This window comes from Oncorhynchus mykiss, chromosome 17 (assembly GCF_013265735.2).
Source record: "Oncorhynchus mykiss isolate Arlee chromosome 17, USDA_OmykA_1.1, whole genome shotgun sequence".
In the NCBI taxonomy this organism is placed as follows: domain Eukaryota; kingdom Metazoa; phylum Chordata; class Actinopteri; order Salmoniformes; family Salmonidae; genus Oncorhynchus; species Oncorhynchus mykiss.
Window position 1 is genome coordinate 28882636 of NC_048581.1, and position 62630 is coordinate 28945265.

At 39.9% G+C, this 62630-nt stretch overlaps 3 protein-coding genes across 5 annotated transcripts in view; all 3 read right to left on the minus strand.

Annotated features, from left to right (window-relative positions):
• LOC110493648 (integrin alpha-X) overlaps window positions 1-3976 on the minus strand; it is a 27430-nt gene extending 23454 nt beyond the window's left edge. For both annotated transcript variants that reach the window (XM_021568038.2, XM_021568037.2), the window contains exon 1: window positions 3853-3976. In XM_021568038.2, the coding sequence (XP_021423713.2) occupies window positions 3853-3928 (76 nt within the window). In that variant the 5' untranslated portion in view covers window positions 3929-3976. The remainder of the gene's footprint in view (window positions 1-3852) is intronic.
• Window positions 3977-15901: 11925 nt separating this feature from the next.
• Window positions 15902-39941, minus strand: LOC110493647 (integrin alpha-X-like). Its single transcript, XM_036949636.1, is given in 32 exon segments — window positions 15902-16225; window positions 16228-16470; window positions 16567-16677; window positions 16777-16806; window positions 16909-17022; window positions 18109-18234; window positions 18356-18397; window positions 18500-18607; window positions 20989-21067; window positions 21173-21250; window positions 21486-21565; window positions 21715-21813; window positions 22250-22391; window positions 22506-22576; window positions 22724-22846; window positions 23058-23224; window positions 23639-23793; window positions 23972-24102; window positions 24227-24424; window positions 24618-24758; window positions 24989-25131; window positions 25275-25398; window positions 25630-25706; window positions 26042-26177; window positions 29199-29352; window positions 29454-29596; window positions 30897-31027; window positions 31792-31906; window positions 32272-32339; window positions 32576-32673; window positions 37433-37547; window positions 39799-39941. Coding segments are annotated over 32 exon segments (3642 nt in total). The 5' UTR covers window positions 39875-39941; the 3' UTR covers window positions 15902-16201.
• A 14094-nt stretch (window positions 39942-54035) lies between these two features.
• vig-2 (VIG-2 protein) lies at window positions 54036-57335 on the minus strand. 2 transcript variants are annotated; one of them, XM_036947880.1, is made up of 6 exons: window positions 57204-57335; window positions 55936-56366; window positions 55626-55679; window positions 55303-55368; window positions 55128-55190; window positions 54054-54841 (listed from the first exon to the last, which is right to left on the minus strand). In XM_036947880.1, the coding sequence occupies exons 2-6, from the start codon at window positions 55984-55986 to the stop codon at window positions 54776-54778; spliced, it is 300 nt and encodes a 99-aa protein (XP_036803775.1). In that variant the 5' UTR covers window positions 55987-56366; window positions 57204-57335; the 3' UTR covers window positions 54054-54775.
• Between the last annotated feature and the right edge of the window lie 5295 nt (window positions 57336-62630).

Genomic DNA, 62630 nt, shown 5'->3' on the forward strand with positions numbered 1-62630 from the left:
ACTCATCTAAGAACTATTAGGAATAGAGAGAGCCCAGTGGAGCTGTTGCCAGTGGAGATGCGTGAATTGTGCAGGACAGGAACAGTGAAGATCGAGAGATGTGTAAATGAGTAATTAATATACGAATCTATAATTCGTAAGCCTATGCTGCCATACCACCTGACCTGACCTGTGCAAGACAGAGGCAAATAATATCCATTAGAGACAGATTTTGATATCATATAGGCCTTCATAATATAGGCCTACTATCACATATTACATTGATTTTAAGTAACAGACATGTACAACAAAATGTACAATGTGAACCCAGAGGATATCACTTGAAAGTATTAAAACGCTTGTTTCCAAAGTGATCCTCAATGGTAAAAACAATAACACATGAATAAAAGACCAGATAAAATTACAAACAACAATATATACATTCATGTTAAGAAGCAGTACGGCTGGTTGGGTTGTGTATCGGAGGACGCATGACATTCAACCTTCGTCTCTCCCGAGCCCGTACGGGAGTTGTAGCAATGAGACAAGATAGTAGCTACTACAACAATTGGATACCACGAAATTGGAGAGAAAAAGGGGTAAAATAAATAAATAAATAAATAATAAAAATTAAAAAAAGAATCATACCATATTCATTTCTACATTAAAACAATCTATGCATTGCACATCATAACTATCATTCAAATAAATACACCTGACCAGCAGTAGGGGGCACAAGGGGCAGTGGAGTGGTTTCTCTTACTTAGTCAACCTTGTCTAAATGAAAACCTTTTCCTGCTTTTTAAAGTTATTTCTACTTTTTTTTGCTTGATCTCCAAGGGGAGACTATTCCATAGACAATTGCCTGTATATAAAAATGTGCTCCTCGCAGTACTGTTTACTCTTGGGATTTTACAAGACATAACACTAGCTCTGGTATTGTAACTGTGTTGTTAAAGACCATATCAATGTGTTTTTTCATATAACCTGGGGCACAATCATTTAAGATATCAAACATATGATTACGTTTAAATTAGTCCACTCTGGACTCCAAAAGCAACAATCCCACCTCCCGGAACTCCTGTACCCCTATGTGGGTCCTAGGGTGGACATTCAGCATATACCCGATAACATTATTTTGCATGACCTGCATTCTCTTTTTTGTTTTTATTGATAGCCCACTATACCAAGCAGAGCAGGCAACATCAAAATGACACTGAATCCAGGTTGGGACAAGCAGCTTCTTAACTTTGATCCTAAAATATCTGGTGTTACGATATAAAAATGTCAATTTGTTCACCATTTTAGAAATATTTTTGCAGAAATCAGGTCTCCGGAAAGGGATTGACCTAGTTTTAGATTCAATCTTCTTGACCTTTATCTCGTCAGCCCTAAGCTGTCTACGTTTTGTTCCAAACAAAATCGATAAAGTTTTTCCCAAATGTAGCGACAATTTGTTGTCAGTCAACCAATCTCTAACGAAATGCAATTCCTTACTCAGGGTCTCCTCTGTGTAAACTGTATCCTTCCCTGATACAACTATTGCTGTCATCAATCAGCGTAAAAGCATGAGTTTCCACTTTACAGTATCTGGCATATCATTAACGTATGTAAGAAATAAGAGAGGCCCTAAAATTGATCTCTGCGGTACAGGATATTTCTTTGGCCTCTGACAGAACATCACCAACATTACATACTTGTGTTCTGTTGGTCAGATAAGACCTAAATGAATTCACTGCTACATCATTTAGACCCATGAATTTCAGTTTCATCAGAATATCATGGTCCACAGTGTCAAAAGCTTTCTGCAAGTCTAACATGACCATACCTGTATAGCTCCCCTTCTCACTTTCCTGCTTGATGTGGTCAAAAAGGTGGATAAGGCAAGTATAAGTGGAATGAGCTGTTCTAAAGCCAGATTGGAGTTCATAAAGAAGTTTGTGTTCGAGAAGGTATTCATAAAGTTGATTAAAAACGAATCTCTCAACAACTTTGGATAACGTGCTGAGAATCGACACAGGCCTGTAGTTTCCTACATTTGTTTTACTGCTCTTCTTGTGGAGCGGAATCACCCGGGCTGTTTCGAGATCATTGGAAAATGTACCACTACTAATAGAAAGGTTTACAATATGCGTTATCATTTTAGCAGTGACACAAGCACTATGCTTTATGAATCTTGCAGGAAGGTTGTCCAGCTCAGTTGCTTTGTCTGTGCTCATTAAGCATAGTAGATTGGAAACAAGCTAAGTGTTACTTTGAGAGTTTACAGCTTAATCACGTGACAAGGGTTGGATATCTCCACACTTTATGTGAACAAGCAAATCACAAATGTTGCAAGCCACCGCTTTTGAATTCTTCCTTACCTCAGTCTGGCCATAGTTTTTTTTAGCTTGCTTTGTGGTGTTTGGGCCATGCGATGTGTGTACTTCGCCACAGAGTAACAGACTGAAAGTAAAAAGCAGCTTGTTGGTGTTGACAGCGGTTATCCAATGCCTAGGTTTTTATTAGCCAACATGTTTAGGAAAGGAGAAGTGTGATTTGCTCGTGTGTTTGAAATGCACTGGTGGCATTAAATGCTGGGTCCTTTTGACGGGTATGTTTGTGAGTTAGCTTATTCTCTCTATGTCCATTCAGAACTTTTCCTAACGTAAATTCATACATTTCTGTTGTTGCGCATTGTGACGAGACTGTAGTTATTAATTTGGCCGAGTGCTTGGCCTTTGGCCATGGGACTGATATTGTCACTCCCACCGCGGAGACGCACAAAACAGGTAAGCACTGGGCTGGCACATCATCTGGATGACACAGGTGAGCATTAACGTGTCTCCATTTTACCTGGGCTTCTCCCAAATCGTTACAATATACAATATCGGTGGCGCCGATGTGTTCTGAATTACATTTAGGCTAACAGTTGGTTAAAGACGTTCTTGCCCTGGGCCCCATCATTGTTTAGTCCAGCCCAAATAAATGGTGCTGGTCCAGTGTGTGTTGGAACCTTCATTGTTAATTCTTTGCTTATTGGTTATGTGGTGCATTGCCACAGAACCATTTTGGTGGAAGATTTGTTGCATATATTATATATATCCTAACTAGAAATATAGCATCAAAAACAGTGCCCCCAGCTGATCATAGTCTGGCGCAGGCGTTGGTGTAAACAAGGTTTACTGTAATATGTGCACATGGCTGAGAAGGTGCACAAACGTATTTTGAGGAATCCTAATTTCAACATTCTTGACTGAACATAGGTGTGCTATAGGCTACTGTTGTTCAGCCAGAACTGCCATCAAAAGTGAATGTAGCTGTAACATTGTAAGTAACTTCTTTATGACTTTTTCACCATGAAAAATGTGTGATAAATGGCCAATAGTAAATGCCTATCATTGACTGTCTCAAAAACATGAATGCATTATAAAGTGTTATCTCGGTTTAAAAAATGAAGTGGTTCCAACCAACTATTGTTCCAACCAACTATTGCCTCAAAACCAAAAAAAGCTTTTTGGTGGAAGTGGGTTACCGTTATTGACGTAAAAGCACAAATAAAGATATGACAAGTTCTGTGAATTAAATTTAGAGCGTTATATTTTACTGGGAGCCCCATTAGCCCATGCAAATGACCACATTAGGCACCTTCCTTTCACATAAATGATCCCTGTGCAAGTTAAGTATCCATCTTGAAAACATATCCTCCACTACTTCAACTATACTTATTGCTTACAATGGTGTGAAAGGTTCAACATATTTCACACTGAGGAAAAGCTCACTTTTTTTTTACTCTAATATAAAATATATAGTAATGAAAGTAATTGACTTGTTTTTACTAGTTGAGCTGATGATAATATTAAGCTGAGTGAAATCCTGTTAGTCAGTGCTTACCCATGGCTCCCATCCAGGTGAGCAGGGAGAGGGGTCCCTGCCTGGACATCTTCTCCTTCACTTTGTTCACTAGCATGCAGTGAGGAAAACACTGCAACACTCAACCTTTGCAAATGAAACTTACTTGTCTTCCTGCACTTTGTTTCCTGTGTGCCTCTTCTTATAAGAGGCGTCTCCACCCCCAAAAGTATCTGCGGTAGTTCATTATCATTTGGGTGATAATTTGATTTATTTCACCTTTATTTAGACTAGTTGAGAACAAGTTCTCATTTACAACTGCGATCTGGCCAAGATAAAGCAAAGCAGTGTGGCACAGACAACAACACAGAGTTACACATGGAGTAAACAATAAACAAGCCAATAACACAATAAACAAGTCAATGACACAGTAGAAAAGAAAGAAAGTCTATATACAGTGTGTGCAAAAGGCATGAGGAGGTAGGCAATAAAGAGACCATAGGAGCGAATAATTACAATTTAGCAGATTAACACTGGAGTGATAAATGAGCAGATGATGATGGTGGATGTACATTGCCTTCAGAAAGTATTAACCCCCCCCTGGACTTTTTTCACATTTTATTGAACAGCCTGTATTTAAAATGTATTAAATAGAGTTTGTTTTTTTCACTGGCCTACACATAATACCCCATAATGAGTATGGTTACATGTACACAATAATCTGATTACTGTGGATATTCAGATTAAAATAATTGTTTGATAAAAACATTTACATGCTTTGCAAGAATAAGAATTTCCTAATAATCATGTTAAAATGGACGCATCTGAAATCAGGCTACCTGATGGCACTCTGATAAATGCAGAATATTGCCAATCCAAATAAATGTTCTTCCACAGCGACCATGTTATTTTTGGGAAGCATATTTGATTATGAATTCGAACATATAAAGTTAATGAGAAAATGTATTAAAAATGAAAAGATGAAATGTCTTGAGTCAATAAGTATTCAACCCCTTTGTTATGGCAAGCCTACACCCAGTCACGACAACGATACAAGCGTCATTCCTAACTCAGTTGCCGGAGAAGAAAGAAACTGCTCAGGGATTTCAGCACAACTTTAAAACAGTCACAGAGTTTAATGGCTGTGATTCCAAAACATGCATCCTGTTTGCAACACGGCACTAAAGTAATACCTCAAAAGATGTGGCAAATCAATTAACTTTTTGTCCTGAATACAAAATGCTATGTTTGGGGCAAATCTAATACAACACATTACTGAGTACCACTCTCCATATTTTCAAGCATAGTGGTGGCTGCATCATGTTATGGGTATGTTTGTAATCATTAAGGTCTGGGGAATTTTTCAGTATAAAAGAAATGTACAAATTGGAGCAAGTACGGGCCAAATCCTAGATGAAAACCTGGTTCAGTCTGCTTTCCATCAGACACTGGGAGATGGATTCACCTTTCAGCAGGACAATAACCTAAAACACAAGGCCACATCTACACTGGAGTTGCTTACCAAGAAGACAGTGAATGTTCCTGAGTGGCTGGGTTACTGTTTTGACTTAAAAGATCCGCAAATGGTTGTTGGTCATTGGTAGACAACCAATTTGACAGAGCTAGAAGAATTTACAAAATAATAATGGGAAAATGTTGCACAATCCAGGTGTGGAAAGCTCTTTAGAAACATACCCAGAAAGACTCACAGTTGTAATCGCTACCAAAGGTGATTCTAACATGTATTGACTCAGGGTTGAATACTTTTCTAATCAAGATATGTGTTTACATTTTTCATTCATGTTTTACAAATGTTCAAATTTCCCTTCCACTTTGACATTACAATGTATGTTGTTGTAGATCGTTGACAACAAATGACAATTAAATCCATTGTGGAAAATAAAAAAAATAAAAAAAGTTGAGGGGTGTTAACACTTTCTGAAGGCACTGTACATGTTTTTTGCTCATTCCTCTTTTGCATGATTGGTATTGGTACATTCCCCCAGCTCCTTATTTTACACTTCCCCAGTGAGAATACCTAAGTATCAAATATGAGAAAACTGAGAAGAAAAGCAGCACAGACTACATACTACATCCAATCTATAACAATGTCTTATTTGAGTCAGAACAGGTGGCTGGAAGGGATGTTTTGAATGAGGCAACAACAAACGTATGAGAAAGATTAGAGACACAGGACAGGAGTGCTTCTGTGGTTTATAATTCATCCACAAGGTGCTCTTTGATCATGGGATAAAATACTATAGAACAAAAATAAGTTGACGCTAGATAGTAAACAATACCGGAAAAGCATTTGTCCAAACAAACTTCCAAAAGGCACTCTCATGTAGTGGAAAATGTTTAAAGCCTTGTGGCTTATGCATGGCAAGAATTTTTAAAAACACTGACGCATTGCGGCTACAGCAGCCTTCATCAGGGTGACCCTGAGCTTATTTGGCTATTCAGTTGAGTTTCATTTTATTTCACATATAAATATATCACATTTTGTCCTAATTGCCACATTGACATTTGCTCTAATAAGTTAAGTAGAGCATGATAGCTCAGCACACAAAAAGCCTGTGAGAAGATGGGTTTAGGTACCTTTTTAACCATAATGCTCTTTGGCTATGTAGTGACATTCGTTTGACACTGACACGTACAGTGTGAACTGTTGCTGCGTTTCCATACCCTCATGTTGCTCTAATCAGTTAAGTAGAGCATGATAGCTCAGCACACAAATAGCCTGTGAGAAGATGGGTTTAGGTACCTTTTTAACCATAATGCTCTTTGGCTATGTAGTGACATTCGTTTGACACTGACACGTACAGTGTGAACTGTTGCTGCGTTTCCATACCCTCATGTTGCTCTAATCAGTTAAGTAGAGCATGATAGCTCAGCACACAAATAGCCTGTGAGAAGATGGGTTTAGGTACCTTTTTAACCATAATGCTCTTTGGCTATGTAGTGACATTCGTTTGACACTGACACGTACAGTGTGAACTGTTGCTGCGTTTCCATACCCTCATGTTGCTCTAATCAGTTAAGTAGAGCATGATAGCTCAGCACACAAATAGCCTGTGAGAAGATGGGTTTAGGTACTTTTTTAACCACAATGCTCTTTGGCTATGTAGAGACATCCGTTTGATACTGTACTGTGTGAACTGTTGCTGCGTTTCAATACCCTCATGTTTGCTGTTTGTGCAGTTTTGCATTTTGTAATTTGTATATGATGTGTCTGTCTTTGTAATTACAGGCCTCATTAAGGTTAAATATGAAATACAATGAATAATACAAGAAATCTTACATAAGTGTTGATAAACCCGTTGTGTGTTTGATCTGTCAGTGCACAGCTTATTGCAGTGTGTTGATAAACCCGTTGTGTTTGATCTGTCAGTGCACAGCTTATTGCAGTGCGTTGATAAACCCGCTGTGTTTGATCTGTCAGTGCACAGCTTATTGCAGTGTGTTGATAAACCCGTTGTGTGTTTGATCTGTCAGTGCACAGCTTATTGCAGTGTGTTGATAAACCCGTTGTGTGTTTGATCTGTCAGTGCACAGCTTATTGCAGTGTGTTGCATAGTGAACAATTGAGGATGACGTCTGGGGATTGCAACATTCCCCTTCTGTTTGTGTCTACACACCATCTAGAAGTGTTGTTTGTGTCTCTTTCTTCCTGCCTCCTCTTCGACCCTAGCCCAGGTAATTTGTTGTCATTTTTGTGTTGGTTTTCCTCATAGTTGCTTATTTTAACATCTTTGGGTTTTTAGAAAAGTGCTATAAAATCATATGTATTAAACTAAAAGCCTCATTTCTGCAATTGCAGAACTGTAGTTTCATTTCATTTCATTTCGCCCTACATTCCTACTGATCTGGTTATAAATAACAGAACTAAGTAGTGCCACTGTATCTGTTACTTCTGTATTCTTTCTGGGATCCAGACACTTTTAAGTACATTCTATTTCCTGTCATTTCTAGTCTTTTGGTTTCATAATTGATATCAAAAACAGGTTTCCTCTTATAAGTCAAGCAGCCTGTAGACCATAGAATTTGATCAAGGTGATCTGGCCACCGAATGAAACCACCATTCTACCCAACATTTGATCACTGAACTTTACTCAAAACTTTATCTTTACCCGTTGCTATTTGTGGCAAGTTTCATCATAATAACAGTACAAAAGACATTATAGTCTCTGAACCAGCTTGGAATATTGTTTTGATTGGTTGATTTTTATCCTGTCTTTCCTGTGGCCTGTTGGGTTAAAGGCTAATTATCTGTGCAACTTTAAGCTAGCTTAATAGTGTAAAGGAAAACATTTTCAATGCCAATAAGTATTGAATTTACAATGAGCGTCATTTTGTGCAAATCAATGAATATCAGTATTTCATTGTTTGTGTTGATTTATTTCACCCCCCCACCCCCACTCTTTCCCCTGTTTGAAGGATAACTTTTTGTTGTTGCGCCACATCCACTCCAAGTTAATGTGATACAGAAATACAACTGCATTGACAGACACTAGTTTGACAATGAGACAAGATGCTGAGGACACACAAATATTTACAAACAAATAAACAGCATATCAACCCATCTGAGGAGATTTACATCCAATGAAGGGAGTAGTACACAGTGTTGTACGAGATCTTCAGTTTCTTGGCAATTTCTCGCATGGAATAGACTTCAATTCTCAGAACAAGAATAGGCTGACGAGTTTCAGAAGGAAGTTCTTTATTTCTGGATATTTTGAGCCTGTAATCAAACCCACAAATGCTGATGCTCCAGATACTCAACTAGTCTAAACAAGTTATATTACTTCTTTAATCAGGACAACAGTTTTCAGCTGTGCTAACATAATTGCAAAAGGGTTTTATAATGATCAATTAGCCTTTTAAAATAAACTTGGATTAGCTTACACATCATGCCATTAGAACACAGGAGTGACGGTTGCTGATAATGGGCCTATGTAGATATAACATTAAATCAGCCATTTCTAGCTGCAATAGTCATTTACAATATTAACAATGTCTACACTGTATTTCTGATCAATTTTATGTTATTTTAATGGATAAAAATGTGTTTATTTCAAAGACAAGGACATTTCTAAGTGACCCCAACTCTTGAACGGTAGTGTACATTTATAATAACAAATCCATCACAGATCGGACTTGCACAGACTAGGCTGCCGATCATACATCCCCGATTTTGCACTTCTTGATGTGTTGTTTTCTTTTTGGTGTTGTTGCCAGGGCTAGCTACAATGACAGGATAAAAACAAATGTTTTAATGCACATGACCGTGGGGAAATCAGAGCTGTGTCCATGGTAACAACAGAAACAATTCATTTAGACCCAAAACAGGTGTTTATTTGCTGAAATGTGTGCCGTTGCCCGGCTATTAAAAGGGACTGGGGCTATTTTGAGGTTTACGGTAAATATAAGTACTGTAATTAAGTGCATGTATTGTCAAAAGTGGATCACTTCAATAAATGGATCACTAATCATTTTAAACAATGCCACTTTAAATAATGGCACTTTAATAATGTTTACATATCTTACATTATTCATATCACATATATATATATATATATATATATATATATATATATATATATATATATATATATATATATATATATATATATATATATATATATATATATAATGTATTTTATACCATCTACTGCACCTTGCGTATGCCACTCGGCCATCGCTCATCCATATATTTATATGTACATATTCTCATTCACCCTTTAGATTAGTGTGTATTAGGTAGTTGTTGGGAATTGTTAGAAGTAAACAGCGGCTTTGAGAATGATGATTGCATGCAATGATGACGCAAAAAATGACTAAGTATCCCCCCCCTTACCCGCGTCACTGTCCATTTCTTGTTTTTAAAGGATGAGAGAAGTGCTACACCTGGTGGAGAGAGATTGTAAGACATAAATAGTTGCTTTATGCGTGCTGTACGTTACGACATGACACGTCAAGATGTAACGGAGGGTCCGTTTTTTCAACTTTTCCCCAATACTATAAAGCCATTACCATTACCATGCCATTACCATTCAACGCTTGAATAGAAACCTAGTTCACACCCCCGCTTTTGAAGTCAACACAGTCGCTACAGTCCCATTTAGTTTTTTTTTGTCGCCTCGTTTGAATGTGGCAGTTGCGCACATTTGTATGGAATGGGGTGAGTTTACGTTACCCCAGTTATCACTCCTTTCATCAGCGCCCTTTTCTTGAGAGCGAGACAATGAGCTTTTCTTGCCCCCATTTGTTTTACTCTGAGCGCCTTCTCCCTCTGACCAGCAGAAACACGAACAATTATCACTAGCCCACTTCTGGTTACCTTTACCGATTCCACATTACCCAACTATTGTTTCACCCACAGTGAAACCACAAATGGATCAGCCAAAAGGCAAGAGTCAATTTTTTCCCATAAACTTCACTCCTACTGTCACAGACTCATCTTTATCCTGATCCTAGGTGCATACCTCGGTCTCCGATACCTACCACCTCCGATAATTCACCCTCATTCACTTCAATTTCTCGTCCTTCAGCTCCCTCTGCTTACACATTTTTCCCTTCTTTTCCCAGTTTACACATTTTTCCCTTTAACAAACCATTTCCCTTTTTTACACCATTCTTATCCGACTCAAGCTCACCCTCTTCTTCCCTCTCTCTCTTAGACCTCTCCCTCTCCATTTCCCTCTACTCCTCCGTTTTCCAAGTACACCTCTCCTATTGATAATACTGCACTACTCCTAACCACCATCTGGTTTCCGTCTTGTCCAGTGACTCCATTTCCGTCCTCTCCCTCTGCATTCATTGCTAGGCTGCGGTTGCGTTGCTAGCCCTCGGGCTCGTCTCAGGTCTACATGGGTGCGTTCCAGGTGGTCTTCATTGCTTCATCATTTCTGTGTCTATTATAACGGATCGTTAACATAACAGATTAGCATAATTGGTTCAGATTATTTTAGGATTTATTGGCCTCTACTTTTATATTTTACAAATCCCAAATCACTATTGCAGGGCTGACCAACTCTGTTCCTGTTCCTGGAGAGCTACCATCCTGTAGGTTTTCGCTCCAAACCCAACTAAGGTGATTCAATTTATCAACCAGTTAGTTAGGCGTGCTAGATAAGGGTCTGAACAAAAACCTACACTCCCATTCAAACACAGAATCCTATACTGGATTTCTTCAGACTGCCAAGACAAGATTTGGATGGATGGCCACGTGAGGCTAGTGTTGAATATATCACCTAACAACACACGGGTGGTGTTCCTGCCTGATTACGTTGAAGACGTTGCATTGCATCAACCAATGGTTGTGCCACGTCATCGACTATCGGGCATTACATTCCTATATCATAAGATGTGGTTAGCTGATATGTTAAACATCTATCCAAGCTTCCGGACGTCCTAGACGATCAATTCTCATAGCTTTTAGCTGTACCCTTATCCTACTCCTCCTCTGTTCCTCTGGTGATGTAGAGGTGAATCCAGGCCCTGCAGTGCCTAGCTCCACTCCTATTCCCCAGAGGTTCTCTTTGGATGACTTCTGTAACCGTAATAGCCTTGGTTTCATGCATGTTAACATTAGAAGCCTCCTCCCAAAGCTTGTTTTGTTCACTGCATTAGCACACTCTGCCGACCCGGATGTCCTAGCCGTGTCTGAATCCTGGCTTAGGAAGACCACCACAAACTCTGAAATCTCCATCCCTAACTACAACATTTTCAGACAAGATAGAACTGCCACAGGGGGCGGTGTTGCAATCTACTGCAGAGATAGCCTGCAGAGATCTGTCCTACTATCCAGGTCTGTACCCAAACAATTTGAACTTCTACTTTTAAAAATCCAACTCTCTAAAAACAAGTCTCTCACCGTTGCCGCCTGCTATAGACCACCCTCTGCCCCAGCTGTGCTCTGGACACCATATGTGAACTGATTGCCCCCCATCTATCTTCAGAGCTCGTGTTGCTAGGTGACCTAAACTGGAACATGCTTAACACCCCAGCCATCCTACAATCTAAGCTTGATGCCCTCAATCTCACACAAATTATCAATGAACCTACCAGGTACCACCCCAAAGCTGTAAACACGGCCACCCTCATAGATATCATCCTAACCAACTTGCCCTCTAAATACACCTCTGCTGTTTTCAACCAAGATCTCAGCAATCACTGCCTCATTGCCTGCATCCATAATGGGTCAGCGGTCAAGCGACCTGCACTCATCACTGTCAAACGCTCCCTGAAACACTTCAGCGAGCAGGCCTTTCTAATCGACCTTGCCCGGGTATCCTGGAAGGATATTGACCTCATCCCTTCAGTAGAGGACGCCTGGTTGTTCTTTAAAAGTGCTTTCCTCACCATCTTAAATAAGCATGCTAAGAACAAGATAGAGCACACAAAAACACTTTCAAACGTTCATAGATGACCAGCAGGGTCAGGTAAAGACCTTAATGGCATTAGAGGGTGCAAACATTTCAAGACTCTAGGGTCAGATGGCTTTCATGTTTCTGTTCACCTTCCCACCCATGGGCCAGACTACACTCAATCATAGGACTGACAGAATAGAAAAGTCTAGAAGGTTGAGACTGAGTCTGATTCTCTCACTTCGGCAAACCATTCCCATAAAGAGGAGCTCTGTAGAAGAAAGCCTTGTCTCCAGCTACTGAAGCCCTGCTTCCAATTTATCTGATTGAATTAGCAGAAAAGGTTCATTGCATATTCACAAATATTATGAGCAAAACACATTCAATCTAACCTGGAATGCTGTTTAGCAGCACCATCCTCCTTTGCCTCGGTTTCCTCCTTCAGGACCTTCTGCCGACGGAGTTGTATTGCTGGTACTATAACATATATGGAGGTGAATAGACATTTCATACATTGTTCAAAATACATCAGTGTTTTTTTTTGTTTTTGTTGCAAAATGATTACAACACAATCCTGAACAATGGGTCGTCTCAATACTTAACTGATTTCCAGTTATACATTATACCTTGCTTCTCCCTGACCCTGGCTGTGTAGTACAGGAGGGCATCGGTGAGGGTGTCAACACGATGAGACGGTGTCTTCTCTTTTGTGATCTTCACAAATGTTCTAAGGTAGGACCACAACCTCTCCATCTGTTCTCCGTCAGCAAGCCCACAACCAGTCACATACCTGGTACCATCAGTGACCTGAAATGTAAAGTACAATCAGAAACCATAATGAGCATTACAATGGGTGATGATGATTAAGGGACTAGGACAAAAAAAACTGTTTCTTAATACTATTAGGGCCACTATCTGCAACTACAAAGAATAGTTTTTTTAACAGAATAAATTATAAAGAAAAAAATGTATTCATTACCTGACAGTCAGCATCATAGGCATGAACGGCTGGCACTGCAAATGTAGTGTTCACCATCAGATCGGGACTGTTTTTCTAAATGTCCAAATCATTTAGTGTAGGAGCAGGTAATTTTGTGCATTTTTGTGTAAAATACTACCTATGATTACAAAGCAGGTATGGAGCAATCTGTTTTAAGCCGTTCATAAAACCGTATCAAGCCGCTCATAAAACCGTATCAAGCCGTTCATAAAACCGTATCAAGCCGTTCATAAAACCGTATCAAGCCGTTCATAAAACCGTATCAAGCCGTTCATAAAACCGTATCAAGCCGCTCATAAAACCGTATCAAGCCGCTCATAAAACCGTATCAAGCCGTTCATAAAACCGTATCAAGCCGCTCATAAAACCGTATCAAGCCGTTCATAAAACCGTATCAAGCCGTTCATAAAACCGTATCAAGCCGCTCATAAAACCGTATCAAGCCGCTCATAAAACCGTATCAAGCCGTTCATAAAACCGTATCAAGCCGCTCATAAAACCGTATCAAGCCGCTCATAAAACCGTATCAAGCCGTTCATAAAACCGTATCAAGCCGTTCATAAAACCGTATCAAGCCGTTCATAAAACCGTATCAAGCCGTTCATAAAACCGTATCAAGCCGTTCATAAAACCGTATCAAGCCGCTCATAAAACCGTATCAAGCCGTTCATAAAACCGTATCAAGCCGCTCATAAAACCGTATCAAGCCGTTCATAAAACCGTATCAAGCCGCTCATAAAACCGTATCAAGCCGTTCATAAAACCGTATCAAGCCGTTCATAAAACCGTATCAAGCCGTTCATAAAACCGTATCAAGCCGTTCATAAAACCGTACTACAGCGTAGTGGTTTACTACAGGGTAGTGGTTTTCCAATTTAAATTACAATAACTACCTTCCAGCATGCATTGGATTTATGGAAAGCCAAGGTAGTCCCCCTCAAAGAAACCAAGAGGTCCACTGAAATTGCTGTTTGTGGCAGATGGGTGGCAGGCCAGAGTCTATTGGAGTCCGTTCCAGGTCGGTATCCCCGGCCTTCACAACCTACCAATCCAAGCGATGGTACGAATGACCCCACCTCACATTGACGTACAACCAAAGCGACTGTATGGACAAATGAGAAGCTAAAGTGGGAACTTCAATGACTCATAATGAAGAGCACCGATTGGTACATGTGTAAAAATAATCAAAGCAGATGCTGAATTTCCCTTTGAGCATGTTGAAGTTTTTAATTAGGCTTTGGATGATGTATCAATACACCCAGTCACTACAAAGACACGTGTCCTTCCTAACTCAGTTGCCGTAGAGGAAGGAAACTGCTCGGGGATTTCATGATGAGGGCAATGGTGATTTTAAAACAGTTACAGTTTAATTATTAATGGTTGTGATATGAGGGAATTGAGGATGGATCAACAATATTTTAGTTACTCCACAATACTAACCTAAAAGACAGAGTGAAAAGAAGGAAGCCTGTACAGAAACAAAAAATTCAAAACATGCATCCTGTTTGAAATATAATGCAGATAAGTAATACTGCAAAAAATCCAACACAACACATCACTGACTACCACTCGTAATATTTTCAAGAAATGGTGGTGGCTGCATCATGTTATGGGTATGCATTACTGAGCTCTCCGGTTATGCCATTCTACTGCCAATGTTTGTCTATGGAGATTGCATGGCGGTGGGTTTGATTTTATACACCTGTCAGCACCGGGTGTGACTGAAATAGCCGAATCCACTCATTTGAAGGGGTGTGCATATACTTTTGTAAATATAGTGTACATCTTACAGAATAATGTGAAACGCATGAAACAATAAAGCTCTTTGCCAATGTACATTTCTCTAGTAAGAACATAGCACTTTAAATAATGACATTACAGCAATAATACAAAGATAAATAATTGTTTACCTTGACATAAACATTGAAAAAGTATATAATATGTATAATACTGAATCACTTTGGTCACGTTTTATCAAACATCAATGTCCATGAAACATCTACACTACCGTTCAAAGTTTGGGGTCACTTAGAAATGTCCTTGTTTTTGAAGGCCAGCATCCCGGACTCGCCTCTTCACTGTTGACGTTGAGACTGGTGTTTTGCGGGTACTATTTAATGAAGCTGCCAGTTGAGGACTTCTGTTTCTCAAACTAGACACTCTAATGTACTTGTCCTCTTGCTCAGTTGTGCACCGGGGCCTCCCACTCCTCTTAATATTCTGGTTAGAGACAGTTTGCGCTGTTCTGTGAAGGGAGTACTACACAGCGCTGAACGAGATCTTCAGTTTCTTGGCAATTTCTCACATGGAATAGCCTTAATTTCTCAGAACAATAATAGACTGACGAGTTTCAAAAGAAAGTTATTTGTTTCTGGCTATTTTGAGCCTGTAATCGAACTCATAAATGCTGATGCTCCAGATACTCAACTACTCTAAAGAAGGCCAGTTTTAATGCTTCTTTAATTAGCACAACAGTTTTCAGCTGTTCTAACATAATTGCAAAAGGGTTTTCTAATGATCAATTAGCCTTTTAAAATGATAAACTTGGATTGGCTAACACAAACGTGCCATTGGAACACAGGACTGACGGTTGCTGATAATGGGCCTCTGTACGCCTATGTAGATATTCCATAAACAATCTGTTGTTTCCAGCTACAATAGTAATTTACAACATTAACAATGTCTACACTGTATTTCTGATCAATTTGATGTTATTTTAATGGACAAAAAATGTGCTTTTCTTTCAAAAACACTGACATTTCTAAGTGACCCCAAACTTTTGAACAGTAATGTATTTAAAAAAAAATGTATTTCAGACTTAATCACATATTGAGTGATATGCATGGTTCTGTGGTCAGGACAGACTATATTAATCTAACAATTATTCTCAGAGTTTTTTTTTTGCTTGGACCTCTACTCCTTTCTCTAACCTGCTACGTCAATTATCTTAACCTGCTGCGTAAGTTCTCCTAACCTGCTATGAAAAAGTCCCTTGCATATGGAGGTGGCGTCAAGAGTTTCTCTACTCCATCAGCCTGCTTCTGACTCTGACACATCCTGTTCTTCTTTTGGTCCCTCCCCTACCGCCTCACAAGTGGGGAAGCCATTGTTTTCTGTTTGACTGTCGTCAAGGAGAGAATTTGACTCCACTGCTCCACTCTCAGGCTCACTCTCAGGCTCTAGCTTTTTCTCTGTTATAGGCTGAACAGCGTCATCTTGCTCCCTCTGTTCCCCTTCATTCTCATCTTCCTGTGCATTATCAACGAGCCTTTTTCTCTTGAAACATCCCAGCTGAGTGGAAAGGAAAAACAATGTGAAGAATATGAATCAAAGTGTTGGTCCTTTACAATGCAGAAGCAAAGGTTCCGTCGCATCATTGATACTCACCATATACATGGCCATTGTGATGATGATCAGGAGAAAGAGTCCTACTCCAACTCCTGTCCCTAGTATCAGCTCTCTTTGTGGATGAATGAGGATCTCAGCCTGGACATCAATCTGGAGGAATACATTTTGAGATCATGAGTGACGATGGAATAAGCATTTTAAAAACAATTCTTATACAGTAAATCAGTTTAATTCTACAAACGGAATTACCTGTGTTTGGTGGAAGCTTGTAGAGTTATCCTAATGAGCAAAGAAATATATACAAAATTGATGCTTTTGTCAATCTTTGCTCAAGAAATATTTGTATCTTTGTTGAAGAAAAGTTTTTTACAGGAAACTTACCCCTGGGTCACTCGCTGTCTGGGCATATCGTTTTTTGTCATAGCCGAGTTTGACAAAACTGATGAAATTGACTGTTTCTCTGTCCCCAGTGAATTTCTTTGGCAATGACAAGCTCTGTAGAGTGAGATATTGTTAGTCAAACTACATTAAATAAAATGGTGTGCCTTGCTTCAATTCTTTAAAAGCGTTTTGTGGTAGTAGAAGAAGTGTTCTGATTTCAGATTTAAATAGCAGAGAAGTTAGACAAAAACGTCGAGCTTCGTCTAACTAGTTGGGAAAGTGGTCATAACGGCAGATGTGTCAAAGTTCAAACTAAAAGTAGTGCTTATTAGAACAGGTGTGTGATTTCAGATTTAAATAGCAGAGAAGTAGTAGACCCATATGTAATAATGTCTAAGTTGTGGTATAAAATGCTCGGAAAATGGTTAAAATGTCAGTTGTTTGTAAAAGTGTATGCAGTCAATGCAGTAACTAACAAAGCTGCATCATTTGATAGGTAGATAGATATCTGTTCTGATTTTAGATTTGAAAAGCAAATAAGTAGGCCAAGATGTCACACCCTCTAAGTGTTTGTCTAAGTTGTTGGGAAAGTAGCTGATTTGTCAGTTAATAAGCCAGGCAAGTGACGCGTTCCTACGTCATACTTCCGTGTTCATGTCCCTGGTCTTTTGCAGGGGCTTCAAGTTTATATCATAAAATCAGATGCCTTTTATGATGTTTTTGCGATGAAGACTATTGCAGTATGATTTTGCGCATTGAAGACCACTGAAAAGCCTTCAGAAGTTCAACAACCACTAGGCTACTTGCCACGTCTCTTGCAATGCGTACTCAACAGTGGGAAGTTAACTTAACGAATTAAGTTGATGTGGTTATTAAGAGATCTGTATCTCTCGATTTGTGTAATAAAATCTTGGAATTCATGGGAGTCTGTAACAATGGAACCTTTAGACTGTTGAAGAAATCCCATGGAAGTGGATGGAGGACAAAAAGCTCAATAGTTTAAAAGTATAATTTTATATTTATCAATAAGTCCACTCTGCACATTTAAAAGTTTGAATGGCGTTTCAAGCTTAAATGGTGTAGCGTGCTAAATAATAACTATGACAAAGATTTAAAAGTGGGATGTTTGCTGTCTCAGTCTCATTCATTATTAGCATGTTACTCTGCACCATTATTTGTTGAAGTTGTCTTAATACAGACCTTTGCATGTTGATCGAGGTCCTTGAAGGAAACATTTCCAGACAGCACAAATGTAACTGTCAAAAACTTCTCCAAAAGGAAACTTTCACACTCGATGGACTTGCAGCATTTTTCTGGAGAGCAGTACTGTAAACACAGCCAGAAGCAAAATGTGTGTTTCAGTAACATGATTTACTACACTGAGTTGTAACCTGATTGGATCGGTTACCAACAATGTCAAGAGTGAGTGCCATATTTGAATTCTCACCTCTGTTGTTGAATTGATAACCTTTCCACATTGAGTGTGGTTCTTCAAAGAAAAGAAAGGAAACTTGTATTAGGCTGTTTCCTATTGAAAGAAATTGTGGCATTAAAACATCAGCATTTTCGTAGGAAATGTGAACAGTTTTACCTGTAAGACAGATATTTCGTAGTCCTTCATTTCAAATCTGTGCTCAAGCTTAGTTGGGAAAGTGAAGGTGACTGTGATGGGTACAGACTTAAATCCCAAGTTCTGCACCTGTAAACAGTGACACAATTCAATCAACCAAACCTAACAATAACATTTATATTGAGATTTTATATGTCACAGAACATGTAACAAAACATATACCTAAGCCCCCAAAAGAGCAAGCCTCGGGCAACAGAGACAGTGGAGGTGACTGAGTGGATGGCTCATAATATCGTCTGGAAAGGAGCAAATGGAATGGCATCGAAAACACAAACATGTGTTTGACATATTTGATACCATTCCACTGATTCCGCTTCAGCCATAGCCACAAGCCCGTCCTCCCCAATTAAGGTGCCACCATCCTCCAGTGGACAGAGAATATGTTTATATGCACACTAATAATTAAATATTAAACTAATAATGGCAATACTCAGTTTAGCATTAGTCATGTGAACACCTTTCTCTGATGATCTTACTAGGCGTAAGGTCATGAGCAAATTAAGCATGAGCAAGGTCATGAGCAAAAAAAAATGTGCATACAAACTTTATACTCTGAGTGTACAAAACATTAAGGACACCTGCTCTTTCCATGACATAGACTGACCAGGTGAATCCAGGTGAAAGCTATGATCCCTTATTGATGTCACTTGTTAAACCCACTTCAATCAGTGTAGATGAACGGGAGGAGAACAGGTTAAAGGATTTTTAAACCTTGAGACAATATAGATATGGATTGTGTGTGTGCCATTCAGAGAGTGAATGGGCAAGACAAAAAATTAAAGCGCCTTTGAACAGGGTATTGTAGTAGGTGTCAGGTGCACCGGGTTGTGTCAAGAACGGCAAGACTGCTGGGTTTTTCACACACTACAAGTTTCTGTGTGTATCAAAAATGGCCCACCACCCAAAGGACATCCATCTAACTTGACACAACTGTGGGAAGCATTAGAGTCCACATGGGCCAGCATCCCTGTGGAATGCTTTCGACACCTTGTAGAGTCCATGCCATAACGAATTGAGGAAGGTGTCTCTCATATTTTGCACACGCAGAATCCAATTTTTATTTTTTTATTTTATTTCACCTTTATTTAACCAGGTAGGCAAGTTGAGAACAAGTTCTCATTTACAATTGCGACCTGGCCAAGATAAAGCAAAGCAGTTCGACACATACAACGACACAGAGTTACACATGGAGTAAAACAAACATACAGTCAATAATACAGTAGAAACAAGTCTATATACGATGTGAGCAAATGAGGTGAGATAAGGGAGGTAAAGGCAAAAAAAGGCCATGGTGGCGAAGTAAATTTCAATATAGCAAGTAAAATACTGGAATGGTAGATTTGCAGTGGAATAATGTGCAAAGTAGAAATAAAAATAATGGGGTGCAAAGGAGCAAAATAAATAAATAAAATAAATACAGTAGGGAAAGAGGTAGTTGTTTGGGCTAAATTATAGGTGGGCTATGTACAGGTGCAGTAATCTGGGGGTGCTCTGACAGCTGGTGCTTAAAGCTAGTGAGGGAGATAAGTGTTTCCAGTTTCAGAGATTTTTGTAGTTCGTTCCGGTCATTGGCAGCAGAGAACTGGAAGGAGAGGCGGCCAAAGAAAGAATTGGTTTTGGGGGTGACCAGAGAGATATACCTGCTGGAGCGCGTGCTACAGGTGGGTGATGCTATGGTGACCAGCGAGCTGAGATAAGGGGGAACTTTACCTAGCAGGGTCTTGTAGATGACATGGAGCCAGCGGGTTTGGCGACGAGTATGAAGCGAGCGCCAGCCAACGAGAGCGTACAGGTCGCAATGGTGGGTAGTATATGGGGCTTTGGTGACAAAACGGATGGCACTGTGATAGACTGCATCCAATTTGTTGAGTAGGGTATTGGAGGCTATTTTGTAAATGACGTCGCCAAAGTCGCGGATTGGTAGGATGGTCAGTTTTACAAGGGTAAAAGGTTGATTTGTAGGGGTCCAGATTTTGCAGCTCTTTCAGAACATCAGCTGACTGGATTTGGGAGAAGGAGAAATGGGGACTGCTTGGGCAAGTTCCTGTGGGGGTGGCAGTGCTGTTGACCGGGGTAGGGGTAGCCAGGTGGAAAGCATGGCCAGTCGTAGAAAAATGCTTATTGCTTATGCTTCCCAAACATGATATGATCACTGGGATAGAACGTATTTGTGACAGAAGTCCCATCAGGTAGCCTGATATTCAGCTGTCCATGTAAAATGCATTGTAAGTGAAATTGTTATTTTTTGCAATGCATTTAAACGTTTTAATCAAACTATTATATTAATCAGAGTATTCACACTAATCGGATTATTGAATGCATTTAAACGGCTTGAGTAACAGTAAAAGTATGTTTTGTTTTTAGAGTGTAAAGCATCAGAAAAAGTGTCCCTCACATAGAGTGAATCACAATTTCAAGATCAGTCACAGCAATAGCAGCTGATTGTTTACCTCATATACATTCACCAGTCTTTTAGGTGATGTGTCCTCCAGAGTAAAGTTCATGTAAGTGGTGGAGTCTTGGGGAAGGCTTCAACAACAACAAAAAGATATATAAGTCACTTTGATTTTATTCAATGAACTTGATGGAGTCATTCTCAAACAAAATGTCAAGTATAGTCTTGTAAAGACTTACGCTTTTGCTACCAGGTCAACTGCAAATTGAACAGGGATTGTCCGGGTTAGGGAACTATTGGTTGAGTTTCCATTGTCGCTGTAAACAAAAGCAAAGGTAAATGCATGTTTTGTGTACATTAATGGAATGCTATGAAGTCCTTCAGCTAATTGAGTAGAAGGTATTGAGGTTGTATTAAACTAGATCTTAGTTTTAAGCTATGTTTTGTTCAATACTTCGACAACATGGGGAAATGAAGTGTGTTTCCTGGACTGATTCTAATCTCTCGTCTAGCTGCTGCTCTAACATGTTCACACTGGAAGCAGATTTCTACCTCAGTCCGATGACGGTCATCTCCATTGTGTCGTTCCAGTTGTATGTATTCAAAATATGGAATTTACTGGTGAACACAGCCTGAAAAGGAAGATGGCATTGTTGAGAAGAAAAAATAAAGACGTTACTGATTTGTCACATCTTTATCATCTAAGGACAACATTTTAAAAGCTTTAGCAGTGTATTCACAGTTGAGCATTATTTACTGGTATATCTAAGTAATCACTCACGGTAGTTTTACTACGGTAGACAGGGAGGCTGACACTGCATGTAGTTCTGTCCATTTCATCTTCCAGACCACCACAGCTGAACACCGTTCTCCTTGTGGACTATGGAATACAGACACCATTTCAAGTGTGTAAATAATTCCAGTTTGTACATCTGAGTCACTGACATAGTGTAAAATAAACAAACAAGCTTGTTAACAGCTTAAGGAATTAATGCATTCAACACTTAATATGTTGCAAAATGTTATGAATAATTATATCGTAAATATAAATATAAATATTTGGCGTAAATAAATATTTGGCGGCAAACTGATGTTTGAATCAACGTTCTTCTATCCTGGTTCTGCAGACCCACAAGATGAGCAAGGCAAGCTTTTGTTCCAGCCCAGGAGGAACACCCCTGATTAAACTAATCATCTAACCCTTGATTGGCTGAACATGTTTTGGGTCTCCAGGTTTGAATAACACTGGTTTAGACGAGAGCAAGAAGAAAACATCAGAATGAATTACACAATAGATGGAGGGGTGTCGGTATTACCTTCAGAAGATGCATCATGGAGAATGAGAGGCCAGGAGGGTAGAGGAGGGTTAGACTGGTGTTATAGGAGTCTTCCCCGTGATTGGACAGTCTTATAGTCACAATAAAGTAACTCTGGTCCACCACTAATAAAGTTGATGTGCTGATAAGAGAGACAAGACCGTACAGTCAGAAAACATGCTTTTTTTGAGCAGACAGTAATCATTATAGTCACAAACAAGTTCCTTTATGTGGCCTCTGTTTATCAGACACTTACATGAAGTTGAAGTCCACCTCAAGCTCTGCCAAACAGGTTTCATTTTCTTTGCAGTTCTTTTCAAAGGGCACCTATGATGAATTCAAGACAATGTGTTTAGATGACCTGTTTTCACAGGTCTTTGGCTAAATTACAATACTCAGTCCACAGTCAATGCTAGTACTGTTGATCATTGTAAGTGAACAGGTTTTAGTCAGACCCAGAACGTATCCTCGTACCTCAACCACAGCCTTTGCAGGACTGTCAGTATTCAGAATGGCAGTACAACCCTCTTGTTGGCTTTCAGATTGAAAAAATGTAAGTTGGATGATTATGGGCGATAATGTGTCAATCACGCATTGCTGGAAGAAAATAAAATGTGGCATTCATTTCCCTATCCATAGTCCTGAAAAACCCTCATTCTCCTCACCACTGAATAAGATCAATACACAATAACAATTCAATAATAATTCAACAACCTAACAAGTTAATGTTACTCATTAAATCCCCTCCTTACGAGAGACATTATGGTTGTTGTATTGTTGCATAGCTACAGTTTCTCATTGATCCTACTGTCATGTAGACTGAGTGGTTGAAGCAGGTCCGCTCCTTTCTCAGCTCCACAGTAGAGAGAAGACTTCTGGCCCCTTTGTTCGTGTCATTGTAAAAGGCTCGGCTCCTCTGTCTCACTGGATCCACATCCAGCGTGTAGGAGACGTTCATCCCTGCACTCAGCACCACTGGAAAGGTACACAAGAGTCTGAAATGGCTTCCTTATCAGGGAGAGAAGTTCTGAACCTCATGGTTGCCTGCTGATGAACACCATTAAAGTAGAAGGCAGAGATGGAGTCAAGACCTTAACTCTTGTGACCCAGATCCAGACCGAGGTCCAACCTTTCGATACACTTGGACTTCATCTGGGTCTTCACCACAGGCTCTGTTCCAGACATTATTATGAGCCGCCCTTCCCTCAGCAGCCTCCACTAGTCTTCAGACTAGGAAGAGACCAAGACCCACCTATTGAGGTCAGTAATTTAGCTCTGCACCGAGGCTCCGGCCTAGACCACCAAGGCCACAATTGTGTGGTCTCAGATCATGATTTATGTTGGAAAGCACAAAGCCATCAGTATTCCAAAAGTTCTTAGAGTTCTTACCAGCTTTACTCTTTGTTGCCTCTGCCATGTTAAAGCAGGCTGTCAGAGTCACCACAGGGGAAATGGTCTCTTTTGCCAGACAGTCAAAGTTATCAGTGCTGATCTCCGAGGGATGGAAGTGGAGATGAGCAGAGATGCTGAGGACCGGTCTGGACCTGTTAGCGATCGAGGGTGAAGACAGTGATGTTAGCCTACATTGTACGATGTTGGGTAGCACCGGCCACACCTCATTGAGCACAGCCCCCATTCAGTGCAGATCCCACACTAGTGGGATATTTTTTACTGTCCGTTTTAAACCAGCTGTCTTTTCTTATCCTTTTTTTGGACTCGTACCTCAAGATGACAACTGCGCCACGCGTTCCTACTACGATGTCAGTCAGTCCATCCTCACCCAGGTCCATCTTCCCATCAATCGTCTGGCCAAAGAACTGGAGCTTAGATCTCATCATCGCAGCTGAGATGCGCTGCAGTAAGAAGACAAACATTTCATGAAAAGGCCTTGATATTGATATCCCAGGAGGGATGTATGTTTTCTTTGATCATTTTCTTTGAGCCTTTTTGAACGATTTCCATCTTCGTCTGTCTCACCTGGCTGAATTCAGGGCGAATCCCCTTTAGCTTTTCACCCAGGTAGATGTACACGGCCCCCCTGTGATCGTCCTCAAGTGGAGCGCCCACAGCTACATCCTTCAGCCCATCTCCATTCAGGTCTGTGAGAGAGGAGATGGAGGAGCCGAATCTACCCTGAGCCATCACTGAAACATTCATCTCCATCCTCAGTTCCAGCTAATAAAGGAGAGATCACATGAAGATAAATCCATATTACATTGTCTTTTTGTGCAGTGTTATTAAAGAGGATGGATATTTATGTCCAAATGAATCAATATCAGCTTCCGGATCACTTTGTCCCTGATGAACATTTTCAGCCACAAATTGCAGCATTTTAATCTGTTGTTCAGAGATTCACAGTTTAGCCCACCTTATCAGTCAGTGTGTAGACGTAGATCCTGCCCTCTCTCTGTCGTTGGTGAAACATTGGTGCACCCACCAGGAGGAAGTCTGTGTTGCCGTCTGAGTCTATGTCCACAGAACACAGCTCTGCCCCGAAGTAGGAGCCCATCTGAGAAAATCCAAACTTACATTCATACAAAAATGGTTTTGAAATGTTTTAAGAAGTCTTCTGGTTTTTGAATAGAACTCATAAGTAAACATAAAAAGTGACTGTGTTCCTCTTTACTATGGGAGTAGCGATTCAACCTTTGACGTAACCCCAAAAGCTGGTTTCATGCTTTCTTGTAGATCTCGATTGATATACCACATTGCTTACAGAAATAGCTAATGTTTACCAACCTGTTCTCCAGACAATCTTTGTGCCACAGTCCAGTTGTTGTTAACCTTGTTGAAAAGTAGGATCCGTCCCATGTGTTCAGATCTTGGTGCTCCGGTAAAATATAGAAGGTTCTCGTTCTTCTTCCCAACAGCTACAGAGTATCCTATAAGAACAATAAAGAACTGTAGGTACATTGTAACTACACTCCCTTCTCTGAAACATCTGAACTAATGGAGCCTTGAAAAAAGTTGTTTGTTCAAATTCACTTTTGAGCAATATATTTTTTTGAGCTTAATGTTCCATTACCCATATAGGAATCTTTGTCCAATGTGGGGTCCTGAATTTCCCTTTCCTCTGATCTCAGACCCTCAGTCTCAAAGAGAGATCCACGCCAGTTGTTTGATCCTACTGAGCCCAGAACCAAGGTATCCTGTAGAGGAAATAAAACATTGGGTCATATTGTATGACATTTTTTTAATAAGCATTCATTAACTATATACTGTGTCTATAAACTAGTTGCCATGGTGGTCATTACATTTATAAATGAGTATTTAAGCATTTACAAGGATTTGTAGTAAAACGTAGAAGCATTGTCGTAAACATTTTACAAATTAACATTTAAGATGATAAAACATACTGGAAATACTATCGTGTATCTCACCTTATTAACGTAGACAGCACTGAACCCACTCTGAGACATCTCTTTCGTCAAGTTTCCAGCCAGAGCAGTCTTGGAACCTAGAATATAGGAACACTGATATAACTAGCGATACTTCTACTGTGAAATGTATTGAGTAAGGTGTTATAACCAGAAATAAATACCATCAGGAGGTGACCAGTATTTCCAATTCATTTTTTTTAATTTTTTTTTTTTTACAAATAGTAAATCTCCATTGATAGCAACTTTTTATTTGACCTTTGTCCAGACCTGTAAAGTTGGGTCAGCTCAGGGATTTGAACTTGCAACCTTCCAGTTACTAGTCCAACGCTCTAACCATTAGGCTACCCTGCCGCCCCACTTTGCTGTAAAATAAGTCAATACTAAGGGATTTCAACTGAATCTGGAGTTGTACCTTCAATGTTGAAGATCTTTTTTTGTAAGTTGTCTAGGATTCCTTTTAGTCCGTTGTAGTCCTGGATGAGGAAAGTGTTGTTCTCTTTTGGCTCTGATGCTAGTGACTTTAGTTTCGTCAAATCGACATTCTTGACCTGCCAAGAAATATATCACTTGAGGACAGGAATTATAGTGAAGTCTAATTTCCTTTTCAATATGCATGATATTTAAACATTCACTTCGTAACTGGGAAGTTGGACTGGACCCTTGAAACTACTAATAACAATAATAATAACAGCTGTATTTGTATAGCGCTTTTTAATACAAGTAACAAAGTGCTTCACATCATTCAAAAAAAAAGAAAAGTAATAAACAGGAGGAAGGAGAATAACAATACAAATTCAACCTGGACCTTGGAATGGCCAACAGTGCCCTGTCAGAGGATCTCAAGCTGCATCCTGGCTCATAGGGAGATAAAATATCTAAGAAATGGAATGGGGCTTAACCAAGCCTTAAAGATGGAATCCTTAGTTCTCCTTCCACCAAAGGCAAACGCAAAGCCTAGACTCAAGACTAGACAATGACAGCTCTCTTGTGCCTGCACAAATGATGTCACGGAACACACCTGACTAACCAGAAACACCTGTCAATCCAATCCCAATACTTCTATCCCAATAATTACGGAAGGCAATGTATTTCTTAGATGATATCGTGAAGGCGGGTCTGGACAACCTTCACATGCAGCTCGAGGTCAGGTGGGGGCCAAATAAAATAACCTCAGATTTCTTATTGTTGAGCCAGATAAATTGTCAAGCATTTGATGTCAACAAGACACTTGTGAATGGTAGCTACACTAGGTTGGTCACTGGGTCTGATTGGTACACAAAGCTGCGTGTCATCTGCATAGCAGTGAAACTGAATGTTAGGATTGCGGATGATGTCACCAAGGGGAAGCACGTACAAGGGGTGAAAAATGGGGCCTAGAGTTAATCCCTGAGGGACACCATAGTGAATAGGTGTTGGGGATGATACTGAACCACCCATGCTCACTGAAAAACTCTACATAACTGTGAGTCACAGTAATCTCTTATGCACTCTGGACATGAGTTAGTAGTACCCAACTCGCTAATGAACACTTATCATCAAAACAGTATGTTGTTTTAAAACTCACCTCATTGTGATTGATTAATTTGAAGAAAGAAGTTCAACAACAGGTTGAAACTGAGTGGAAAACATAGTTGTTGTGGATGTTATTTCCAAGTCTAACACAACAAAATGGACAGCACTTTCTAAGGTGATGATTAATTCAAAACACTAGAGCTTATGCATACCCCCCCACGTAATGAAAATAATGACTGTAATCTTTTTTTTTAATACTGATTTAAGATATCTTGGTACATAATTGGTCTATAATAAAAATCAGAGTTAGCCTACAATTATAGTGAATGGGAAAAATATCCTTTCTATTTAATTTGCTAAATTTAATTATATTCTACTTTCTATAAAATCATATAAGGGACAAGGGACATAAACATATCTTATCTGCTAAATCAGGGTAGAGAAGTAGTTTGCTCTTGCATCTTTAATCACAACATTGTAATTTCTCATCAGATCCTTCATTATCTCAAAGAATACTTGATGTTATCAGGCTTTCCTTTTACGTTCAGCATTTATTTTAAAAACATTTTTTAAATAACCTTTTAAGGGTAACGAGTGGTCATCTAACCAAGGTGAGACTCTGGCAGACAGTTTATCCTTGGTTTTAACTGGTGTCGCTGAGTCTAACGTAGCCTGACATAACGTATGTAATTGAACCTGTTCAGCAAATCATCAGTGTGATGTCACACAACAGGATCATTAGCAGAGGAGTAAAAAGCATTGGTAAATTTACTAGCAGTTGTAGAGGTATTGATGGGAGTGGGAACAGACACATTTTTAGATGGAGGAGAAAGCATTTTAAAACCAATACTGAGATGGTCAGAGACACACATCAATAGTTTCCAAGTTATCAATATTCAGACCATAGGACAGCAGGAGATCAAGAGTATGGCCTTTGTTGTGTGTTGGCCCTGTGGCATGTAGCACAAAGTTAAAGGAGTCTAACAGGTGAAATATGCACTATGCAGAAATTGCTCTGCCATTTCTAATAGTTTGCTTAATTTCAGTTTGTGACAAAACGCGGAAGTGTAGAGAATCATTGTACCATCCAAACCGCTGTGAAATATATTTTCCATTACCAAATATATTGTACTTTCAGCTGTTTGAAGCTGGTTTACAAAACTGAAAGTAAAAGACACTAAATCGAAACATAAAAACGGGAAGCATAAAAATAGCGCACATAGAACAGATCAACCAGATCTACCGCTATCTTAGACTTGCTTTCAATGAGATTGACAGATCTATAACACACATTTCTATGTGAAATTGATTGGGTCACCCACATACATTTCAGCTTTAAAAAACTCCCCAGCTTGTGTATTATTTGGGGAAAACACATGAATGTAAGCAGCATACATTGAAATCATACATTAAAAGCACTAACACTGGTATACACAGGTGATCAACTAGTCGAAACGACCATTTGCCAATATATTTGCACCTCTGTGAACTTTAAGTGAAATTATTTGAAAATGTACCTCAATCCAGGGATGGAAGGTAAATTGAGAATTGACGGTAAATTGATCAGATGCTGCTTTAGCATTAGCTAACTAGCATGAGGATGAACAAGCTAACTAGCATGAGGATGAACAAGCTAACTAGCATGAGGATGAACAAGCTAACTAGCATGAGGATGAACAAGCTAACTAGCATGAGGATGAACAAGCTAACTAGCATGAGGATGAACAAGGCAGTTTAATAAAAAACTTGCTGTATTTCAATCTTCTTCATTCCCCGTAGATTGTTGTGGGATAAGTACTGTAGCACTATAGCGACATCTTCCATCCCTGGATTGAGGTACGTTTTCAAACCATTTCACTTGAAGTTCACAGAGATGCAAATATATTGGCCTTTGGTCGTTTCAACTAGGAGGAGCGCATGCCTCCTCGTCAAAATGTAATGGCTAGTGATCAACCAGCTGTAGTTATGGGAATGAAACCAGTTTCAAATGAATTTAGTCATACAATTGTGTGGTGTTGTGTTGGGAGGATACAGACTCTCCCCTTTTAAGGACTTACCCCAATAACGAAACGGATGATGTTTTTGTCATCACTTCCGTTGATAGAGTTAAACCTTTTATCAGTATCACTGGGATCTCCATCTGTTATTATGACCAGTACTTTAGTTGCATCTGCGGTGGCGCCGGCGGCTTGGTTTTCAAAAATGTTTTTCCTGAATTAGATGTATACAAACAACAGATCAAGCTATCTTTCTTACACCACAATCCCCGTTCATCAAGTAAAACTGATTAATAATGATCAACTGTGACCTACAAAAGAAAGTCTATCGCCTGATGTGTGTTGGTTAGACTAGACATGTGCTTTTCTTTCCAAAGATTAGTCAAGGCTCTCCCCTCTTTGAAGTCATTGAAGTTGAAAACTGTCCTGGCCTTTGATGAGAACTGAACCGCTGCAAACTGTGGTTTAAAAAAAGAGGAAAAGTTTACTAATATTGATTTAATTCCATACTTTCCATGCAGCGACATTCATGGGTATTGCACATACACTCTTAGAATTAGTGGTGACTCGAGGAACTCTGAAGATCCTCAAGGAACCCCTGAGGTTCTACAAGGAACCATTGCTAGTCAATGGTTCATATTTACACCATTTGGTTAGTTGAGGGGTTCTTGGAGGAACCTTTAATGGTTCAATGTAGCATCGGGTTCGTGGAGGAACCCTGGAGTGGAGGCGCGGCTTAGTATGGGTGTGGCTTTAAGATAATGTATATATTTTTTAGGCCACCCATTATTAGAGTAAATTTCACTCCTGTTTATCTGTTCTGCTGTATTATCATCACTTGTGATGGTGAAACCCAAATATTTTTGTAGCATCAATGAGGCTTACAGAGGTGTTCCTCAAGAGCCTATGCTCTTCCAAAGTGGGAATAGTTGCCACTTCATTACTATATGTAAACAGAATAGATCATATTATTTACATTATATTCAAATATATAATATGTCTAATTATTCAAGCATTTAGGTTGGCATTGTGAAACTTAACATGATGAACAGGAATGACATTTACGCTGACGGGTGGTCAAAAATATATACTGTACTCTATATCATCTACTGCATCCTTATGTAATACATGTATCACTGGCCACTTTAACTATGCCACTTTGTTTACATACTCATCTCATATGTATATACTGTACTCGATACCATCTACTGTATCTTGCCTATGCTGCTCTGTACCATCACTCATCCATATATCTTTATGTACATATTCTTTATCCCCTTACACTGTGTATAAGACAGTAGTTTTGGAATTGTTAGTTAGATTACTTGTTGGTTATTACTGCATTGTCGGAACTAGAAGCATAAGCATTTCGCTACACTCGCATTAACATCTGCTAACCATGTGTATGTGACAAATAAAATTTGATTTGATTTGAAAAAGTCTGAAAGTCACACCTCTAATAAGCCATGCCTCCGATCTGATAGGCTGCCACCACTACAATATATTATTAAAAGGTTCAAAATGTAACTCCTCCCATCAGAAAAAGGTTCCGGTTTGGACCTTTACACAAGGGTTCCTCCAAGACCCTTTTCAGAAGGGGTTCCTCAAGGAACCTGTTTGAACTGGAAAAGTTCTGCCGGGGTGGCAACCCAAAAGCTTCTTCTAGGCACCTTTACTTCTAAGAGTGTAGATAAACAGATGTATGTTCAGCAACCTCACCAGCATGATTCAAGTTATTAAATTTAAAGGGAAGTTTACCTTGATTGAGGAGTTTTCTAGGGTTGTCATGATATTGTTTATGAAACCTTTGTTCTTATCAAATTCATCCGTTGTCATGCTTCCTGATCCGTCAAAGAGGAAAACGAGGTCCACTATTTTCTTAGTACATTCTGTAAGAGAAAGTGAATTACATAAATGTATATGATGGATAACACTCACAACATTCTTTACATATTCAGGAATCCAAATCTTATCATTCACAATTAATTTTTCAAATCAAATCTAATTTTATTTGTCACATACACATGGTTAGCAGATGTTAATGAGAGTGTAGCGAAATTCTTGTGATTCTAGTTCCGACAATGCAATAATAACCAACAAGTAATCTAGCTAACAATTCCAAAACTACTACCTTATAGACACAAGTGTAAGGGGATAAAGAATATGTACATAAAGATATATGAATGAGTGATGGTACAGAGCGGCATAGGCAAGATACAGTAGATGGTATTGAGTACAGTATATACATATGAGATGAGTATGTAAACAAAGTGGCATAGTTAAAGTGGCTAGTGATACATGTATTACATAAAGATGCAGTAGATGATATAGAGTACAGTATATACGTATACATATGAGATGAATAATGTAGGGTGTGTAAACATTATATTAGGTAGCATTGTTTAAAGTGGCTAGTGATATATTTTACATAATTTCCCATCAATTCCCATTATTAAAGTGGCTGGAGTTGAGTCAGTGTGTTTGCAGCAGCCACTCAATGTTAGTGGTGGCTGTTTAACAGTCTGATGGCCTTGAGATAGAAGCTGTTTTTCAGTGTAATTTAGTATGACATGAATAAACAGTCAATGTATACCTAAAACCCTTGGGTTATGTTATTATTATCAACAATTGTGTACAAGTTTCGCCTTTATACCTTGGAAGGCAGGTGTGAAGTTTGAGGTGATCTGGAGCTGGCTGTTGAACTGATAACAGATACTGTTCAGATAGGAGTTCCCATCACACTCGTGTGCCAGACCAGGGCTGCAGGCCTGAATGAGGAGAATAAATCATTGTAAATGTGATAAAATAATGGGTTGTCTGGTGGACCTTAGATGTCTCCAAAGACAGTTACAGGAATTTGCCATGATCATTTTTAGATAGCTGAGGTATTGTTTTATGACTCAAGTGAAGCAAGTCATTCAGGTTTATACAGGCAGCCCAATTCTGATATGTTTTTTTACACTAATTGGTGGAGCTGATCTGATTGGTCAACAGACCAATTAGTGAAGAAACATTCATAAATGGGCTGCCTATGTAAATGCTGCCAAACATATATTACATATGTACAGTACACTCACATGGAGTATTTGAAAACAAGAACATGATCAAAACAACTGTTTGGTGGTTATCTTACAGTGAATGTTGGAGGAGATGTAGATTGTCCAGCCATAGAGAGTCCAATGTACTTGATTGTGTCCGTTTCTGTTGGAAGGCAAAAGGCAGACTTGCAGAATCAACTAGTGTTTCTCATTTTCAAGATCTTGTTGACATTTCAGCAATATTTTAAAGCTCTGACAAATATCGATTAGCCATGGTTACCGTGGTAGGTGTTACATGTTCTAATAATTTGTATAATTATTCATTTTGTTAAGGTAACCACCTTTCTAAATTGCAGTCCAGTAAGTACAGTATAGTGTATCATCAACTTCCATCTCTACCTTGAGGAGTGTAACAGTCTGTACAGTCTGTTCTGTCTTGAGCACATCTACAGATTCCACCAGATCCGTTCTTCTGATATGGGGCACTGACCATTACCCTGTGTGTGAAAGGTTAGTTTGGTTGATTTAGATGAGACTGTATCCACTTCTTGTATATATGACAAACTTTAGATCAAGAATGGTTGCATAACGTTTCTGACAATATGGTAAATTACTATTTATGTTGGTTACTAAGGTCAGAGTAGCAGCTGCATGTTGAAGGAATAAAGCAGGATGTTGTCAGAGGTGTGATATGATGAAACACAAGTCAGAATTTCCATTCCATCAACGTATGCATAACTAATTCACTGATGCACTTTAGTCGTGGGCATTGGATTGAGCTCACATCATTTAAGAAACTAAATAAGAATAGAATATGTTTCTAAACACTTCCACATTAATGTGGATGCTACCATGATAACTGATAATCCTCAATGAATCTTGAATAATAATGAGTGAGAAAGTTAGAGGCATAAATATCATAACCCCTAAAAAAAATGCTAACCTGGTGAGAGTTAAGCATGTCTTAGGGTATGATATTTGTACGTATACCTTTCTCATTTTTCAAGATTCATTGAGGATTATCTGTTATCATGGTAGCATACACATTTATGTAGAAGTGTTTAGAAACATATTCTATTCTCATTTACAATAAAAGTGACTCCAAAATGACACAATACATTATTGACCATTCATTTCTATTGGGCGCAAAATAATCTGAAACACAACCAAAACGAACAGCAAATGCATCCAACAAGTTTGTAGAGTCACAGCTTGATGAAATCATTGTGTTCTAGGAATATGGGACCAAGTACTAACATTTTTACTACTTTAATACACATACGGTGCATTCGGAAAGTATTCAGACCCCTTGACTTTTTCCACATTTTGTTACGTTACAGCTCCCGAGTTTTTATTTTATTTTTTTATTTTATTTTACCTTTATTTAACCAGGCAAGTCAGTTAAGAACAAATTCTTATTTTCAATGACGGCCTGGGAACAGTGGGTTAACTGCCTCGGGGGCAGCTCGGGGGCAGAACGACAGATTTGTACCTTGTCAGCTCGGGGGTTTGAACTCGCAACCTTCCGGTTACTAGTCCAACGCTCTAACCACTAGGCTACCCTGCCGCCCCGGAGGCGCAGCAGTCTAGAGTGCATCTCAGTGCTAGAGGCGTCACTACAGATACCCTGGCTCAAATCCAGACTGTATCACAACCGGCCGTGATTGGGAGTTCCATAGGGCGGCGCACAATTGGCAGAGTGTCGTCCAGGTTTGGCTGGTGTAGGCCGTCATTGTAAATAAGAATTTGTTCTTAACTGACTTGCCTAGTTAAATACATATATTTTTAAAGCCTTATTCTAAAATGGATGAAATCAATTTTCCCCTCATCAATCTACTCACAATTCCCATAATGACAATGCAAAAACAGGTTTTTAGAAAAGTTTGCAAATGTATTAAAAATATAAAATGTAAAGATCACATTTTACATATGTATTCAGACCCTTTACTCATTACTGTGTTGAAGCACCTTTGGCAGCAATTACAGCCTTGAGTCTTCTTGGGTATGATGCTACAAGCTTGGCACACCCGTATTCAAGTTTTTCCCATTCTTCTCTGAAGAGCCAATCAGGGGAGATGGGTTGGGGAGTGTCGCTGCACAGCTATTTTCAGGTCTCTCCAGAGATATTAGATCAAATTCAAGTCCGGGCTCTGGCTGCGCCACTCAAGGACATTCAGAGACTTGTCCCAAAGCTACTCCTGTGTTGTCTTGGCTATGTTCTTAGGGTTGTTGCCCTGTTGGATGGTGAACCTTCACCACAGTCTGAGGTCTTGAGCACTCTGGAGCAGGTTTTCTTCAAGGATCTCTCTGTACTTTTCTCCGTTCATCTTCCCCTCGAATCTGAGTCTCTCGGTCCCTGCAGCTGAAAAACATCCCCATTGCATGATGCTGCTGCCACCAAGCTTTGCCGTAGGGATGGTGCCAGATTTCCTCCAGACGTGGCACTTGGCATTCAGGCCAAAGAGTTCAATCTTGGTTTCATCAGACCAGAGAATCTTGTTTCTCATGGTCTTGAGAGTCTTTAGCTGCCTTTTGGCAAACTCCATGTGCTGTCATGTGCCTTTTACTGAGGAGTGGCTTCAGTCTAGCCACTCTAATATAAAGGCCTGATTGGTGGAGTGCTGCAGAGATGAAACTCTATTGAAGTTGAGTTCTTGGTCACCTCCCTGACCAAGGCCCTTCTCCCCCGATTGGTCAGTTTGGCCTGGCAGCCAGGTCTAGGAAGAGTATTGGTGGTTCCAAACTTCTTCCATTTAAGAATGATGAAGGCAACTGTGTTCTTGGGGACCTTTAATGCTGCAGAATTTTTGGGTAACCTTCCCCAGATCTGTGCCTCGACACAATCCTGTCTCAGAGCTATACGGACAATTCCTTCAACCTCATGGCTTGGTTTTTGCTCTGAAATGCACTGTCAACTGTAGTGCCTTATATAGACAGGTGTGTGCCTTTCCAAATCATGTCCAATCGATTGAATTTACCACAGGTGGACTCCAATCAAGTTCTCGAAACATCTGAAGGATGATCAATGGAAATACGATGCACCTGAGCTAAATTTTGAGTGTCATAGCAAAGGGTCTGAATACTTACGTAAATAAGGTATTCCTGTTTTTTATTTTTAATAAATGTGCAAAAATGTCTAAAAACCTGTTTATCTTTGTCATTATGGGGTATTGTGTGCAGATTGATAAAGAGTCTTTTTTAAAATCCATTTTAGAATAAAGCTGTAACGTAGCAAAATGTGTAAAAATGCATTGCAAATGCATTGAATAAGTGAATTTGTCCCAACATTTTTGGTCCCCTAAAAAGGTGGGACTATGTACAAAAAGTGCTGTAGTTTCTAAATGCTTCCCCAGACATGGATGAAGACACACTCTAACTAACCCCATAGTCATTGTATAATGACAGAGCTAAAACAACAAAAAATGTGTGACTGTCCCAAAACTTTTGGAGCTTACAGAGACATTTATATTTCTAAATACATTGCTATGGATATACAGTTGAAGTCTGAAGTTTACATACACTTAGGTTGGAGTCATTAAAACTCGTTTTTCAACCACTCCACAAATTTCTTGTTAACAAACTATAGTTTTGGCAAGTCGGTTAGGACATCTACTTTGTGCATGACACAAGTAATTTGACCAACAATTGTTTACAGACAGATTATTTCACTTATAATTCATTGTATCACAATTCCAGTGGGTTAGAAGTTTACATACACTAAGTTGACTGTGCCTTTTAAACAGCTTGGAAAATTACAGAAAATGATGTCATGACTTTGGAAACTTCTGATAGGCTAATTGACATCATTTGAGTCAACTGGAGGTGTACCTGTGGATGGATTTCAAGGCCTACCTTCAAACTCAGTGCCTCTTTGCTTGACATCATGGGAAAATCAATATAAATCAGCCAAGACCTCAGATTTTTTTTTTAGACCTCCACAAGTCTGGTTCATCCTTGGGAGCAATTTCCAAATGCCTGAAGGCACCACGTTCATCTATACAAACATAGTACGCAAGTATAAACATCATGGGACCACGCAGCCGTCATACCGCTCAGGAAGGAGATGTGTTCTGTCTCCTAGAGATGAACGTACTTTGGTAAGAAAGGTGCAAATCAATCCCAGAACAACAGCAAAGAACCTTGTCAAGATGCTGGAGGAAACAAGTACAAAATTATCTATATCCACAGTAAAACGAGTACTAGATCGACATAACCTGAAAGGTCATTCAGCAAAGAAGACGCCACTGCTCCAAAACTGCAATAAAAAAAGCCAGACTACGGTTTGCAACTGCACATGGGGACAAAGATCGTACTTTTTGGGGAAATGTCCTCTGGTCTGATGAAGCAAAAATAGAACTGTTTGGCCATAATGACCATTGTTATGTTTGGAGGAAAAAGGGGAGGCTTGCAGCCGAAGAACACCATCCCAACCGTGAAGCACGGGGGTGGCAGCATCATGTTGTGGGGGTGCTTTGCTGCAGGAGGGACCGGTGCACTTCACAAAATAGATGGCATCATGAGAAGGAAAATTATGTGTATATATTGAAGCAACATCTCAAGACATCAGTCAGGAAGTTCAAGCTTGGTCGCAAATGTTTTTTCCAAATGAACAATGACCCCAAGCATACTTCCAAAAGTTGTTGCAAAATGGCTTAAGGACAACAAAGTCAAGGTATTGGAGTGGCCATCACAAAGCCCTGACGTCAATCATATAGAAAATATGTGGGCAGAACTGAAAAAGCGTGTGCGAGCAAGGAGACCGACAAACCTGACTCCATTACACCAGCTCTGTCAGGAGGAATGGGCCAGAATTCACCTAACTTATTGTGGGAAGCTTGTGGAAGGTTACCCGAAACATTTGACCCAAGTTCAACAATTTAAAGGCAATGCTACCAAATACGAATTGAGTGTAAGTGTAAACTTCTGACCCACTGGGAATGTGATGAAAGAAATAAAAGCTGAAATAAATCATTCTCTCTGCTATTATTCTGACATTTCACATTCTTAAAATAAAGTGGTGATCCTAACTGACCTAAGACAGGGACGTTTTACTAGGATTAAATGTCAGGAATTGTGCAAAACTGAGTTTAGGTGTATGTAAACTTCTGACTTCAACTGTATATAGTGCATGTTTGCAGACATAGGTGCATTTTTCTGGTCATTTTTGTTTCCTCAGGTGTGTAATACTGTTTTGCAGATTAAGTTTGTAACATAATGCATTGCATTTCTCACTACTATGATAACAGTAACACTTGCCCTTTCTCCTTGCCAGATATGAATTGCAGGACTTTGTAACCAAAGAAATCCTTTTCCTCCCCCTTGTAGATTTTTGGGTTTGCTTCATCAATGTTGAAAGCCATTGAAGAGACAGCTGGCAAAGAAAAGAAAGAAAGGTTCAATCGGATGACAGACACAACTATTTGGGTTAGATGCATAAAAATGATATTCGTAAATATGAACTGTTTAGTAGGCCTAATCCACGATGTACAATAAAATACATAATTTAAAACAGCATTTCACACAAATCGTAGATATCCGATCTTCCCTACAACACGGGAAATTGGCATTATTTCATATTATAGATTGTGGTCAGTGAAAACCAGTGCTGGCGCTATATGTGGGCAAGATTTGGACACAGATTTGGATACAGTTATTTATTGATATAAATATTACTGCACCAGAGCTACATGCTCTAGCCAGTCAAACTTCCTGCCAGTTCATTGCCAACCCTATAGCTTATTTTATCCTCAGGAAGCAAGAGCAAGCTGCTTCTCCATATTAGCTCCAAAAATTTCTAAAAAATAAGTGACCAAACTATATTGCTATTCCTGGGACTTGCATTGAGCTAGGCAACTCGTACAAGAGCTATTATCAATAGACAGAGGAGAGGGGAAGAGAGAGAGGCCAGTGGAGCTGATGCCAGCGGAGAAGTGTGAATTGTGAAAGATGGGAACAGTGAAGACAGAGATGTGTTACAAATTCGGGTAATTCATATATTAATCAATCATTCGCAGGCCTATGCTGTCATACCCCCTGACCTGTGCTATGCAAGACCGGGTCATAGAATATCCACCAGAGACAGATTTAAATATCATATACGCCTTCACAATAAAGGTCTACTATCACATAGCTGTATCTCTCCCCCTTCAAACTTTCCTTGTCAATTCATTTGGTAGGCTACATTGTTTTAGCATTATCTAAGGCCTAGGTTTTTAATAGCCAAAGTTGTTAGGAAAGGAGAAGTGTGATTTGCTCGTGTGTTTAAAATGCGCTGGTGGCTTTAAATGCTGGGTCCTTTTGACGGGTATGTTTGTGAGTTTGCTTATTCTCTCTATGTCCATTCAGAACTTTTACTGACGTAAATTCATACATTTCTGTTGTTGCTCATTGTGACGAGACTGTAGTTATCAATTTGGCCGAGTGCTTGGCCTCTGGCCATGGTCCTGATGTTGTCGCTCCCACCGCGGAGACGCACAAAACAGCTAATTGCTGGGCTGGCACATAGTCTGGATGACACAGGTGAGCATTAACGTGTCTCCATTTTACCTGGGCTTCTCCCAATCGTTACAACATACCACTACATGTGGCTCCGCTGTGTTCTGAATTACATTTAGGCTAACAGTTGGTTAAAGACGTTCTTGCCCTGGGCCCCATCATTGTTTAGTCCAGCCCAAATAAATGGCTCCGGTCCAGTGTGTGTTGGAACCTTCATTGTTAATGCTTTGCTTATTGGTTATGTGGTGCATTGCCACAGAACCATTTTGGTGGAAGATTTGTTGCATATATTATATATATGCTAACTAGAAATATAGCATCAAAAACAGTGCCCCCAGCTGATCATAGTCTGGCGCAGGCGTTGGTGTAAACAAGGTTTACTGTAATATGTGCACATGGCTGAGAAGCTGCACAAACATATTTTGAGGAATCCTAATTTCAACATTCTTGACTGAACATAGGTGTGCTATAGGCTACTGTTGTTCAGCCAGAACTGCCATCATCAAAAGTGAATGTTTGTGAATAACTTCTTTGACTTTTTCACCATGAAAAATGTGTGATAAATGGCCAGTAGTTCATGCTTATCATTGACTGTCTCAAAACCATGAATCGACAATAAAGTTGTATCTAGGTTTAAAAGGTTAAGTGACCTACAGTTCCAACCAACTACTGCCTCGAATTGAAAAATGGGGAAGTCGGTTACCGTTGACGTGAAATCACAAATACAGATACTGTATGACTAGTTCTGTTTTCTAAAAAGCTCCCAAAATAATGACAATGGAGCATGTAACAAGTGAATAACATTTAGAGCATTAGATGTAGATTTGATTGGGATCCCCAGTAGCCGATGGAAATGGCAACATTAGGCACTTTTCTTTTAAATTATCCTTGTGCAAGTTGAGCATCCACTTTGAAAACATATCCTCCTCTACAATACTTCAAGTGTGTCTATTGATTACAATGGCGTGAACAGTTCAACATGGTAAGACTAAGATTTAGTCAGGAATAGCAAATCTAAAACTAAACTACAATTTAAAACGTGTAGTATTGAAAGTAATTGACTTGTTTTTACTAGTTGAGCCGATGATAATATTAAGCTGAGTGAAATCCTGTTAGTCAGTGCTTACCCATGGCTCCCATCCAGGTGAGCAGGGAGAGGGGTCCCTGCCTGGACATCTTCTCCTTCACTTTGTTCACTAGCATGCAGTAAGGAAAACACTGCAACACTCAACCTTTGCAAATGAAACTTACTTGTCTTCCTGCACTTTGTTTCATGCGTGCCTCTTCTTATAAAAGGCGTCTCCACCCCCAAAAGGAGCTGCGGTGGATCACTATCATTTGGGTGAGAAAGTGGATGTACATTTTTTTTGCAATTTGCTATTTTGGATGGTTGGTATTGGTACTTTGCCCTGTCCCCTTCTTTCATACTTCCCCAGTGAGAATAACTTCTAAGTATCAAAATGTGAGAACCCTGTCAAGGAAACCGGTATCGAGTACATACTACAGAGGCAACAACAAACACACGAGAAAGCTTATTTGGCAATTCAGTTGAGTTTCATTTTATTTCACATATGATTCTAGTTTGAGTTTTATTGATTGTGTTTGAAATCACATAGGCCTAGTAACAGAACCAGAAAGGTTACTTTGTCAAACCTCAGACACTCTTGGATACCAGTTTGATTGAGATTCTCCTTGCTTCAATGTCACATAATAATTTGAATCAAATTTTGTCCCAATTGCCACATGTACATTTGCTCTAATACAATAAATAGTTAGTTAGTTTCTAAAAGTCTGTCAGAGGAAGGGTGTTGGTAATTTTTCTAACCACAGTGCTCTTCGGCTTTGCAGTGACGTCAGTTTGACACTTGCACTTACAGTGTGAAATGTTTCAACTCCCTCATGTTTGCTGTTTGTGCTGTTTTGCATGTCATCGTATATTTGATGTGTGTATCTTTGTAATCACAGGCCTCATTTGCAAAAGAGACATTGGTCACAATAGGACTCCCTGTCAAAATAAGGTTAAATATAAGAACTATGATACAAGAAATCTTACATTAGTTTTGGGAACCCCCTGCAGTGAGGGAAAAAAGTATTTGATCCCCTGCTGATTTTGTACGTTAGCCCACTGACAAAGAAATTATCCGTCTATAATTTTAATGGTAGGTTTATTTGAACAGTGAGAGACAGAATGACAACAAAAAAATCCAGAAAACGCATGTCAAAAAAGTTATAAATTGATTTGCATTTTAATGAGGGAAATACGTATTTGACCCCATCTCAATCAGAAAGATTTCTGGCTCCCAGGTGTCTTTTATACAGGTAATGAGCTGAGATTAGAAGCAGACTCTTAAAGGGTGTGCTCCTAATCTCAGTTTGTTACCTGTATAAAAGACACCTGTCCGCAGAAGCAATCAATCAGATTCCAAACTCTCCACCACAGCCAAGACCAAAGAGCAGTGTTTGGACTGTCAGTGCATGACTTATTGTAGTGTGTCGTAGAGTGTAAAGTTCAGAGGATGTCCTCTGGGGATTGCAACATTTCACTTCCGTTTTGAACTATCTACACACCATCTAGAAGTTTTTGTTTGTGTTGTCTCTTGCTTCCCACCTCCTCTTCCACCCTATCCCAGGTAACTTGTTGCTTTTTTTGTGTTGGTTTTCCTTATAGTTGCTTATTGAAGCGTCTTTGGGTTTTAGAAAAGCGATATAAAATCATATGTATTAAACGAAAAGCCTAATTTCTGCAAATTATTAATTGCAGATCTGCCTAGATCCTGCCTTAAAACCCTCTAGAGTCTATTGACACCCCGAAGAGTCAATCTATGTAACATAATACAAACATCTCCATTAAAATCAGTCAGTGAAAGCTAGAGATATCTTTTTTTTTTTGCATGGGCTGTGTATAAATCCACCGCAAATGCTTATGGCGGCATTCTGCATCTGTGGTGGAAGGTGGCCGAGCTACAACGGCTCTTGTAAGACCATGAAACATCCTGAAAATTGGTCTTGTCACAAAAACGACTGTAGCATTCAGACGGTTTGGCTTGCATGACCACTTTATGGAAAGATAGAGTAAAACGGAGAACACTATGACTCCCACAAGTGTCAGGAGACTCATCTGAAGGTAACCAGTACCCGTTTAAAAGATGAATAGAAGTATGGAGGTAGTTTAGTGCATATCCAAAAAAAGAGGTTCAATATGTGTAAAAGAAAACACAACAACAACTAGAGCTTTCTCATACAGTATCTCCTAGATATAGGACAGACATTTTAAAACCTTATTCATTTTTTTACTGTTTTAATTGCCATTCATGACACCGACCTCGGGGATGACCCAGAGCGATCCGGATAGAGACGGTGGAACTCCCGCAGCAACGAAAGCATCTCTCCTCCGGACCGTACCCCTCCCACTCCTGAGAGGGAGGAAGATACGTCAGGAAGCCCACCGACAGGTGCGACCATGGCCGTTGTGGAACGGGTAGGGGTTGTAACGTCCCTTTGGGCAGGTGCCTGGGAGCCTTGCACTGGGCGCACACCGAGCAGGAGGAAACATAAACCCTCACGTCCTTGGCCAAAGTGGACCACCAGTACTTCCCACTAAGACAGACTCAATAATCTAGCCCACAATAACAGACCGTATTACATACAAACAAACAATCACTCACAAACAAACATGGGGGAAGAGAGGGTTAAATAATGAAAAAGTAATTGGGGGAATGAAGTCAGGTGTGTAAGACAAGGACAAAACAAATGGAAAATGAAAAGTGGATCGGCGATGGCTAGAAGGCCGGTGACGTCGACTGCCGAACACCGCCCAAACAAGGAGAGGGACCAACTTCGGTCAAAGTCGCGACACTTTCCACTTTATTTTTATGCTTTTTGTGTTTTTGTTTTGCTTCAAATTGTGTTTTGTTCCCTGTGGTGCTTTTATGCTATACTGCATATCACGTGTTATGACTGGGCGAGATTCTTCTTTTTGTAACAGGATCCACCAGGATCCACCAAAATTCTGACAAGTGGAGTACTTCTGTACTACCTTCGCTTTTTTTGCTCTACATAAATTACATGGATTCTGCCTGTTCATGTCCTCTGTTCCAGAATGCGGATGACTGGTTTCAGATAAGAATAAGGAGACCATTGAAAAGACTCTAAGCAGTGAACTGACTAAAGTCAGTAAGTAGTTATCCGACAACAAACTGCCTCTGCATTTAGGCAAGACAGAATGTATCCTGTTTGGTTCCAAACACAATGTTAGAAACTTCCAACTTCTCGGTCAAGTGTAATGGTCTAGCGGTGAAAGAGATATGCTGCATTACATACTTGGGATGTAATCTGGACCAGCACATGACAGGTGAAATCATGGTTCTGAAGGTCATTGTTCTGAAGGTTCACTACAGGACAAAGTTCCTGGCAAGAGTCACCAAGTTCCTGGATACAGAGACTATGAGGACCCTGACAACATTTCTGACAACAACATTCCTGACAACATCCATGTCACGAACCTCGCCGAAGATGGTGCCTCTTCCTGTTCGGGCGGTGCTCGGCGGTCGTCGTCGCCGGCCTATTAGCTGCCATCGATTCCCTTTCCGTTTGTTTTTGGTTATTGGGTAATTGGGTACACCTGTTTTGTGTTAGGGTTTGTTTGTAGGCTATTTAAGGGCACTAGGCCCGCTGGGTATTTGTGCGGGCTTGTTTCTTGTTACTCTGTTGGATGATGTTATTTGTTCGTGTCTTTATTCTCCGGACTATTTTGTCCTGTTGTTTGGACTGGTAACTTGTATACGCCCTGTGTGTTGGCGTGACCGTTTTTGTTGCGCCGGTGAATAAATTTGACAAACGACTGAACCCTGCTCTCTGAGCCTGATTCCACCCACCACTCCTAGTTTATCGTAACAATCCAGTGCCACTTGATGTGGAAAATGACATAATTAATCATGCTATCCCGTTTGTTTACGGCCAAAATAACGGTCTCATGTTATATTCTAGGGTTTTTTCTAAACGGATACGAACTTGTCTTTCTATGACTTAGTCATAAGACTGAGCTTACAGCTAAGAGCCGTTTGGGTGCTCTTACAAGAGGTCACATGTATGTACATTTGCAGAAAATAGCACATTATAGTGTTTGCTGTTGTAAATGCAGTTAGACGGTTGAGCCCTCGGGCTGTCAACCTCATGCTTTCTTAAATCTGCACAGACAACTAATTGTTTTTTACACACTATCTGCTGGCTGCCACGTATACAGAAAGGGGTTGTATTTTTTCCTATAAAAGCAGAGACCCGACTATGTTTGTTAAGCATTCAACATTCCTGGTAATGGTTGATTGATTCATTTGTGCAAATCTTATAATAAAGTTCCTGTAAGAGGAATCTACAGTCTCTCTCTTCCTATAGAATTACTACCACACACTATGACTATTATTGTATCTCATGGTTCAGTGGCATAACAACAAATCTGAAGGACAAATTAAAAAAGGCCCAAAAACAAACTAATGAAGAGAGTTGGAGTAACGGATTGTCCTTGCTTCAATGTTACATAATCATTTTAATACAATCTGTTATACGTAACGGATTATTAAAAAATGAATTGTAATCTAAAATATTGAAATCAGATTAGAGATGCTTTTGAAAAACTAGATGATTACTTCTAGGATTACTTTTAAATTCAGAAATGATGTTTGCGAAAGCAAATTATATTTGACACCTTTCTGCTTTCTCAATGACATTCAAATCATAATTGAAAAAGGCACACGTTTAAGTTTGTTCGGCCTAAAGTCTGACCACAAGTCAGCAGAAGCTGTAGACACCAGGTACATGACTTGACTTGGACTCGAGTCTGACTCGTCACAAATTTGATGACTTGATACTTGACTTGATAGATCCAGGCTCCCGATTTGGGCTCCCGAGTGGCGCAGCAGTCTAAGGCACTGCATCTCAACCGGCTGTGATTGGGAGTCCCATTGGGCGCCGCACAATTGGCCCAACGTCGTTATGGTTAGGCCATCATTGTAAATAAGAATTGTTCTTAACTGACTTGCCTAGTTAAATTTTAAAAATGTAATAACTTGAGACTTGACTTGAAGCCTCAAGATCCAGGACTTGACTTTGATTTAAGACTGATGACTTGAAATGATCTGGCCATGTTTTGTCACTTGTTTTGTGGCACAGAGTCCGTGGATTACTCCACACGCAGACAGAGACAGTAGCTGCAACATCGCCCCTTGCAATAAAAAGTGCAACAGATTGGCTTGTGAAACGCACACTCGGCCCTCTGATTGGGCTATAGAATTGGGTGCAGTGCAAACATCAAATTGTAGGGAGAGAATTGACATAATACTATAATGTAGTGATCAACAATATTAACCTCAGGTGGTTGTGATATATGGCCAATAAACCACAGCTAAGGGCTGTGTCCAGGCACTCCGCGTTGCATCGTGCATAAGAACAGCCCGTGGCCGTGGTATATTGGCCATATACCACACGCCCTCGGGCCTTATTGCTTAATGATATTTTGCTTTCGTCATTGGATCACCAAGACCAGTAAATAAATCTACACTGAGCAAGTCAACCTGCCTTTCCTTCTGCTGATTTCATGCCCTTGTGTATTCTTACTGTTATCTGTAACTGTACTCTATCGGTAATGTACGGGGGACTTTTCACTGCGTTAGGTCTCGTGTTTGACATGCATAACTGTTTTTTTGTTTGTTGTGCAGGTGAGCAAAGATGAGTAGCCTATGCTCAATAAATAGACAAAGATTTTTAGTTGAACAAGTCATTGCATGTATAGATTTTTTTTTAGACTACTTGACTTGAAAAAAAAAAACATGTCTTGACTGGAGACATGACCCCTTCTAGTACTACTTGGGCTCGACTTGAGACTCGGACCTTATGACTTGAGTCTTGCTTGTGGCTCAAATAATAGCGACTTGGTCCCACCTCTGCAAGACAGAGACCACTATGATGACACACCAAATGCCTTTGATGGTCAATCCGAAATCTGCAGTGACCGTACAGCATTTACTGTGATATAGCCTCAGCAGAAGTCAAGGCATTCATGCTTCTTGCACTTTGCATATCTGAGCAGAAGGAAGTTGTCAAGGAAGTGAGTTTGTGTTTATACATGCTTCAGTAGGCTCCGCAATTGGGTTACACCCTCCATACAGAGCCTAATAGGCTGACCACACCACTCGCTTTGCATGCGCAAGCGTTGCAAAATATATTTAGAATTCTATGTTATTCAATTATTCCACCCACACTGCTCGCACGTACCAACGAGCGTCTGCATTGCCAAGAGCTAAAATAAATGCAGGTGTAGAAGCACGGTGGCTAAAAACTCCCTAGATAGGCCAAAACCTAGGAAGAAACCTAGAGAGGAACCAGGCTATGAGGGGTGGCCAGTCCTCTTCTGGCTGTGCCGGGTGGAGATTATAACAGAACATGGCCAAGATGTTCAAATGTTCATAAATGACCAGCATGGTCAAATAATAATAATAATAATCACAGTAGTTGTTGAGGGTGCAACAAGCCAGCACCTCAGGAGTAAATGTCAGTTGGCTTTTCATAGCCGATCATTAAGAGTATCTCTACCGCTCTTGCTGTCTCTAGAGAGTTGAAAACAGCAGGTCCCGGGACAGGTAGCACGTCCGGTGAACAGGTCAGGGTTCCATAGCCGTAGGCAGAACAGTTGAAACTGGAGCAGCAGCATGGTCAGGTGGACTGGGGACAGCAAGGAGTCATCATGCCAGGTAGTCCTGAGGTATGGTCCTAGGGCTCAGGTCCTCCGAGAGAGAGAAAGAAAGAGAGCATGCTTAAATGTACACAGGACACCGGATAACAGACTGACCCTAGCCCCCCGACACATGCAGCATAAATACTGGAGGCTGAGACAGGAGGGGTCAGGAGACACTGTGGCAAACAGGCAGGTACTCACGTGCCATATAGAAGCAGGTACTCACGTGCCATATAGAAGCAGGTACCCACGTGCCATCTCCTCATTGGTTATCCCCACATGGGTGATTGAAAGACGAAATGTTTTGCCGGTTATCGTGGTAATACTATGAAAGTGTAGATGCCAATCACCATATAAGTTCAAAGATGATAAAGCCGGGAAGGAGGAGAGATGACTAGGAACGATTTGGTTGGCCGTTTTATGTGTGGATTAATTGTCAGAGTAGAGTAGAGGACCTTGTTCAGGTAAAATAACAACTCAATGTTTATGTCCCAGGACAAATTAGGTAGCAACAGCAAGCTAGCTAAATAGGTCAAATTAGCTAGCAAGTGCAAGCTAGCTAGCTAAATTGCCATACATGTTTAATGCTTTTCGACCTGTCCCCAAATAAATGTCATTTGTTCAGAGTTTGTTTTGATATTTTAACCTGCATGTCGTGATCGCGTTTGGTGTTGGGGACAAAATAATTGTATGCACGATGGCGCACGCGCGCAGCCGGTTTGTGTTCCGTGTAAGACCACATTTTCAGATCAAGCATAAATTGGCTTATAGGCTTTTGTAGGCTACAGTCCAAGCTATGTTTTCCAATGGTGCGACCGCTGTCAGCATCCAAAGATGATCCAACTTGAATAAACGCTTGGAGGTTAGGACGACAGCAATGATGTAGCCTACATAGCCATTGATGTGAATCACACTAATGCTCTCTCAATGAGCTATGTGTGACAGTGGAGACCCGTCATTCAGTGCAATGTAGGCCAGAGCCCCACATTTTTAGCCCACATTGTTTTTTACAAATATGGCGCATAGGGGTTGGTAATGTTCTCTAGTTGCCTGATATTGGCTCAGTGTTCTGTCACTTATGGGGACACTATGTCACGGCCAAATCTAACGGTAGAGCTTGACAATTCAAGCCCCTTGGGTGCTGCCATAAGTGCCCATCCAAGAAGGCTCAAGGTCATTTGCCATAGATAAAATGATGCCAAATCACGTTATATGTACAGTAGCTTTGATTAGACTGATCATGTCAACATCACACTATCAAAATCTTAGCTAGCAGTCATCATCATGAATCAAGTTGACAATCTACTGGCAAATCCTTTTTATTTGTTGTCATGTGAAGAGAAATAATGAAGAGAAATTATAGATAAAACGTATTGGTGCTCATCGGCCATTGGATATAAACATTACACAAGTTGGAAATCGCAAATTCAACAATGAGTGGTTTGGAAGGAATCAGTGGCTATCTGCAAGCAATGCAAAGCAATCACTAGCCTGCTATTCAGTGGAGTGTGTGTGGACCCAATTCTCTGTTTAAGGGTCTCTTTTCCAAGCTTAAAATGATTAACATTCAACATTGGCCATGCTGTCAATCCAGCACCATTTCTGAAGCTCTCAAAACAACTGTTCCCTCAGAATTGGGAAATATGACTTTAGTGAGTTCGAGACAGCTGGTAACTCAGGAAGAACGAGCTCCGACTGGGAAAATACATTTTGAACGGTCATCCAACTCGGAATTGTAAGTGGGGAACTCTAGAGCTACGACCTGAAGATCACTGACTTCATCATGATTCTACCTTGTTTTTTCCAGAGTTCCCAGTTGTCTTGAAAGCACCATAAATCCAGAGAATGCCAGACTTTGATGACAAAGTTTGATAACAAAATTTGCCCACAAAGGACCGCCACTCCACCTTCCTGTACAAGTGAACACGTACAACAAGGTGAGTCCAAAAATGTTTTGAATGCTGCTGCATAAATTATGTAATATGCCAGGGATATATAGTACCAGTCAAAAATGTGAACTACTCATTCAAGGGTTTTTCTTAACTTTTTATATTTTCTACATTGTAGAATAATAGCGAAGATATCAAAACTATGAAATAACCCATATGGAATCATGTAGTAACCAAACCATTTGAGATTGTTCAAAGTAGCCACCCTTTGCCTTTGATGGCAGCTTTGGAAACTCTTGGCATTCTCTCAACCAGCTTCATGACCTAGTCACCTGGAATGCATTTCAATTACAGTTTTTTACAATCGCTTACACACTAAAAGTGGTACTTGAGGCACACTCAGTGAAACAATTAACTCATGTGTCTAATCTTCAGACCAAGTCTGCAAAACTACAAGCACATTATTATTTGCAATTATAAAACACACTTCTTGCAAACTACTAAACACAGTTCTCTACAGTAGACACATCATTCAAAACTAACAGGTCTTGTGTTTCGTTTGGAAAACATTGCCATTTCAAATGCCACACTCATTTACCAATTACCTACACCCATTGCTCATGTGTGAAAACACTTATAGTTCATTTCTTCGCTTAGAAATCAGAGCTTGAGCACTATAAATAGGCTTCAGGTTGTCTTTCTTGGTTTGGACATCAATGGAGGCCAATTTTGGAGAGAGAGTTAGAGGAAGAAGAGTGAGCATAAGAGGGGGACAAGGAGGAGGAAGAGGACAAGGAGGAGGACAAGAAGGGCGAGAAGCCTATTTGTTTATCTTCTACTGTATTTGTTTTGTCTGTTACTGTTTATCCCAAAATCTGGATGAAAATAAAAAAAATTGAGAAAGAAATACATTTTATTTCCCCCCCCCCTTGCATTTCTGTTGATAGTGTAAATATATACTGAATATGCATACATATTTGTGCACATACATGTATGTGTGAGTGCTATGACAAACTGCCGTGGACTCCACCGAACATGCAAAAGACACAAGAGAGAAGTGTTTTACATTTGTCACATCTGTGTGTAGTTGACGTGTCTAAGAGCTGATCATTTGATGGTTTGTGTGTAGAGTTTTTATACAAAAACACGATTTTGAGAAGAGTTCAAATAGTTTTGAATTAAGTGTTTGGTTTTGAAAGAGATGTCTGACGTTTTGCATGTTGTGTGTGTGCTTTGGGGTTTTGTTTGTAGAGTCTAGAGAAAAGGAGCTTCAGAAAGAGTTTCAGAAATCATGTGTAAGCAATTGTCAAAAACTGTAAGAGGTGTGCCTTGTTAAAAGTTGATTTGTGGAATTTCTTTCCTTCTTAATGTGTTTGAGCCAATCAGTTGGGTTGTGACAAGGTAGGGGTGGTATACAGAAGATAGCCCTATTTGGTAAAAGACCAAGTCCATATTATGGCAAGAACAGATCAAACAAGCAAAGAGAAATGACAGTCCATCATTACTTTAAGACATGAAGGTCAGTCAATCTGGAACATTTCAAGCACTGTGAAAGTTTCTACAAGTGCAGTCGCAAAACCATCAAGCGCTATGATGAAACTGGCTCTCAACTGGCTCTCAACTGGCTCTCACGACTGCCACAGGAAAGGGAGACCCAGAGTTACCTCTGCTGCAGAGGTTAAGTTCATTAGAGTTACCAGACTCTTGCAGCCCAAATAACTTCAAGTAACAGACACATTTCAACATCAACTGTTCAGATGAGACTGTGTGAATCAGGGCTTTATGGTCGAATTGCTGCAAAGAAACCACTACTAAAGGACACAGATAAGAAGAAGAGACTTTATTTTATTATTATTTATTTTTTATTTAACCTTTATTTAACCAGGTAGGCTAGTTGAGAACAAGTTCTCATTTACAACCGCGACCTGGCCAAGATAAAGCATAGCAGTGTGAACAGACAACACAGAGTTACACATGGAGTAAACAATTAACAAGTCAATAACACAGTAGAAAAAAAAGAGAGTCTATATACATTGTGTGCAAAAGGCATGAGGAGGTAGGTGAATAATTACAATTTTGCAGATTAACACTGGAGAGATAAATGATCCGATGGTCATGTACAGGTAGAGATACTGGTGTGCAAAAGAGCAGAAAAGTAAATAAATATAAACAGTATGGGGATGAGGTAGGTAAAATTGGGTGGGCTATTTACCGATAGACTATGTACAGCTGCAGCGATCGGTTAGCTGCTCAGATAGCAGATGTTTGAAGTTGGTGAGGGAGATAAAAGTCTCCAACTTCAGCAATTTTTGCAATTCGTTCCAGTCACAGGCAGCAAAGAACTGGAACGAAAGGCGGCCAAATGAGATGTTGGCTTTAGGGATGATCAGTGAGATACACCTGCTGGAGCGCGTGCTACGGGTGGGTGTTGCCATCGTGACCAGTGAACTGAGATAAGGCGGAGCTTTACCTAGCATGGACTTGTTGATGACCTGGAGCCAGTGGGTCTGGCGACGAATATGTAGCGAGGGCCAGCCGACTAGAGCATACAGGTCGCAGTGGTGGGTAGTATAAGGTGCTTTAGTAACAAAACGGATGGCACTGTGATAAACTGCATCCAGTTTGCTTGCTTGGGCCAAGAAACATGAGCAATGAACATTAGACCGGTGGAAATATGTCCTTTGGTCAGAACAGATGATCTCCCCATCTGTGCTTCCCACTGTGAAACATGGAGGAGGAGGTGGGATTTGTGGGGGTGCTTTGCTGGTGACACTGTCTGTGATTTATTTAGAATTCAAGGCAAGCTTAACCAGCATGGTTGTGCCTTCACATCTGCCATGCTGATCCTCCTACCACAGCATTCTGCAGCGATATGCCATCCCATCTGGTTTGCGCTTAGTGGGACTATCATTTGTTTTCAACAGGCCTAAATGATTACCGCCCCGTAGCACCCACATCGGTAGCTGTGAAGTGCTTTGAAAGGCTGGTCATGGCTCACATCAACAGCATCCTCCCTGATACCCTAGACCCACTCCAATTCGCATACCGCCCCAACAGATCCACAAATGACGCAATCTCAATTCCACTCCACGCTGCCCTTTCCCACCTGGACAATAGGAGCACCTATGTGAGAATGCTGTTCATTGACTACAGCTCAGCATTCAACACCATAGTGCCCACAAAGCTCATCATTAAGCTAAGGACCCTGGGACTAAACACCTCCTTCTGCAACTGGATCCTGGACTTCCTGACGGGCCGCCCCCAGGTGGTAAAGGTAGGCAACAACACATCTGCCACACTGATCCTCAACACGGGGGCCCCTTAGAGGTGTGTACTCCATCCCCTCCTGTACTCCCAGTTCACCCAGAGTTTCAAGTTCCTTGGTGTCCACATCACCAAAGAACTATCATGGTCCAAACACACCAAGACAGTTGTGAAGATGGCACAACAAAACATTTTCCCCCTCAGGAGACTGAAAAGATTTGGCATGGGTCCCCAGATCCCCAAAAATGTATACAGCTGCACCATCGAGAGCATCCTGACCGGTTGCATCACCAGCTGGTATGGCAACTGCTCGGCATCTGACCGTAAGGCACTACAGAGGGTAGGGCGAACAGCCCAGTCCATCACTGGGGCCAAGCTTCCTGCCATCCAGAACCTATATAATAGGCGGTGTCAGAGGAAAGACCATAATATTATCAGAGACTCCTGTCACCCAAGTCATAGACTGTTTTCTCTGCTACCGCAAGGCAAGCGGTACCGGAGCGCCAAGTCTAGGACCAAAATGTTCCTTAACAGCTACCCCTAAGCCATAAGACTGCTGAACAATTAATCAAATGGCCACCGGACTATTTACATTGACCCCCTCCCCCTCCCCCCATTGGTTTTGTACACTGCTGACACTCGCTGTTTGTCAATGCATAGTCACTTCACCCCTACCTACATGAACAAATTAGCTCAACCAATCTGCGTGTGCATGTGACCAATCTGCGGCACATGTGACAAATACAGTTTGATTTGACAATGACCCAAAACACACCTCCAAGCTGTGTAAAGGTTATTTGACAAAGAAGGAGAGTGATGGAGTGCTGCATCAGATGACCTGTCCTCCACAATCCCCCGACCTCAACCAAATTGAGATGGTTTGGGATGAGTCGGACTGCAGAATGAAGGAAAATCAGCCAACAAGTTCTCAGCATATGTGGGAAATAGTTCAAGAGTGTTGGAAAAGCATTCCAGGTGAATCTGGTTGAGAGAATGCCAAGAATGTGAAAAGCTGTCATCAAGGCAAAGGGTGGCTATATGAAGAATCGCAAATATAAAATACATTTTGATGATTTGTTTAACACTTTTTTGGTTACTACATGATTCCATATATGTTATTTCATAGTTTTGATGTCTTCCCTATTATTCTACAATGTAGAGAATAGTAAGACATAATGAAAAACCCTTGAATGAGTAGGTGTTCTAAAACTTTTGACCGGTAGTGTCCATTTTTGTATTATTCTAATGGCTCTTAAGGGGAAAGTAATGTGATTACGTTACTGAGTTTGGGTAAACCAAAAATTACGTTGCTGATTACAATTTAGGACAGGTAATTAGTATCTGTAACTGATTACATTTAGAAAGTAACCTACCCAAACCTGCAGATTAATTATACTTAAACTCAGCCCTAGGATGAACATTGGTCCTAATAATTTCAGGGAACTGAACGGGCTTCCAGTTGATTTCCGGGAGGTGCAGATCAAACTGTTTATGTTTTTTTAAATTATACATGACCTTGCCCCAGTTACCTGTATGGTTATCTTAATTTCATTGGAGACTCTGTCATCACACCAGAGCCATTTTTGCCCCCCCAAAAAGTTATTTCCTTAACACTTGTGCAGAGGAACTGAATGGTGTACCAAACTACACTACCATTCAACAGTTTGGGGTCACTTAGAAATGTCCTTGTTTTTGAAAGAAAAGCAATTTTTTTGTCCATTAAAATAACATCAAATTGATCAGAAATAGTGTCGACGTTGTTAAATCTGTAAATGACTGTTGTAGCTGGAAACGGGTAATTTTTTTATGGAATATCTACATAGGCGTACAGAGGCCCATTCCATTATCAGCAACCGTCACTCCTGTGTTCCAATGGCATGGTGTTGTTAGCGAATCCAAGTTTATCATTTTAAAAGGCTAATTGATCATTAGAAAACCCTTTTGCAATTATGTTCGCACAGCTGAAAACTGTTGTTCTGATTAAAGAAGCAATAAAACTGTCCTTCTTTAGACTAGTTGAGTATCTGGAGCATCAGCATTTGTGAGTTCGATTACAACCTCAAAATGGCCAGAAACAAATAAGTTTCTTCTGAAACTCGTCAGTCTATTCTTGTTCTGAGAAATGGAGGCTATTCCATGTGAGAATTTGCCAAGAAACTGAAGATCTCGTACAACGAAAACAAGGACATTTCTAAGAGGCCCCAAACTTTTGAACGGTAGTGTATATAAAAGCCGTCCTATGCTAGTTTTAAGATAAACCGTAATAGTTTATGGGCAATATGCTTTAAAACTGCACATGCTAAAAGAAAGTATAATTGTATTAATGAATGCTACTTGATCATCTATTTTATTTATTTGACTGATTCCTCCTTACTGATGAGGTGTATTTTATATGCTATAATCTTGTCTATTTTGTTTTAGTGTATTTCCAAGAGCACCACAGTGGTTGCATTGTTGAAAATTGTCAAATAAAAAACAAAAAAAATCAATGCCAATAAGAATGTAATTTACAGTCTGAGTCGTTTTATGCACATCATTGAATATCAGTACTTCACAGTTTGTGTTGATTTATTTGACCCCTCCGCCCCCACTAGGTACCACCCTTTCTCTGTTCGAAGGATAACTTCATGTGATACAGATATACAACTAAATTGACAGACACTCATTTGACAAGGAGACAAGACACTGAACACATTAATATTGACAAACAAATAGACAGCAGATGTACTTTTTTGAGGAGAATTAGCTACACAAAAATAAATCCAAGGACTAATGGGAAGAGTGAATGTTGTGGGGTAATATATACACTGTGTACAAAACATTAGGGACACATTCCAAATATTTTAGTCGTCCCCCCTCCCCTTTTCGCCCTCAGAACATTAAATAGGCCAACGAATGACAGATGAGTGAGAAAATAAATAGATACTCAACATATTTACATATCAATCTAGATTGTATAACCATATATCCTACTGTACAGTATTTACAAAACCCTACGCGTGTACCAATGCCATCTTTAGGCTACAGTGGCCTAGTTCACGCTGAGGTGATACAACGGATCTTTGTTTACGTGCAGACAAACCCATTGACAGGATTCTTAAATTGTATCACAGCTGATGTGTGAGATGCGTTGTACAACAGGAGTGTGAACTAGGCCAATGTTTTGATGACCAAGCCACCCAACAGATGGTTAGTTAATGAAGATTTTAAAAAGGCTGTCTTCATTTAAAGGCGGTCTTCCTCATCTTTTCTTTCTCTCCAGATGCAGAAGCTGGGATTTCTTGAGGTCATCTGTAAAGACACCCAGATGAGTGTTTGCACCATATATTTGCGCAAATATTTTAAGAAGTGAGTGATTGTCCCCAAAGCTGTTAGTGCAAGTTCTACAAATGTACAGACACCCCTTTAGCTCTGACATTCTTGATATAGGAGGATCAGTGACATTCTTCTCGATCTTAGTTGTCAATGGTTTAAACGGTAGTTTAGCTTTCCCTTTTTCACAAAGGGCTTTTCCATTACTGACACACAAAGAAAGTGAATTCATGATATTGATAACAGAAATTGTACGTCGTCATACCCATTCCATTTCCTCATTGTGCTCCTCTTCCTGGCAGCAGGTCACTCCCACTTCCTGATCAGCCTGTTTAGACAGACGAGACAACAACGGCTCGTCATATAATTTCCATGACCACACCCTTTGGCGCGCGTGTGTGTCATGTGTACACACAGTGAAGAATAATCAAACCACGTACCCAGTCCATCTTCTCATCTCCAGACATGTTCAGATGGTGGAAGTTTTTGATGAGCTCTGTAAAATCCTGGAAGACGAGAAAATATCCAAAATCTGAAAATCTTCGCTGCTTCACTTGAACGTGGTATTACTTTTAATATGACAGATTTATCTGGTCCGACATGGCCTACTCAAAGGCAAAGAATATTACTGTTCATTTTGAACTAGTGTTGAGTGTAGTTCTTGTTGGCTTTAAACTGTAAATGTTCAGATGGAGAAAGCATGCTGATGTGGACAGAGCCACGGTGAAAAGATGTGTATGACATATTACTGTATACAACTTACTCCATCCACATTGTCCTTTGCTGCAGGGGAAAAACCATCTGTCGCGTCATAATTCTGGGGAAATTATTCATAATAGTTAGTAATTGACTTTCGCCCTCAAATGTTTCCATACATAACTTATATAAAGGAAGCATTTGATGTCTTATCAATTAAATGAAATTGTAGAATGTTACTTGATTTTACAAACACAAGGTAAACACAATATAATAACAATAATAAGGCCTAATTTATGAATAGATATACAATTTCTTGCAATAAGTGCACAAAACATATGTGTAATTTATAGGAGAAGACGGAAGAGAAAGCTGACTGTTTTTGACATGGGCCGCGTCACTGACCCACGACTAGCGTTGACTGTCATTGACCATGGGCCGCGTCACTGACCCACGGATTAGATCGATGGCATCACCCATCAGTTTTGGTTTGTATGTTATAAGGCAACATACAGCCTGTTCGCGCCCTTTCGGCCAGAGGTGAGTGAGAGACACTCAAAAAGAAGAGGAGAAGAGTCATATAAACATTAGTGTAACTCAATACATCATCAACTATATAGTTTTCACTTGTTTTTGTACATTAGTTTAAGCAAAATCAGAAAATGGAAATAACTCCCTGAAAATTCATGAATATTGAATTGATCTTTCTCCAACGGTGAACTGCCTCAGATTACCATAGTGGTTTAGCTGCAAATGGTGTTATTTTCTTCAAGGTGTTGTAGGAGCTTCTTGATGTTGTCCACTGAACCTGCAATGTAGAGAAAGTGCCATTCTCATTGAAACCTAATGTATTATTTTGTTATTTTTTTCTCCCCCTTTTTTTCAAACAACTCAACGGTGCAGACATTAAAGTAACTGTCCAGTGAAAATCTCACTTTTAAAAGTTAATATTCTGTTAAATTATACCCAAATAATGTTGTTGACTCATCCTATACTCTTATTTGTGACCAAAGCATAAATTGGAGAGAGAAAAAAAAGCAATTCAAAAACCCCACCTCAAACTTGCATCTCAAACAGACATTGCAAAAATAATTGCTTTCATCATAGAGGATGATGTCATCCTCCTGAGGAGAATGAGCTGGCCAATCAGTGGTCTACTGCTTTTCAATAAAGTTACTTTTTTAAATTGGAAGGAAGAATGTTTCACTCATATTGTAATTAATATAGGTCATATTTCATAGAAGCCTGGATTTGAACGGTCCTGGCTGCGGTGCCATCATGGCTCATGGTGCCACTCCCTTTCTGTTTTCTAGCGCCTGGTGGGAGGAGAGTGCCTTGCTCTTCCCTTTCTGGTTACACAGTAATGTTGTCTGTGTCAGTTGTCTAACCAAATACATATTTTGTTTGTGTATATCCTCCTCTCTAGCACCACTCTGTAGAGCATATAACATTTTACATGTCAAATGTTAGTCATTTAGCAGACTCTCTTATCCAGACACTCTTTGATAAACTATTTTATTGAGCCATATCCATTTAATTGTCTAGAATCCATAAGCAATGTAAGCAACATGACTTTACAGATCACATTTGTATAATTTGACATAATGCAAGAAACAAGCTAAGCCAGTAAAAAAACGTTACTTACCAGTGACAATAAGGAGATCGCCTGCTCAAATTTGTAGTGCACAGGTATTTATGCTCCAGCCAGCACAGACTGTACATAAACCAGCCACGTCATATGAGGAAAATACTGCCTACTTACAAGAATTGAAAGTGAAACTTAATTCCCATGGTTATGTACAAATAATCATATTAAATGCAGACACTCCTCTCTTCGACGGGGACGAGAAGACAAAGCTTCCAAAGGCGTGTTTTTCCGCAATTGCATTTTGAAATGTTATAGAATGAGAACACATTTTTCTAGCGCTTGGGGGGAGGAGTGTGCCTTGCTCTTAACATCAGCAGGCCTCAGAAACAGGCACAAGGCAGGGCAGACTCTTTAAGACAACACTATGAAATAACACATATGGAATCATGTAGTAAGCAAAAAAAAGTTGCCACCCTGTCACGATCGTCCTCCTCTTCATCTGAAGAGGAGAGGCGAGATGGATCGGAAGACCAAAATGCGGCGTGGTAAGTGTCCATGGTAAATCTTTAATCAAGAAAGTACTGACACTGCATACAAAACAATAAACAAATGACGACCGTGAAGCTACAAATTAGACCTGTGCTGACACAAGCCACTGACATAGACAATCACCCACAAACAAACAGTGCAACCCAGGCTACCTAAGTATGATTCTCAATCAGAGACAACTAATGACACCTGCCTCTGATTGAGAACCATACTAGGCCGAAAACATAGAAATGCCCCAAAACATAGAAAAACAAACATAGACTGCCCACCCAACTCACGCCCTGACCATACTAAATACAAAACAACGGAAATAAAGGTCAGAACGTGACACACCCTTTGCCTTGATGACAGCTTTGCACAATCTTGGCATTCTCTCAACCAGCTTCACAAGGTAGTCACCTGGAAGGTATTTCAATTAACAGGTGTGCCTGATAATTTGTGTAATTTCTTTCCTTTGTAATGCATTTGAGCAAATGAGTTGTGACAAGGTAGGGGTGGAATACAGAAGATAGCCCTACACACACCAGTACCATGGACAACCACAAATACTTTTGGTATATTTTAGTTGTCCCTGTATTAAGCTAAGCATAAGTGATTTGATGATGTTGAAATGGTTGTGGAATAGTGGCGGCAGCTCCAGTTTTTTTTGTGACTTGTAGTAACTCTCCGTGGTTCTAAATCAATGGTTGTTTAGTAGTCTGAAAATGTCAGAACCATTAACTTGCTTGACCATGCTGTAGGCCATGTAACTGTTACATGCAAAATGCTTTGTGGACTTCACCGGACAGATGTTGCTCTCCTATTTCTTGACGAAACAAAGGCGTGGTTGAATTTATTCTGCCACTGTCTTCTTATTGTCTCGGGCTCAGCCTTAGGCCTATATGTCACGGTGGCAAGGCATTTGAACTAACAGGTTATAGAGTAAACAACACAATTATCACATCACATAGGTTGTTGCACTCCATTTCGCCCTCAAAACAGCCTCAATTCTTCGGGCATGGACTCTACAAGGTGTTGAAAGCGTTCCACAGGGATGCTGGCCCATGTTGACGCCAATGCTTCCCACGGCTGTGTCAAGTTAGCTGGATGTCATTTGGTTGGGGACCACTCTTAATACACACGAGAAACTGTTGAGCCTGAAAAATACAGCAGCATTGCAGTTCTTGACACACTCAAACCGAGGCACCTGGCACTTACTACCATACCCCGTTCATACACAATCCATGTCTCATTTGTCTCAAGACTTAAAAATCCTTCTTTAAACAGCTTCTTGTTATGCCACACCTGTCAGGTGGATGGATTATCTTGGCAAAGGGGAAATGCTCACAAACAGGGAGGAAACACATTTGTGCACAAAATGTGAGTAAAATAAGCTTTTTGTGCGTACTGAAAATTTCTGGGATATTTTATTTCAGCCCATTAAACACAGGACTAACACTTTACATGCTGTGTTTATATTTCTGTTTAGTGTATACACATTTTATTGACACAGTATATTTTACTTTTTATTTTATTTAGTTTTTAGTCCCACCCTTCAGCTACACTCAATCCCTTCCATCTATCTCTCTAGTTTTGATCTAATTGTCAAATATTTTTCAACTTAGCTGTGAGGTTTCACAACATTTCTGAACCTTTCTATTCTCATAGTTTCAACAGATTGTTAAAAATTTTTTTTTTTTGCTAAGAGTATTATTATATTATTTATCGATTGACTATGACTTTTCAAATCACCCAGCAGTCATTATTGCAGAATTAGCTCCAGATAAATGTTGCAATTCTTCAGCCATTCCTGAACCTGTGACCAAAATCAAGCTACACATGGACAGTACCAAAACAAGTGATCTAATGATTCTGTCTCTTCGCAGCAAAATCTGCAGAGCTGGGATGGTTGAATCCTCCATATTTCTAACATTGTATTGGTTGCAAGAATTTTGCAAGAAAGAGTTTTGAATCTGGTGTTGTTTTGTGTATCAGTTCATAAACAATGTGCCATAGAATCGGTACATCGATAGTTTTGTCCCAACTATTTTGTTGGGTGTGACAACTCCAACAGTCCTATTTGTGATATTTTACAAGGTTATGCCGTTCTCTTATTTTTTAAAATCATTTTGTTTTCTTAAACCATTAGTATATTTGAAATAACCATAATGTTGCAATATTTGTTGTATTTTCTGGTAGATTAAACTGAAATTGCTGAAATTAACAAAGTGAAAATAAAAAGCAACGGTCAATTTCCTCACTTTTCATCCAGGAGATGATCAATAACAAAATAAATCCATTATAACATTCAGAGGTGACTGTATAATTTCTATGCTGCGTACAACTAATTTAGAAATCATTATTAAAACTGTGAAGACAGTTCCCTCTGTTTCTTTTGTCCCATAGTGATCATCTATTAAATGGGATATTTTTTTAAATCCTTAATCTTTGTGATCCACCAGGAGAAAAGATGACAAATTAGTAACTAAGTCACTATACTGTTAAAGCTTCATATGGATTAAAACACACTGCACTTCCACCACTAAAAGTCCATCACCTGTTAAATTAATTTAATTAATAAATCAGATATCAGTTTTCAAAACACTGAAGGTGAACATGCATAAAATCACCATCTTTGAGTAGACATTATTTAGGCCTAATAATATCATGCCCAAACTGCGTCCTCAAATTGATTTTGTCCCCCCACACCAAACGCAATCACGACATGCAGGTTGAAGTATAAAAACAAACTCTGAACAAATTATTTTAATTTGGCAACAGGTCAAAAAGCAAACATTTATGGCAATTTAGGTAGATAGCATTCTGTTGCTAGCTAATTTGTCCTGGGTTGTTATTTTACGTGAAATGCACAAGGTCCTCTACTCCGACAATTAATACACAGATAAAACGGTCAACCGACTCATTTCTAGTCATCTCTCCTCCTTCCAGGCTTCTTTTTCTTTGGACTTTATATGGCAATTGGCATCTAACTTTCATAAGGTGTATTACCTCAGCTGACTGACCAGCTGACTGACCAACTGACCTCAGGTCATCTTTCAATCACCCACGGGGGTATAACCAATGAGGAGGTTGCACGTGGATTTCTGCTTCTATAAACCAATGAGGAGATGGGAGAGGTAGGACTTGCACCGTGTTCAGCGTCACTAATAGCACGGATTTCTATTTTAGCGTTTGGCAACGCAGACGCTTGTTGGCGCAATGATTGAGTAACATGCATGTCAATTTATTTTGCAACGCGGGGTGGTCAGCATGTAACTGTAAAACAAGTTTCAGTTTAGATTATGGTTAACCTGTACCATTTCCCTGATATGACGTGGGTGGCTAGGGCATAAAAGATGGGAGGGTTTCAGGAAATCAGTTCCATTTAGGAAGAGATTATCTGGCATTTATAACCAGAGTTCTTTCAAGACATGTTGCTTGTTGGTAAATTAGATTTTGTTAGCTATTTGTTGCTTTTTCTCACATTTGTAATTATTAAAGTAACAAACTATGAAGTAACCATACATTTTGGCATATAGAACTACATTTAACTACATTTTAAACATTGCTTCAATCTGCTTTTGACTTTAGAAACTCAAAGTTGATTTTGGCTCCATAAATGTCAAAAGTGACGAGTATTTATCTATGGTGAGGTGCTAAATAGGATGATACATTTTGCAAACAGGAAGATATTTTGGGCTCAGTCTACCTAAAGGTGGTGCTTTTCTGGTTCCTAACCACCAGGAGTGGCAGGACCATAAAGGAGAGCTGCATTTAATCCTTAAACTGATAGAAGAAAAAAAGTTAAAGTAGATTATTTTTCTCCTCTATTGCAGCCAGCTTCATTACAGAAACACTAAGAAGCTCCAATTGACTAGACCTAGAGGAAAGCGTGCTATGGTAATCTGAGACGGCTAGCAGATGTAAAATGAACGGTTCAAAACGAAAATACAGGAAGTGTTATGTGAATAATACTCAAGGCTCTATTCAATCTGTATCGCTGAAGTGTTACAAATAGAGTAATTTCCTATTGTGATGGCATCTGCAGCATTTACCATAAATGCAGTCTACGCCAACACGGGAACAATGCTTTTAAATTTGATGTAACACTGAATTTACGCGATAGGGATTGAAATTACACTATCGGCTGAAAAGCCACGGATGACCGGCTCGAGTGCCACTGTCAGATAAGTCATCTTCTGTCAAGTATACTTTCATTAATTTTCACGCAAAGAAGATGGTGCTTTTATGTCAGACAGTCATAATCAGTCATTTAATTTTAATGACAGGATAACTTCATGCATCAAAACATTTGGGCCAAAAGTCTACAACCAATGAATTTGAGAAACCATGTCCACTCCACTTTCCCAGGGACAATGGAGAAGAAGAACAGGGTAAGTTACAGACTAGGTCATGATACACCTCGTCACCATATCAACTGACCCTAGCCTATTCCCTAGACTAGTCATTCAAAATAGCATGGTCCCTGGTTGTTACCCTAGCATTCAACACAACATGGAAGAGAGAGTACAGAAATATTTGTAAATCAGCTAGTATAAAGGCTGGTCTTGGCCATCTTTTTCATGCATGACCTTATCGATCTCATCGCAAAATTCCAACATCTACACCTGTGGAGGAGAGGGAGAGGAGATGGACTGGGTATGGGCAGTCACCAGAAGTGTGTGTGTATACACACACACAGGGTGGAATGGGCAGGACATGAAATGGCTTTTTCTGTTAAAACAGATTAATCAAGAAATGGGAGTGACCTGCTGCCAGGAAGAGGAACACAATGAGGAAATGGACTGGGTATGATGATGACACATTTGTCTGCATCATTTCCAATCCCCCATATATACTGAACACAAATACAGTGGGGCAAAAAAGTATTTAGTCAGCCACCAATTGTGCAAGTTCTTCCACTTAAAAAGATGAGTGAGGCCTGTAATTTTCATC

Bases quoted from the DNA above. Each gene is read 5' to 3' on its own strand.
- vig-2 (XM_036947880.1), bottom strand. From the start codon at position 55,986: ATGACAGTCAACGCTAGTCGTGGGTCAGTGACGCGGCCCATGTCAAAA. The intron at 55,191-55,302 runs GTACGTGGTTTG...CTGTCTAAACAG, and splicing joins GAGATGAGAAGATGGACTGG to GCTGATCAGGAAGTGGGAGT. The intron at 54,842-55,127 runs GTATGACGACGT...GTGTCTTTACAG, and splicing joins ACAATGAGGAAATGGAATGG to ATGACCTCAAGAAATCCCAG.